General features: G+C 31.4%; 3 protein-coding genes across 7 annotated transcripts; 2 read left to right on the forward strand and 1 right to left on the reverse strand.

The window, feature by feature from the left end:
* Window positions 1-15,392: 15,392 nt before the first annotated feature.
* LOC131621901 (serine/threonine-protein phosphatase 7-like) lies at window positions 15,393-21,267 on the forward strand. 5 transcript variants are annotated; one of them, XM_058892962.1, is made up of 12 exons: window positions 15,393-15,539; window positions 15,733-15,896; window positions 15,980-16,030; window positions 16,128-16,292; window positions 16,759-17,328; window positions 17,553-18,026; window positions 18,602-18,742; window positions 19,414-19,518; window positions 20,163-20,228; window positions 20,523-20,717; window positions 20,790-20,861; window positions 21,066-21,267. In XM_058892962.1, exons 2-12 carry the CDS (start codon window positions 15,741-15,743, stop codon window positions 21,138-21,140), a joined length of 2,070 nt encoding a protein of 689 aa, XP_058748945.1. In that variant the 5' UTR covers window positions 15,393-15,539; window positions 15,733-15,740; the 3' UTR covers window positions 21,141-21,267. The 5 variants fall into 5 exon arrangements, with proteins under 5 accessions (XP_058748945.1, XP_058748947.1, XP_058748948.1 ...); XM_058892964.1 differs by having other exon boundaries at window positions 15,393-15,535; XM_058892965.1 differs by having other exon boundaries at window positions 15,393-15,531.
* A 4,572-nt stretch (window positions 21,268-25,839) lies between these two features.
* Window positions 25,840-29,009, forward strand: LOC131621768 (uncharacterized). The gene is made up of 10 exons (XM_058892812.1): window positions 25,840-26,383; window positions 26,503-26,597; window positions 26,758-26,825; window positions 26,955-26,998; window positions 27,119-27,196; window positions 27,288-27,441; window positions 27,664-27,816; window positions 27,937-28,047; window positions 28,323-28,391; window positions 28,543-29,009. The coding sequence occupies exons 1-10, from the start codon at window positions 26,127-26,129 to the stop codon at window positions 28,639-28,641; spliced, it is 1,128 nt and encodes a 375-aa protein (XP_058748795.1). The 5' UTR covers window positions 25,840-26,126; the 3' UTR covers window positions 28,642-29,009.
* A 24,105-nt stretch (window positions 29,010-53,114) lies between these two features.
* LOC131621769 (transcription factor MYB26-like) lies at window positions 53,115-55,037 on the reverse strand. The gene is made up of 2 exons (XM_058892813.1): window positions 54,585-55,037; window positions 53,115-54,469 (listed from the first exon to the last, which is right to left on the reverse strand). The coding sequence occupies exons 1-2, from the start codon at window positions 54,845-54,847 to the stop codon at window positions 53,560-53,562; spliced, it is 1,173 nt and encodes a 390-aa protein (XP_058748796.1). The 5' UTR covers window positions 54,848-55,037; the 3' UTR covers window positions 53,115-53,559.
* Window positions 55,038-72,089: the final 17,052 nt, after the last annotated feature.

Consider the following 72,089-nt stretch of genomic DNA (forward strand, 5'->3'; position numbering starts at 1 on the left):
TAAGAGAGCAGGAAGTCTTTCAATTGGATTTTGAAGGGTCATCGAAGTTATCGTTCGCCATAAGACTGTCTCATACCATAAAGAGGGCAAGTAGTCTAAGGGAAGAATATAATAGTCATTAATCTTTTTAGGCATCATGCGAGGATACCTTAGCAATTGGGACAATTATAGTATTTTTATAAGGCAATCTCGAGGGAGTTTCAATAACTTTAAAGGCAACATTGCTTTAGGTATCCTCGGAATCGAGGGACTTTGACTATTTAGTATACTTAGAGGCAACAAAATTATAAGGCAACAGGCAACGTAACAAAGGCAACAAGAGGGATTACCCTAAAGGTGTGTGGGTGCAACAATCACGTGGTTAACTTCGATGATATTTATCTTGTAAGTTAGTGATCTATATTCAGTTAATAGTCTTGCACTCCCTGGGGTTACTAACCACGCAGTTTAAAATTGCAGAAATTAAAGGCAGGAAAATAAAAGTTCCTACGCTATTACAATAAACACCTGCGGGGATGGGGGAATTAAAGCAGAAAATAAGAAATATGAATAATTAATTTAATTATCTTTATCTTGAGCCTTGATCTTCCTCGAACCTTCGATTGACTCTGAACATCTGAGAATTAAACAGAAAATAATAGGGGTGAGTATAAGAGAGATTCATCGACATTTGAAAGTAAACCCTAATTTATATTTTATAAGGCAAAAATAAATAATATTTAAAATAATAATTAAATTAGATTTTGGCCCGCGCGATGCGCGGGATTTTCTTTCAACTTCTAGTAAATAAAATAATTAAAATTTATATGATAAATATATAACTTTATTTGGAATATGTTGATATAAAATAATGTGACATTATATTTTGTAAAATATTACATGCATTTAGTTTTTACGTGCATAATAAGATTATTAAATTTAAAAATATGCTTGAACACTATTATTTCATATTATTTTTAATTTGTCTTAAATTTTATCATTCTTTTTTCTTATGTATATAGTTTATGTATATAGTCAAATTCTTAGATATTTTATGATTCGGCAGAAATTCAATTACGATTTACGACACATAAAATATGAGATGACATCTCTAAGAAATTTGGAGTTGTTTTAATTTTCAGAGTAATGAAAATAATATGTAAAATTAAAAATTAAAAAATACATTAAAATTTGAGTTAACAAAGGAATTAAATAATTTTGAGTGTAGATAAGATTTTACAATAAATGTAAATAGAATTAACAATGGAATGGAATTCTAGACATAGAAGAAGAGAACGGAGAATGTGAAACAATTAATGATGAGTTAGAATATAATTAAAAGAGCCAATTAAATTCACGTTCTCTACAAATTTTAATATCATGCTACAATTAATAATAGGTTTAATTACTAAGTAAATGAATTAGCAATAAAGAAGTTGGTTTGAATGCACATTTAAAAACTTAATGAATTTTCCAACGTAAAAATAGTGTTAAAAGTTTTATTTAAGATATGAGTATAAACTTGTTGACCGGTTATTAAGGGAGTGAAATTTTTGTATATAAGAAATACTTTACTCATTAAATTAATACTTAATGAAATTAATTAATATTTAAAATCTAATAATTATTCTACCTTTATTTGTTTTGGCTCAAGAATATGAAAAGAAAAAGGTTACATTACACGATAAAATAATCATTTAAAAATAGCAAAATAAAAAAATTAATCATACAACATATAAAAATGACTTACAATGTAATTTAACTCATTTATACTTTAAAATATGTCATAACACTATAGGATCACAACTTCATTGATGATCCAGCATATTTATAACAACTTCCGCAACAACATTCCGTCGTGGTTTCAACGTGATCTTCTTCATCCACGTACAAATTATAAAAAGAAAAGAATAACAAACTTGACCTAGAATGTAAAAAAAAAAGTTGGAATAGTAATATTTGTAATTTTGAAGAGCATATTATAGAACAGAAAAATATGTGTGTAGTGGTTGAATAAAAAAGTAAATAGATTTACCTTATACCACATGATTCTAGTGAGTCGTGATGTCTCATCTATCAAAATAAAAATTATTGTAAAAATCGCATGAACAAATCAACCATAGCCTTCAATCTAGCCATTGTAAAAGTTGTATAAATAAACTAATTTATGTCGAGTTTCTTCATTGAATTTACTATGAATATTGGAATTCACCTTATACCTAGTGACATTTCATTTCATATATAACAAATGAGAAGAGAATGGAATGCTTTATATAAAGAAAAAACAGTGAAAGTGGAAACATATAAAATTGCAAATGTAACGCCTGATAAATGTAGAGTAAATAAATATAATATTCAATTAAATATATACGTTATAGTTATAGATATGTAGAGTAAAAAAATTAATATTCAATTAAATAATTACGTTATAGATATCTATAACGTAAAGAAATTGTATATATACTATAAGACTCAGTTAAAATGGCAAAATTAGTGTGATGTTAAAAACTATTTATGACATGATATTAATTTGTTTTGAAGTCTCTCCTAATATATTATAAATAGATTATTTAAATTGATTTCATAGAAGATATGTTGTTGTGTTGAATTGTTTTTTTTCATGAAATAAGATTTTAATATAAATTGCTTTATATTCCTAATAAATTATTAAATTATTTATGACATAATATTAATTTGTTTTTGGAGTCTCTTAATATATTATAAATAGTTTATTTAAATTGATTTCATAGAAGATATGTTGTTGTATTGAATTGTTTCTTCATGAAATAAGATTTTAATATAAATTGTTTTATATTCCTAATAAATTATTATATAAAAAAATTATTTGATCACAATTTTATTAATTCATCTTTAAATATGAATATTTTTTAAAAATTAAAATAGTTTGAATAAATGTATTACTAAAAGATTTTAATATAGTAAATATTACTAAAAAAAGTAAAAAGTAACATTCTATGATAATAGGAGTTATAAAGACATTAAAATGCTTTTATGAATGTTAATTGAGATATAAATAAAAAATTAATAAATAATTTCTTTGACATTTTTTATTAGGAATTGTTTTATTTACATATTGAATTGTATTAAATATTATATTATATAAAATGAAGATATAAAATTATATTATTTTTAGTTTTATTATTATTATTATTGTTGTTGTTGTTATTATTATTATTATTATTATTAATATTATTATTATTATTATTATTGTTATTGTTATTATTATTAATTATTAATATAGTGCCAATTTGATAAATTTGATTATTATATTATATATATATATATATATATATATATATATATATATATATATATATATATATATATAATATTTATATTGTTATTATTAATAGTAGTATTGTCAAAATATTATATTATTATTATTATATATTTATTATTATTTATTTATTATATATATATATTATATTTATTTTTAATAGTGATATCTAAATATTATATTATTACTGTTATTACTAATTTTTAAAATATAAAATAGTAACATTCTATGATAATAGGAGTTATAAAGACAGTAAAATGTTTTTATGAATGTTACTTGAGATATCAATAAAAAATTAATAAATAATTTCTTTGACATTTTTTATTAGGAATTGTTTTATTTACATATTGAATTGTATTAAATATTATATTATATAAAATGAAGATATAAAATTATATTATTTTTAGTTTTAATATTATATTATTGTTGTTGTTATTATTATTAATATTGTTATTCTTATTATTATTATTGCTATTGTTGTTATTATTATTAATTATTAATATAGTGCCAATTTGATAAATTTGATTATATATATATATATATATATATATATATATATATATATATATATATATATATATATATATATATATATATATATATATATATATATATATATATATATATATATATATATATAATATTTATATTATTATTATTAGTAGTAGTATTGTCAAAATATTATATTAATATTATTATATATTTATATATATATATATATATATATATATATATATATATATATATAATATATATATATATATATATATATATATATATATATATATATATATATATATATATATATATATATATATATATATATATATATATATATATATATATATATATATATATATATATATAGGAGCTATAAAGGTACTAAAATATATTATTATTATTATTTATTTTTAATATAAGGTTAATTTAGTAAATAGCAAATTAGGATTTTTGTTTAGAATGATTATTGTAACACCCCATTTTACCCCAAAAATATTGAGCATATAATCAGAGAATAAGCATGCATATAACTCAAAAGGGCGTCACATCGACGTTTTCAAAAACTAAAAAAAAAGCTTTTAAAACCGACAGCATTTATCCATAAAATACAATACACCTGGTCATTTCAAGTAACACCTGACATATAATCATAATTCATCCAGAATATGCATTAACAGCGGAAAGTAATACTCATGTGTTTCATATAAATGATACATGTCCCATACCATGATCATAATATTTGGCCTAAAGCCTCTCAACAACAAGTAACCAATTAAACAGGTTCGCAAGTTATAACAAAATACATAAGTAAGTAGAACATGAGTTCAACATCTAAGCTACCCAGTGTTACATGACTAGAGCATTGACTCACTACTTAATTACCAAGCAACTCAGACGAAACTCCGACTAGATCACACACCAGCTACTAATCGTCAAACCTGCATGTCGCCAAACGAGGGCAACATTAAAACAGAAGGGTGAGAATACAAACCATTATAAAGAAAGTATAATGAGGTACAATGGTTAAATCAACAATTATAGGAATACATTACACTTGCCTAATCATGTAAATTAATACTAATCAATATAATCACATACATTAAACGTACAACAAGTATAAGAGTATAATATCCCAATACTATATTCTCAATTATACACATAGTCATTAATTATCACATATTCCCGCATTTAACCAATTACGTATTCAAACATCACCCATTCTCAATTATCAACTAATACAAATATCACCACAACACCAAGTGTACATAATCAATTTCCAAACTCATACACATAGCATTATGACATCAATGCACATAATCAATTGTTCACTCGTACACTTATCACAACAACATAATGCACATAATCAATTATCACAATCATGCACATATCATGACAACATAATGCACATAATTAACTATTACATAACTCTAATGTGACTCAATGAAACATGTGACACTATGCATGTGGTACCAATGTGAAATTCTAAGTTTCACCGGCCTCCGATTCATATCTCTAGAATCTAAGCCACACTTCCGATCCGGACAAGACCAAAGTCCACCAAGTGTAAACATATAGTTTACGGCTTCCGATTCACTCTAGAATCCAAGCCCGCTTGTGTTTCAAAGCAAATCCACCTGTGTTTCAAGGCACACTATGATATGAATGTATGTACAATATCACAAATATATACAATTAAGATCATCTCTACCATCTTAACTTTCCACATATCACAATAATTCAACTCTATGAGTTATCCACCAATTGTACACCACATTCACAGCACACACACATCATTCACATGCAAGAGGCCAATTAATCAATTACGATTCACACAATCCAATTAACACTAGTAACCACACTATCTCATTTTAATTCTCATTTTGCCCATTATACATGAACACACACTTTCAACATCAAGCAATTAATCATTAGAATTAATATTAACCAACTACTCACAGAGAATCAATATTAGCACAACATCATTGACATGTAAGTATATATTTCTCAACATACATATTCAAGACAAAACACAATTACGGACAAATCCTCAAAATACCGTAATTTACCGACAAATCGAATAATTGATCTAATTCCAAATTTATTCCAATTAATTGAACTCATTGAAATTAATTCAACTATTAATTAAATCAACTAATTAATAATTATATTACATTAGTTCAAAATTACTAATTCATTTTCCATTCCAAAATCAATATTTAATATAAAAGATATTTAAATCCACACTATTTCGGTCGGTTCGTAAATATCACATTTTCAACGAAATAACACTACCATGTTAATCTACTAATTAAACTTAGCTACCACGTAAATTTTCATTAAATTCCCGATAACTAATTATACCACTTAATTCGGCTATTCGGTCAAACGAGACTGTTTTGAATTTTTCAGCAACTTGCTAGCATCCTACTGTTTCTATTATTGTATATGATATCAAGACTTATCCAACACATGCTATCAATGTAACAATCATATTTAGTCATATTTAATTTCATTTCTATGATAACATACCCATGTAAATATCATATAAAATTAAGTAACAGGATTGAACGAAACAGGACAAGCATCGAGAATATCATACACAGTGGAGTCACATAAATTGAAATTAGTAAGTGGCATTAGATGGGCTACTCCATTTTCATCTTCATATTTCATTATATATATTTAAGGAACAGTATGCAAAACAAATGAATTAGAACAATTCACACATATGAAACAGCAAGGCATACACAAGAAATAGATTACATTTGTGATAGCATAAAACACAAATAACATAATATGGCCTATGACACACTGTCGGTCGTCAAGACTGTCGAGCAGCATGATTACTAGCTGCCGGCAAGCATCCACCACTTCCTTGTTTCCAATACGCACAAGATTTTCTTTTTTTTTCATTATTATACTTCATTCCATTTTCTAAACAGTAACTAGCTCCTATTACTAAATCAAATTCTAATTTCCATTAATAATGAAACAATTCAAATAAGATTTCATGAATTTCAACCAACGATAAACCTAATCATGTTAATCTACCCATTGACCCAATCATACTAACCCATAATAATAAGGATTCTCCCCCTTACCTTGAATCAATCTCCTTCAATCTTCTAGTTTCTCCCCAAATCCTCTTCTCTTCTCCTCTTTCTCCTCTAGCCTCTTTTTTCTTCTTTTTCCCCAAATGAGTTATAACCTCTAAAACCCTATTTTCCTTACTATATTCATTTTTAATGGGCTTAACCCACAAATCAATTTCATATTTTATTTCTACTACTTAGGCCCAATTAATTATATCTCTCTAATAACTTAATTAACTCATTAAACTCAATAAACACAATTATACACAAAATTAATTAATTCAATTAATTATTATATCTCATAACAATTAAATAATTATTTAACACACCAAGTAAAATAAACTAATATAATAAAATAAATACGGATAAAATCCTCTAATAACTCAATGTCTCATATTTTCGGTCTAATCTTAATTACTTGGAAAATTCCCAAAACGCTAAATATCAACTCATTGATATTTTTAATACTAAAAATATTAAAATTTTCGATTAAATATCGACCCGCTATCCCGAACCGATACCGACTAAAATCGTCCCAAAACGCGAAAATTTCAATAAACATCAGAAATGACTAAATTAAGCAAATAATTATTAAAACACCAAATAATATAATTAATAAAAATATTAATAAAAATCGGGATGTTACAATTATCATGATGACACGTGGCTAGGGTTGCCATCATGACAACCTTCCATTTATATATGTTAAGATTAAGATAGGGACTTAGCTTTCTGATTGGCATGACGCGTGGTCGGAGAATTTTTGATTAACCCTGAAAAGTCGAACACAAAGAAGAGAAGTGTTAGTGCATTAACTGATTTAAACCCTAATTGATTACAAACCCTAAAAAGTTTATAAACCCTAAAGGGTTATTTAAGAAAACTTATTGTGACCCAAAAGGTTTATAAGGCTTAAAAATGCGTTAGGGGATAACACCTACCTGAGGATTCTAGGGTTTATAAATGAATCAAGGTTAACAAAAAATTAATTATTAATTTTCAATTAAAAGTATATTCAAAACTACAATTTTTATTGTTTAAAGAAAAATAATTATTGATAAAATTAAAAACGAGTTTTCGATTAAAATAAATAATTATATGAAAATTATTATGATAAATAAAAAAAATGTTTAAGTGAAATAAATAAAAAAACTAAGAAAAAAAAGAAATACCTAAAAAGGTGTATAAAAATAATAAAATAAAAATAAAAAAATAAAAAATAAAAAAAAGAATAAGAAAACTTAGCTGGTGGGATCTAGTGTGGTTGTCCATTGAAGGTCCACCATGGGGATGCGCTTCTTGGTCCCTGAGTTGATGGAGATCTTATGGTGGCTGGAAGTGGACGCGCAGCAGTCTTGCGTGGGTGTATAGCACTGAATCAGCAAACCTGGAAATTCAATAAAAATATGAAAGAGGTGGGGATCGAACCGACCCCCTTATGTTACTAGCCTACGCTTCTTTGCCAACTGGGCTATATGGTTAAGCTGAAAGTGAGTCACGCAATAAGTAATTAATAGGAAGACAATTAGTTGGTGGTTAATTCAAAAAAGAGTCAAAGTGGGCCCCACATCTCCAGAGCGGACCAACCACAACGAGAGAGAGAAGCTGAACTTTTTGACCAGCGAATCAGGCTTGGAGAGAGAGACAGAATATTTGACTGGCCAACGAGAAAAAACCACTTGTGCGTGGCTACTGTTCATCGTCTTCTTTGAATCTCTCACGCGTTTGCTGCGGATTTTCTTGCGCATTCTTCTTCGACTTTACCTGCGGAATGTCCTTCGATTCCCTGCTAACATCAAAACTCACCAAAACGACACATGAATATTCATAAAAAGCCATAGTTCGATTGTAAGTGACGTTCTGAACGCGATAGCAGCCTTCGTTTGGCCTAAAAACACCAGGGAACACGCATTCGAAACGACACAACTTAGAACACCAACAATGGTGTCTCTTCCTCCCTGCGTCAAAACTCCATGCTAATCGCCCAGATCCCTTCCATACGCCATTAGAAACTCAAACAAATTGATAGAAATCGTTTAAAAGCGATGATGTATGAAACATGGAGAATAAAAATATGTACGAATGTGTGAGTTATGGAGCACGAGTTCTATGCACATTTACTTATTTAAATTCATTGGTACCTACACTTTAGCACCTTGGGAGAAGATTGAGATGATTGTTTGGCTTTGAATCTTGTTGAAACTCACTTTTCACCCTTGCCCTAATTTTTGAAATATTTTGAAGCTTTTCACTCTTCTCTCTTCCCCTATTTTCGTTCTCCCCTACTTGCAGAATGTTTGTGGATTTTATAAGGGAACAATTAGGTTAGAAACATGGGCTTGGACTCTTGAGTTATTGGAGAAAGAAATCTTTGAAGAAAATTGTAATTTCTTTCTAATTTAGGTTCCATATTGTTTCCAATCCCTTTTTCCACGAATTTTCATCAATATAATGATATTTAGATGATTGGGTTTGATGGGAAATCAAATCTTTTGATAAAAATTAATTTTCCATATTTTATAATGATTTATTATCATTTAAATGAATTAAAATCCACATAAATAAAATAAATATTATAAAAATAAGATAATTAATTAAAAGGTATTTTCCAAGCCCATGGTTATGTTTAGAATCCAAAAATTAGGCCCAAAGGTTCAAAATATCAAAATCCAACACTTTCCCTTTTGTGTATCTTCTCAAAATCGTCCAACATGCGTAAGCCATAACTCACTCAATATTGATCATATGGTAATAATATAGGACTTTTTGGAAAGCCCAAGATGTCCTCTACAAGCCACTTTGGAAGCTTTTTTGCATTTGAAGTTTTTATCTTGATGATATGGCTTCTGAGAAAAACTGCCTTTTGCAAGCTTATAGAAGGACATGTAGTGTTTTGGCTTATATCTCTTATGCGGAAGCATTTCTTGACCTTGGGCCCAACATCAAAGTTGTAGAGAATCAAATTTACTTGAGAATGAGATTTGGTTGAGGAATTTCTGATAAAGTATGAGAGAGATATGATCGGTCAAAGTTGAGTTGACTTTTAGTTCAAAACCCTAATTTAGAAACTATGAACTTTGTTGTTTTCTGAGCTTTTCTAGATGAATGATGATCAATCCTTGATCAGATGATGAATGATACTTCAAAATAAGGAGGTTGACCAAAAATCAGGAATTTTGACTGTTCTTTGACCACAGTTGACTTTTAGGCCAAACTAGTCGACTATTGACTATCTGAGCTTTTAGCTGAGCACCCTTGTGAATCAGGGCTTGAAACTTGGCCTGAGGGTACTATGAGGCATATGAGAGGCCAAGAAGTCTACTTGAAGTATCAGAAGTTGATTTCTCTTGGAGAGAAGCAAAACCCTAGTTGTGGGTTGTTGTTAGGAGAGAGACTGCATGCTTCCTTTGAAAGTCAGATGGACTGAAACATGAGTAAATATGATGGGCAAATTTTGGGGTATGACAATGAGCAACAGATTAGAAGTATAAAGTTATGATACAACACAACAATGTGATTTATTGTCTCCTATCGTTATACTAGGCACATAGGATAATGTTGTTGATTATTTTTCAAATAGCTCAAGGAAAGACAAATTCAAGGGTAAGATGACTTAAGTGGCTTGAGGATGTTTTAGTGGCAGGCAGACCTTTCCACTGTGTTTTTGGCTTTTAGCTTTGCTCCCTTGGGATTATGTATTAGTACTATAAGTTGTTGTATATTTTGGCCATGATGTATTCGGCCTTTGTATCCTGTACTAATACTTGTCATGCTTATAATACTTATGTATGATTTTCATGTACCATATATGACACCACTGCGTACTATTTTAGACATATATGTATGGGGTGTTACAGACCACCTAAAACAAAAATTAAAAAATATTATTAGGTGGGAGTAAATAGTATAAATTCAATAAATGTATATATTTACCAAGTTAGAAACTTACTTTTTGTGCGTGTGAAGGTGAAAGTGTGATGATTTATTGGCGCTAGGGAAGGAATTCTTGACCATTTCCATGCTCGGATCAAGACCACGTATCTAAGGAAGGCATGCACCTCTATCTTTGCATTTTTACACAAAGATCTATAAAGTTGTGTCAAACAAGTGAAGCCCCAAACTATAAGATCCTGAAATTTTGATATATCAGACTTCAGATGTCATATGACATGTCGAGACATATGATATGAAAAAAACACATACGCAAGGTATAAACATACATAAACAATACTGAAAAGTAAACAACACACAAAATTGTTAACCCAGTTCGGTGACATCAACACCTACTCTAGGGGCTAACAAGCCAGTAATATAGTCCATTATGATAGTATCAGTTTGAAGCAGTGTTTTAAAAACTGGACCGAACATTAAACTAGTGAGGGTACTGGGTCACTGGTTTATTGGTCGAACCGCATGACTAAATCGGGTTAAACCGGATAACTCGGTTGAATAGACCGGTCGTCATAATAAAATTATATAGGTATAAAATCTGTCGAACCGGATGATTCGATCTCTACAAAATATAACTAACACTTAAATTTTTTGAAAACATCATACTATAAAAAAATTTAAATTTTATACATAAATATCACACACAATAAAATAGTACATAATTATAAATATAATTGCAAACAAAAGTTTAATCTCAACATAATCTAATCGAATAATTTATAACAAAAAATAATTTCATTGTCTACTAAATTTAATTTCAATAAAAGAAAAATTGTTTCAATGTTGGAATCTACTTCTTCAATATCAAAATAATCGGTAACAAAATCAACCGCATCTGCAACAATTTTTTTATTTTTTATATTTTATTTTTTATATTTTATTTTTTATATTTTTTTTATTTTATTTTTTATTTTAATTTTTAATTAAAATGGTCAAAACGACGTTGTTTTAATTTTTTAAAATAAAAAAATTTAAAAAATACATTTAAACCGCTGGTTCACAAAAACCTTCGGTTTTCCCAGTTTTAACGGTTTACACCGGTTTTGACCGGTTCACATCGGTTCAATGACATTCCCGATCCAGCTATTGAACCAGACCGGTTACCTGGCCGATTCCCAGTCCGGTCCAGTTTTTAAAACACTAGTTTGAAGTACTATGCAAACAACCTCCGATTCACACGTAAATAACCTCCAATTTACTGCCTTCTCACTTAATCACTACTCTAATAGTATCAATTCATAGACCCTTAGCAAACAAGTCGTTTACAATCTAATCACTTGATCACTACCCGTGTTAATTTTCTATAAGACTCACCTTGGTATGAGGCCTTCCTCAAATCCCCTTCAATCACAAACAGTGATTGGATACTTCAAAACACTTAGAATAAAACAGGAAGACACACTTCCATGACAATACCTAGCCAAAACTATTGACTAAAAACAATACTTAGAGTTGCTTAAAAGCTTCTTCCGAGAACAATAAACATTATATGCTTAAAAGCTTAAGAATAAAGAATAGAGAATTACAACTCTAAACACCAGTCCTAATCTCACATCAACATGATATTCGAGAGACTCACACATACCAACTCTCCTAGAGATTAGCTTACAAACTCAGCCCTATTAATATAAACTTTTACATCTTGGGATGGTACCTTTCCCAGGTTAAAATGATTTTATTTATAACCTTTTTCCCAACTGGATTTGGGCTTCAAATCACAACATATTAGCTGCTATAAATCAACATAAACTTCTGCAACATAATAGGTCTTCATTCACAACCTTCCAAATTTATCTCCATAATTAAAAAGTGAATATTCTTCTTGATTCCAACTTGAATCCTCCATAATTTTAAAACAGTGCCACATAGGAGTGCATAATATTCCTAAAATATTATGCATTTGTTGAATCTTAAACTGATCCAATTGTCCAGGCCAAATAGTCACAACGTCGAGTGGCTCTGCATTGGACATCTTGTCCAAAATGTTGCTTCATTTGATAGAACATATCAACTCAACATGTTTCTTCATAAAATAAGACTTTTTGCTCACCTTGTTCTTCTCAGCAAATTAACACATCCTATTTAACATATTGCTGCTAATTTTTTTTTTTACTAAAATTAATGTCAACCCTAAAAATAGAGAGCTAACAATCTCCCCCTTTGGAATATTTTGGCAAAAACAAATAAACAAAATACAACCCAGACTTACAGCAATAAAAAATTACAAACATCAATATTCTTTAGAAGCTATTGAACGCAACAACAACAACATGCCTTAAGTCTGATATTGTCATAACATCTTGTTTGACATCTTCTTTACATCCTTCTAAATGAGCTCCATTGCAACACCAAAGAACTGCATATGGTGCACATGAAGAAAACAATCAAAAGTCCAAACATTTCTTCTTTATAACAAAACAACTCCTCTTCATATTCACCCGAACCAATCCATTACAGCCAACTCAGGACGATATTAGAACATCAATTCCAGAAACATTCCTTCCAGGATGAAAAAACTCCCCCTTAATCTATAAACCTTCCTCACATGGGGCATAAGAGAACCCTTAAAAAGTGACCACCCAGTATCCCAGGTAACTCAGAACACATGTCCCAACTGTATTCATAACTCAGATCACAAGTCACAAATATCAAAACCTTAGGACAAAACAAAACATTCTATTCGACATCCTTGTGAAACTGGTACAAAAACAAAATTTAGACTCAATAACTAAAAAAAACTTCTCTCCCCCTTTTTGGCCAAAAATTGACAAACAAAACCCTCACATGACCAGACCCAAAATGTACTCACCCACACCCGGACAAAGGCCTTAAGGATAAAGAAAAAGTAACCACCACAAGATAAAAAAGGTGAAGGAATGAACTTTTTAAATAGCCAATAGTTCTCTTAGGAAATAACGGTCTTGGTCAATGAGAATGTTATTTGAGGGAGATAACCGAAAAAAAATGCACCATCCAATACAAATTCTGACTGTCTTAATAATTCCAATAACTTTTCATGTAGAGACAAAAAACATGTTTTACACTCCTTTCTAACATGTTCTTGAACCCACCATCCATAATACTCCCTTGATAGTTACAAAGGAAACACGTCCTGCATGATGTCCTGACATCTGGTCAAACATTGTTCGCATTCTCCATTACTTCTTCAGCCAAAAAAATAAAAATGCTTTTACAGAAATATCCATATGTTCTGAAGTATAAGCACATAGTCTTCCATTGGATTATAGGTATACTCCTTTTGCTTAGAATAAGAAACACACACCAAGACATCAAAGCTTCACAAGTGTGACATCCCTTAACTACATATTTCCATGTCCTGCCGTCCATGGATTTAATAAAAGCCACTATACGAGCTTTCCAATAGTGATAGTTAGTTCCATAAAAATGGATGGTCTTTTCACAAATCCTACTTCCCTGTCCATTACCAGAAAGTATCTTCCCTCAATCTCACCCAGATACAGAGCAAGATGCTTACTCTGATACCAATTGAAATCCTGGTATGCAGATATTAGATGTCCTAAGAGATGTCGAGACACTGATATCTGACCAAATAACAATGAACAATATAAACATAGATAAGAATACTGAAAGTAAAAGAACACACAAAGTTGTTAACCCAGTTCGGTGTACAACAACACCTACTTTGGAGGCTACCAAGCCAGGGAGAAAATCCACTAAATAGTATCAGTTGGTAGATATTCAACAAATTATCTTCAGCTTACAATCTAATCACTAGTCGTGCTTAGCTTTTACCTAAGACTCACCTAGGTATGAGACCCCTCTCACTTCTGTTTCAATCTCATCAGTGATAAAACAATAATAACATTGAAATAGAATCCATTCTTCAAAGACACACAATCACTCAATGCTTAAAAGATTAAGAGTAAAGAAAATCTTTCTCTTACACCAAGATGATATTAGAGAGGCTCACAATTACCATGAACACACAAACCCTAAAAGATCACTTAAATATAACACATGTTCCACACATAAATTAGGTTTGTGGCCTTTTATTTATAAACATAGTTTGGACTGAATTTGGACTTCCAAAGCGCAACAAGGCAACTCCTAAAAAGTATGCAAAATCTTTTGCATAGAAGTAGGTATTCAATCAAGGATTTTCTAAAATGTCTCAACATTTAAAAAAACCTACATAGCTTTAAACTCAAACATAATCTCTGTTTTCTCAATTTTGAACTCCAGATAGGATTACTTAATATTCACAGAATATTCAGTAATCTATAATTAAATTAAATATATCCAATCTGCAGAAATGTAGTAGACAGGGTGTCGAATCTTTGTGTCAGGACATCTTGTTCAACATATTACTGCTAAATTAGTTTTACCAAAATTATTATCAAATTGCCTGTCATAATTAGAAAGAATTAACAATAAAAATACTACAAACGAATGTTTAAAAACTTCTATTAAGAATTAGAAATTAATATTTTTTTCCTAACCTACTTTAAAGCTCTTCTTAAAAGGTTTCACTTAGGCAAGAAAAAATAATTAAAAAACATATAAAAGTTAATTTATTTTGTAAAATTTTAAAGATCAATTTCAATCATCTTTTTTTAATCCAATTTGAATATCTAGCAAATAAACCCTAATTTTCATTTCACTCTTGAACTGCAAAGTAGAATCTTGAAGCTTCGATTGAACTCATCGACACATGCATAGTTTCCACCAGTGAGTGAGTGAGTTCCCTTTTTCATTCCCCTAATTTGAGTTTTCATTATCACCATGCGGCACTCTTCAAAGTTCTTGCATTTCCTTTCTCATATGACTTGAATCATTGTGCAAAGCTTTAAATGTATACTCTGAACTATATCCATGATGAGTTGAGTGTAAATTTTCATATGGGTTACTCTGGTTTGTTACATTTGGCAGTTTTAGTCATGGAGCATCACAAAGAGGTAATCAAGAATGGGTGCCATAAGATTCTTGAAGGAATCAATTCAATGTCTTGGGAGAATTTAGACGACCAGCAAGTTCATTCCTTAGTGATGATGAGAGAAATTGCGCGCGGGGTTGTTGATGAACGAGATAGAAAGGTTAGATTATAAAAATATATAAAAAGATGATGATGTTTTTGTGAACAATTTTCCTTCCTCACCAAATTGAGTGGTATTTACAGGTGACTAAGAATGATGTGATTACTGCATTGCGCTACAGCATTGAGAAAATGGTTCACTTTGCTTCTTTCGTGTATTTATTCGTGATTGATTTTGTTAGTCTGGATGTTTTGTTGCTCTCTCTTTGAGCTGACTTGATGCAGTTTGCAGGTGTGTGCATCTAGAGATATCATTCATATGTTAAGTAGGATGTCCTATGAAGGCTTGGATGACCAGAGGATGCATTTAGTTTTGAGGATGAAAGAACTTGCACATGGGATTGTTGATAAGCAACCTAGAGTTGCAATAACTAGGTCTGAGATACTTGAGGACCAAGTAAGGGGTTAATACTATGTAAAGTGTTTTGAGTAAAAAGCTTAATTAAGCGTTCATTCAACGCGGTCTTATCATGTTACTTAATCGCGGTTTTATCATGTTACTTAATCAAGCATTCATTTAACAAGGTCTTATCATGTAACCTAATTAAGTGTTTATTCATTAACGTCTTATCGTCTAAGAGCTTATATAAGTTGTTTCTGCAATCCAAGAGGAAACAAGCTTAAACTTTGAAACGACGCTGTATGTATAAGCCGTCTTGAGGAACTTATGAAAATAAGCTAAAACAAAGGTTTTGGACTTATAATAACCTTTTTTTATAAGCTCTTCCAGACACTTACACAAGTGCTTGTGTTGCAAGATAAGTGCGAATAAGTTCTTCCTTCCAGTTGCCTCAGTAATTTTGGACTTTTCTCCCCTTGTCTACATTTAAGATTTCTCTTAAGGTACATTAATAAGTTTACAGGTTTGCTTTGTGGATGAAGGGGCAAGAGACAGTCCTGTGGTTGATTCGATCAAGATCAGCAACGGGGATATTCTAATTGATGAGGCACAAAGCATGATGCATGAGGATGAGATGTTAGACGTGGACCAGGTTTTAGGATTTGAAAATGGGATAGATGAAGTAGAAGAGTCTCTGCTGTCATCGTGCTTTCAGCAATTTCTTCTGTGGCCTTCCGATGATTGTGTCACCTTTGAGTGGGTTCAGGACATGATGTTCATCCTTGAGAAGGCTTCACAGAAGACATTGCCAACTGAATTCTGTCATGTTGTGCAGACCTTTGTGGTGTTCAAATTGATAGATGCTGCTTGTAATGTTTTACGTAAAGAACCAAACTGTGTGGAGATTAATTGCCTCGGAGAAGATTCTAGAGTCATCGTTGTAGGTGATATACATGGGCAGTTTCACGATTTATTGTTTCTTTTGAAGCATGCGGGAATGCCTTCTGAGAACCAGTTTTATGTTTTCAATGGTAATTATGTTGATGAAGGAGCTTGGGGCATTGAGGTGTTCTTGGTCTTGCTAGCATGGAAGGTAAGATGACGGGACTTAAAAAATTTATAGATATTTCATGAATTTGCCGGGGGTTGTTGCCTCGTTGGTGCATTTTCTCCAGGAGGAGAAAGAAATAACACATAAGAGTACTATATAGAAATAATTATATGACCTAGCAACTTTTACTGTGACCAAATACAAAACTGATACATATTTCTCTTCGATTTTTTATCAGTATGTAAACTCTGTCGTTGTATATTCAGGTCTTGATGCCTCACAGAGTATATCTACTCCGTGGAAATCATGAATCAAGATATTGCACTGAACAATATGGTTTTAAGATAGAGGTACAGACCAAATATGGCAATCAAAGTGAAGACGTGTACAATAAATTCCTAGAGTGTTTCAAGGAACTTCCATTAGCGTCAGTTATTGCCAACCGTGTTTATACTACTCATGGGGGGCTTTTCCGCAGCATTCATGCTGCTACTTCCCCTTCAGAAAAGCCAAAACGGAAAATGACACAAAGGATGGACCTTGGTTCTTTAGCTGATTTATCTCAAGTTAAAAGAAGTTGCATAGATGCTCCACATGAGGGTCCTAACATACTATTGAGTGACATTCTCTGGTCAAAACCATCAAATAGCGATGGTCTGAGGGTTAATGCAGGTCAAAAATTAGGTTTATGGTACGGTCCTGATTGCACTGAGGCTTTCTTAAAGCAGCACAATTTGAAGGTAATATTCCAAATAATAATGACATAACTAAGACAGAATAATAAAGTGCTTATTTATTTTACTGCAATAAGTAGTTTGATTAAGATTTCTTGATCTTCCAATTATTAAACTTGTATTTGATGTCATTTATGTCTATCCTACCAAATTATTATTTTTCTGTCAGCAAGCTATAATCATAGCGTTTTTCTAGTTTTTTATTTTTAATTTTTTTTTTAATATTCCTAGGATCAGGAAGTTCAATGCTAAATGAAAGTAAAAACGTTAGTTCCCCATTCCTCTTTTCATGAATTACCCTTAAACCAGGGAATTTTATCTAGCAGTAATGCTCCCATTTATGTTCATGATTTACATCTCTCTACTTGCCAAGAATGCAAACACTAAAATTCCACATTTAAGTAGCTTATTATCAGGTGTTTGGAAATTTTTTTAAAAAATTGTTATCAGTGACACTTGTCATTGTTCAAGATGAATTGCGTGTTTAGATGTGAACAAAAGAAGCAGTGCAAGTTATAAATATTATTTGATGGCTCAATAGATATTCTTTAAGCTTAGTGAATATTATTCTTCCTGCATAGCTGATCATCAGATCACATGAAGGACCAGATGCAAGGGCTGGTAGGGATGATTTTGGGGATATGTTGAACGGATACAGCATAGATCATGATGGCGAGTCAGGAAAGCTATATACACTTTTTAGTGCTCCAGATTACCCGCAGGTTCAATTTTTCATATAACACTAGCACTTTGTTATTCGTTAATTAAAAAATTGCATTTGTTGCACCTCCAACTTTTTCCATAGCAATATCATAATTCATAATGGTTCACTGATTGATTTTTGGGAACACCGAAGACCACAAGCTTAGTCATAGCTATAAATGCTAGCATGTACTATTGGCCATTGGCTTCCAATTTATGCCATTGTCTATTAAGATTGTCATAATTTTTTTATAAGTAGAATCTGATGTTTGTTTAAAAAGCGTGGTACTCACTCATTCTTATATTAGGTGAAATTTACACGGGTCCATTTCCAAAATGATAGGACTCGCATGAATTTTTCCCAATAAGAGAGCGAGTGTTTTAAAGAGTGTTTTGGAGTGAGTGTTGCTGGCACTACCCGTTTAGGAATCTAGTATGTAGGAATGCATATTTTCAAATAACTTATCTTTGAAATGGCTGAACATTTTATACATAATAAACAAAACAAGTGGTGTAAGATTTGCAACTCTACATATGGGGATTGTTACAGACAGATTGGTTTGAAGAAAACATATATTTTGTACTTTTAGTGTTTGAGTAATTAAATGTAGCTTAATGCAAGGACGTGTTACATTGAGATCTGCAGCATCTGAAGTATCGTATATATCTTTAAAGGTCTCATGTATTGCAGTTTGGGGGGACGAGGTATAACAATGAAGGAGCATATGCAATATTGAAGTCGCCAGATTTTGCAACTCCTTCCTTTCAGTCATTCAAATCAGCAGAAAGACCAATGGTAACAAGTCTTTATCTAGTTATCTTACAAAGATTGAATGGCATACTTCTGTTGGAATCCTACATTGACCCAAGATATAGCCGAAGTTGTTCTCAGAAAACCTAGACAATCCCTACTCATTGAGCTAGCTTTTGGATTGCGGCCAAAATTTAAGATAAAAACATTGAATTTTACAAAATTTCATGTTCCAAATGTCCATCTTGAGTCATGTATTGCCTAAACTCCAACGGTTTCCTTTCAATCATAGGTGATCAGATCAGATGAAAGCCGGCAGTCTCTTAGAGTGGGCAGAAAACTAAGATTTGTATTGAATCTGGAACAGATTTTGAAAAATAATTTAAATAATAAATTAGGAAAATTGTGGCTATCTAGATGATATGTGTAAAACATTTTAAGATATGTGAGAATTGTCCTGTGAAAAATATCTTTTCTTAGAAAATATGTATTTTAATATATTGAAATGTTTGGAGATATAAGGCTGGCTAGGTGGGGGAGTTAACAAGTGGATTGATAAGAGGAAAAATTTGATCCTCACCCTAAACATAACTATACTAGTCATCAGTCATTAAAAAAGTTGAAATGTTTTTTCTATTATCTTCTGTTAATGTTAATTGTTACTGACATCTGTTATACTTGCTTCCCAGGTGTATCCTTGTGTCGATTTTGATGCTGATGATATGGACTTGAGTCAACTTGACTCTTCTCAAATCGTATGTTAGCAAATAGCTTTTCCCATAAGTGTTCCTCTGCTAATGTGTTTTAACTATAGTCTATAAGTTGAATGAAAATGTGTTAAGCTGAATATGAAACATAGTAAGGTTCAGAAGCCCTTGATCATACTATTCAACCGACCAATCATCCTTATATTTTATCATTTTGAATTGTAATTATACTTTCTCTTTTGCTATATGCCCATAAATGAATATAATTTTTTTCATCGTCATCATCATGTTGTATTGCCTGCCAGAGACGGATAATTGAACAAACTTAATTTTGTTGATAAGGACATAGAGGCCTCGACCTCCACCTTTTCGGGTCCTCAAGATGCGCCGAGACCCGAATTCGACTTCGAGTCATTAGGCATATATAATGCCCCAAGTTGGAGTGTTCAGCTTCCGGATGGTTCAGGCGGTTCTCAAGTTGTGCAGGTTCCAAGAGCTCCATTGGTGGAAGGGTTGCCCCTGCCTCCTAACATAGAGGTAGCATCATTTACAATTTACCAACATTTTGTAAATATGGCTAATCCTGAACCAAAATTCTCGATTTTGCAGGAGCCACACGCGGGTGCTTATAATTATTTGTTCGAGCTCGTTGCTGGCCTTAAACACATGATTGCAACAAGGGTGAGTTCATGACATTATATATTTACTATAATGGTCTAAGTTGGATATATGTCAAACTACTGTTAATTTTTTCCTACTCAAATGCTTTTCCATTTCTTCCATGGATTTCGGTACTGCCTTTCTGCATGGTTAAACACATCTAGTTTTTTCACATATATATCTTTTTGGAGGGTAAGTAAGCTAAATCTAATATTTTCAACTCAGGAGACCGAGAACAGTGCTCGTGTATCGGCTTTGCGAAGTAAAGCTAGTAAACGAAAGGAAAGAGGTCACAATTGATGTACACAAATGCCTTGTTATCCTTTGATTACATTACTCAGCTAACATGTATGTCATTCATGTGTAAGTATTAATTTGACCAAGTGATTTTTGCTTCAGAATAAAGAATTCTTAGCATTACTTTCAAGAGCATGGAATAGTTTCTTTTGCAACTTATAAGTTGTTTTGATCATTTCAATCAAATTAAGAAGCAGAAAATTAATAGAGACCAACCAGAGACAACGTGCACCAACCAGACATGATGTGCACGTTCAAAATTAAAAAGGAAACCCTGCTTCTATGAAGAATATTTATTATTCTTCAAAACATTGGACATTGTTATTTAATTAGAAAACAAAGTCTTAAAACTATAATAAAAGAATGGTGTTGCAACTATATTCATTTAGGACAAAGTCTAATTAATATTATTTAATAATGTTGGTTGTAATTAGTACTATATCATATTGAAGTTGTGGATTAATACGTGAGCCATCCACCTCTTGGGAAAATGTCTTCTTGGTTGGTTGTATTTAACCTTGTTGACTTGATCCTTCATTACGCCATTATTATACCACTTGTTTCTTCATGAATAGGACATTACATCTTCATTTACAAAATATCTTTGCCCATACATAAACGACGACTGTATCACAAATTCAATTAGTTTGTTAAGGATTTAAGATTTTAAAAGTTTTTTACAATTAAAATTTTTATATGAAAAATATTGAAAATAAAACTGTTGCTGAACATGGATTTTAATCGATATATCGAGTAATAGCTCTCAACTACCTGCCTTACCATGCAGAGAAACGCATGTTTTCTCCAACACTCCAATTTTCAGCTTCACAATTATCACGTTAAAATGACACTAGGATTTGATATTTAGAATGCAAACATGTTTCTAAACAAACATTATGTGATTGTTTGGATAGTGGTGAAGATTTGGGTCCAATGACTAGCAAACAGTGAGATTGTTCCTCTTAAATTAATCAATTGTAAAGTCGGATATTAAGATTTAAAAAACAAAAGTGATTGTTTGGATAAGAAAATTTTGCACCAGTCAGACGTGGATCTAGTAGAAGCTGGGGAATTGGAAGGTGGTTTTAGACTCTGTGTTATTTTCTAAGTGGTATCCAAACCCAAACTAAGTAACGTGTAAATCAAAGTCAAAGTGAGTGAGGGATGAATATGCATAAAAAAAAAAGTTTGTTTGATTGATTATGTTTTGAAAAAAAATATTACTAGTACAATATTTGTAAACATTTAGGTAAACATTAAGGTGTGTTTGTTTCAAGAATTAAAATTATAATTCAGGAAATTTTATTTTAAGGAACATTATTATCTGGAATTTTATTCCTACCTTTGTGTTTGATAAATTGGTAAATAATTTAAGTTCCCAGAAATATTTATAAAATATATTTTATTTAAAAATTTAAAATAAAAGAGTTTTTTTAATAGGCAATTCCATTAAAAGAGAGCATAAGAGATACTCCATCCATAAAACAACAAATCACCCTCTAAAGCAAAGGAGATGATTAGTGTTCCAATAATAAAAATTACAAGCAACCGAAATATTACAATAGGCAGACATTCAATACCAAGACTTCGATACAATAGTTGTCTTGCAATCAAGGAAACTGAAATCAGAATTATTAAAAAAGATATCGTCCCGATTCAGTCACAAGCACCACACTGTTACGAGCCACACCACCGTCACGATTATTCTGATAAACATGTTGCCAACTTTGGAACAGTTGTGAAAGAAGTTTTTCAACTCAACCAGAGATAGTGGCATCTCATTTCCCAGCCAAGAAATAATACTCTTCCAAACTCCACCCGTAATAGCGCAATTGTCAAACAAATGCGTTAAAGATTCGTATTCCATCCTACACAGCACACACGTCCTGTCCAGATTAATCCCTCTCATGAATAGTAGATCCTTTGTTGGCAATCTGTTCATGATAAATCTCCACCCAAACAGAAGGACATTCGATGGAACTTTAAGGTCGCATAAATATTTTACCGCTTTCATAAGATCTCTATTCAGGAGAGTTAGATGAATAGATGTGAGAAGTTATTAGTGATTACTTTCTTATTTCCATGGGAATAAAAGATTCCCTTCCTATTACATGGGAATAAAAAATAAAAAAACCATGAATAAATGAAACTCCCAAGAATAAAAAGTTCCAAGGCATAATTTATAAATCCTTAAAATAAACATGAAAATCCAAAAAAATTCAAATCTTATTCCTTGGAATAAATTTGGAATCCATGAAAGAAACACCCCTTAGTTTTACTGGACAAAACGACTGTGTGCTACATCTTTAGTCTTGTTTAACTAGTTACACGGGGTACATGATGACCTATGTTTAACTCTCTCTACTCTCCTTTGTAACATTGTTCATTTCTTTGATCCATATTTACACAATCTCTTCAAAACATTACTCCATTTCAATAACTACTTAGTTTGTGACACTACGAACAAGGAACATAAATTTTAATAGAATCTAACACCCCCACTATCTTTGTGGTAAATTAAAAAATATTTGATTAATTTGTATTCATTTTCTTTGTATTTGTCTAACCTTCATTCAACTGAGAGAAAGTTAACCAATCTTAAATTTGACATCTTACCAATTTCGACGAATGAACTATTTATTTTTAGGTTTAAACAAATTCTTGCCTATTGATTGACCTTGAGCTTTAAGATTATGTGTTATAAAGTATAACGATAACTATTGCATGTAAATATTGGGAAATAGATTCTCTTACTTCGAAGTCTCTAACTTTACCTTACTTTAGGCAATTTTGATAGAGAGAAGTGAGAAAGAGAAGAAAAAGAGAAGGAAACATGATGTTAGAGAGAGAGTGACAAAGTTAGAGGGCAGTTCCCTCTAAAAAGTCAGAGGATATCCGTAAATAATGCTATCATTGCACCATAAAAGAGAAAAGTGGTCATGTTAAATCTTATCCCGACTTACGAATATCAAAGCTCATTTTTTTAGATTTGACGATAATCTTGATCTTCTCGATGAATTAAGTGATACCCCTATCAAATAATTAGATTCCTTTTTATAAATAAATAGTTTTAACCGAATCTTACGCTCTTCACCCTTCCTTTTTTTATTTTTCTTTAATTTTTTTCTCTTTTCCTTTTTAAGCACTTTTTTATTATCTTTTTTACTAGGTCTTTGAATACTTCTACATATTTCCTTAGAAAACCTAATATTTTAAATTGGTCACCTATGATTCTCAAATCCAAAATCAAATAAGAGAAATGTTAGAAGTAAACTATCTTGAAATTCTATATGATATTTAAAATCACATTTTGCTTCTTCCTTGTACAACTTATGTGACTTATAAACCATTCTTTACCGATTTATACAACCATAAGCTACAAATTATTTGTGATTAATTTGTTGCTAAAAAGAAATCATGTAGTTTAGAACACATCATCGCTTAACTCTTAACTACTTAACTTGGCTTTGTGATCCATTAACATGTATTAATTGTTTTTTTTGGTTGCATGTCATGTTAGGTCAACAAATCTCCATTACCCTATGTATCTTAATCACTTGCATTTCAATGATCCTCCTCTCCACCAAGTTCTCTACCAAAGATTTCTTAAGGTTTTGTTTGCAAGTTTGGAGGGGAAGAGAGGGGAGAGCTTTGAAAAATAGGAAAAATTGAGTGAAAAGAATAAAAAGATTTTGGGAAGGAGGGTTTTGAATGATTTAATTTTATTCATAACACCAAGAACCCCATAAAATGGGGGAACTCAAAAATTGTATTGTAGGAGGGTTTTGGAGGACTTACATAAATTTTCCAAATATCTTTTAGGTTATTATAGTATTCTGAAAATTAAAAATTTAGTAATGATAATGGTTCTTACATCATTCTAAACAAAATTATTTTTTCGAAAAATGTTAAATATTTTTTTATATTTTTTTTAAAATTTTGATTTCGGAAGCCTTTCTCTCCCTTTCCGAACTCGCAAACAAAACCTAAGAAACTCAATCAAATATTTATCAAAACCTGATTTCTCTTCCACAATTTTTTTATATACTAAAGAAGATATCGATAAGATAGATGCAACATTTAAAACAAAAATTCATATCAAAACAGATGAAATAACATTTATTATTACACTTGCTTTAACTAATTAGTGTCATTCTACATGCCTAACATTTATTTGTTGAGTGAAACTTGACTAATTTTAAATTCAACTATCAAAATTCTTACTGAGTAGATAAAAATAAATTTTAAGTACTAAATGTAAAATTTAACCATGGTAGATTTTTAATGTTGGTTTTTTTTTTAAAATCCACATGTGAAAACTTTCCTTAAAGCTTAAATTGACATTATTTACTAGCACATGGGTCCTTTCAAAGATAAAGTGGGACGCATTGAAACCTTCTAAAGGCTAATTACCTTGACTTGTTAAATTAATTTGACCATAGCTCAGCTCTAGTACAATCTAAATTTTTAAAAACTTTTTATTTTATAAAACTAAAGCAAATAATCGTTCCGGAATCAAAGGAAGTAAAATTGTTTAACTTTTATTAGCACTAAACATTTCATTTCAGAAAACATTGGTATATAAATACTACATTATTAATTACATTATTAATTATTAATTATTCTTAATAAAAGCTCAACATAACATATTAATTATTAACAACATTATTCCACATCCTAAACCTGTAATTTGATTACCGTTCCTTCTTCATTTCCTACTTTGTCTCTTTGATCAATCAATCAATCCTTTCATTTTCACTCTAATTAACCAGTTAATTAATAGTTTAATCATAATAACAGTAACACTAATCAACTTGTGTTTCGTTTTCGTACGGTAAACGCCGTTAGAACCGCTCTATCATCATCTCACACCATCTCAATTATCCAATTCAATTTTTTCCCCTTTCTCTTTCTCTAGGGTTTTTCTTCCACCAATTTCCCAATTCAATTTCACTATCTCTTTTCATTCCACTACGACGTCGTTTCACCATGATGCCCCCGGGCCTCGTTTCCAATCTCCAAGAAGCACTTCTCAACAGAAAATCAACCACCAATCCTCAACCACAAGATGATGAACCTAACGACGCCGTTTCGTCTTCCGCCGACGAACCCGTCGAGTTCGATGAATCTAAACCTATTGTGTTGCTCACGAATAGCGAGGGAGTTGAATCGCCGGGTCTTACGAACCTAGTTGAAGCTCTCGTTCTTCAGGGACTTTACAATGTTCATATTTGCGTTCCTCAATCGTGCGTTCTGTTTAAGAAATCGATTTTTGATTTTTGATTTTTGATTTTTTTTGTTATAGAATTTGAATAATGTGGAATGTGTTTGTAATTTTTGTTAGTTGCTGAAATGGTTGCTTTAGGGATAAATCTGTTTCGGGGCATTCTGTTACGCTTCGAGAAACTGTGGAAGCTTGTTCGGTTAAAGTTAATGGTGCTTTTGCTTTTGAGATTTCGGGTATAATCTTCATTCATTCAAATCTGTTTCTAAATCTGCTTCATTCAAATTGAAAAGCTAAATTTTTTTATCAAAAAAAAAAAGTTTTTATTTATTTATGATACTACTAATAGAAATGAATTTGTTATTGTTTTCTGATTTGTAATTTATGATGATTCAGGAACTCCGGTGGATTGTGTTTCGTTGGCTTTATCTGGGGCATTGTTTTCGTGGTCAAAGCCTGTGTTGGTTAGCATTTATTGTTGTTTTCTTTCTTACAAATGTAAATTGAATCATGTCTGTGTTTGTTGTCATGATGAAATGCTGTGATATATATGCATCGTGATTTGATGTGATTTGAATTGAATTGAATTTCAGGTTATTAGTGGGATTAACCGGGGATCAAGTTGCGGTCATCACACGTAAGTTAGGGATAAATTATGTAAATCTGACTTTCCCACTTTTCATGTTGTAATCTTATGCATGTATTGATTTCGTTTTGAGATGTGTATCTTTGTATCCCATGCTTTGAAATACTCTAGGTTTTACTCGGGGGTTGTTGCTGGAGCTAGGGAAGCATTGTTATGTGGTGTACCATCATTATCAATATCATTAAACTGGTTAGTTGATGATTCTGGACATTTGGTTTTTGGTTTCGACCAGGGTTTCATGCTAATGATTGTGAATTGGTGGTATCTTATCCTGTTATAGGAAGAAGGATGAAAGCCAAGAAACTGATTTCAAGGATGCAGTAGAAGTCTGTTTACCGTTGATAAATGCAGCTATTAGGGATATTGAAAAGGGAACTTTTCCCAAAGAGTGCTTTCTAAATATAGAAATTCCGAGGTCACCTTTGAGCAACAAGGTGTGTAAGTTTTATTATAAATCGGATGATTTTGTTTTTATATGTTTCACTGCGTTGTGCAAATACTCTAGCCCTCTAGGTTTTTTGTTATATATTGTACAAAATCAAGTGTGCATGAAAGTATTCTAGTTGGCCATTGGAATTGGATGAACAAATGATTTCTTTGTTGTTCCTTTCTTGCATATTGTTAACACTGATGCAGTGGTATCCTTTTATTGACAGGGTTTCAAATTGACCAAGCAAAGTATGTGGAGATCCACTCCAAACTGGCTAGCTGTTTCAAATAGCCGCTATCCAACTGGTCATTTCTTGGCCAACCCACAAGGTGGCCTAGGTCTTCAGTTTGCACAGCTTGGCCGAGATGCATCTGCAGCTGTAAGTATTCCACACTATATACAAAGCATGTGCTATGTTGATATTTTCTGTCTAGTCTTAGGAGGGATTTTAGTGCATCTACACTGTCGATGCTGATATTAAAATTCGTATCTTGTTCAGGGTGCAGCTCGTCGGTTAGCTACACAGAAAAAGAATTTGGAGATTATAGAATCAACTGGAGCTGCAGGAAAACCTGATACCAACAGAGTGAAAAAATACTTCAGACTAGAGGTAAATGGGAGGATGAGGGGGATCTTGATTAGAGTTTGTTATCATCTTGTACAACTCCTATTAATATCGAAGTTAATCTATTTCCAACACTAACTAAGTTTAGATGATACCAGTTTGTGGAGAATAGATTATCAGAGAGGTTACCTTCATCCTTGAGAAGATTTATTAAGTTTTTAACCATGAGTTTTATCGTTCTTTGTATTTTAGATTTTTAATTTGTTCCCTTCATACATTATGTGTAAGTGAACTTAGCTACATTCTACTTGTACCTTCAGTTTTTGGAGAAGCAGCAGGAAGAAATAGAAGATGAAGATCTGGATTACAGAGCACTTGAAAGTGGATATGTAAGTTGGAACATTAAATTATTTTCTCAATTGATATACGTTCTTGGCAGTTGCACGCAACTATACAAGTATCTTCATGTGCTGTCATACATGTACCAATTTTGTCCCCTTCTCATTCTGATGGATTCTTGTATATGATTTGGAGAAACAGGTTGCAGTGACTCCGGTATCTGTTTCTCCTCATATTGAAACCGATATTCAAACGACAACTTCAGATTGGATTTCTGCTGTGATTCCCGGTGGAGACTAAATTAAAAATTCAGTGTGTTTGTGTTATGTGTACATCAGAGATTTGAGAATTCTTTTTCCTTTTTCTTCTTTAAAGCAAAGATGGAGCAGAAGTGGTAGAGTCATCACACCAATTCAATAGTTGATTTGAATTTGTACTCTTTATTTTTACACTTTTTTTTGGGTTTCCTTCTTCATTGTTTCATTTCCCTTGGCCACTTAGTTATTTTATTTCTGATTTGAAGCAAAAGCTTCTTGTAATTTGTTGGGCATGTTTTAGAAAAATGCCATTTGGTCTGTTTGTAATATCTATTGCTAGCAAAACACTGCAACACAGCTTGTAACATTTGTTTCAGATAGTTAAACTTTGGATTGATTATTTATTAGAAATGTGATCTAATGGATACAGTTTTTGTTGAAAGAATTAAATTTTCAAATTGAATGCAATTAGATTTTGTAAGTTAAGTTTGTTTATGAATTTTGAAACAAAATTAATGACCGACAAGTAATAATAGAAGTAACTACTGTGTTTAATGCCAAAACTGGTCTACCACAGAAGATCTAGTGTAGAGCAGACATTGATGAGATGGAATTTAATCATTGTCGGCTTCATGAATGAAAGCATTGAAGGTTCTTTTACCACAATGTTTGGCTTCTATTAGTACGGCTACTAAAACACTTCATTCAAACCAAACAAGCTAGCTACTAGTATCTACTAATCCTGATACATACCAAAATTGTATGAATGAGTCATAAATTTATTTAGTTTTATTTTGATATCCTAATTTACAAATGTTAAGTACTTTGGTTTTTATAGTTCTTTTCCTTTCTATTATATTCTTACACTTTGATCCTTTATATAGTAAATATTTTAAAATTTAAGAGTAATGTTTGTAAAGAATAATTTGTCAGTTTTATAGTTTTACAAGTATAAGTTACTTCAACTGCTAAGCTTATTAAACATTATAAATTCAATCAAATATTTTAATAGTCATTAGCTAATTTAAAAGCTATATCAAATATTTTATTAGTCATTAGCTAATTTAAAAGCTATGAAATTATCTTATCAACCATTTTCAACTATCAAGGCCCCGGACTTGGATCCTCTCCTTTCAATTTTTCTTTCCACTTCTCTCCTTCACTAATTTCTCTCTATCTCTCTCTTATATTTCATCTCTCTTATTTAATTTATAATTTTTTATTAATCATCTATTTTAATTTACACTTACTTGAGTGAAAGAGAAGGAAGGAGGGAAGGAGAGGATCCAAATTAATCAAGCCCCATAGTTTATGGGAAAAGACTTAAGTGACTTTGAAGCGCCAAAGTCATAGTCACTATGACTGTGCCTTTTTCTCTCATTTGCACTTCAATCTCTCTCCTCTCATTTTCCTTTTTTTTTTTCCTCACTTTTTCTATCACGAAAACGAACTAAAGTCACTAAAATTATGTCATTTCAAAGTCATTGAAGCCTCATCCTAGTTTATGAGAGCACATAACATACGGGCAAATGAATATGTATAGAAAGTGAACCACTAAAATTTTAAGACTCATGTTTTAAAATTTCAAAAGTAAACTTATATTTGATTAAATATATAACATTAGTTAGATTGAGTTATATTTAATCTACATAATTACCAATATTCATTTATTTAATTAAATAAATCATATATTAACATACTAATATTTAGGGTTGGAAATGAGTCGATTCGAGTTGAACTCGCCTCAACTCAGTTCGACTCGTTAAGAATTGGTCGTGGTCGAGTTCGAGTTCATCTCAATTTTTTTCTAGCTCAAACTCGACTCGTTAAGAATTGGTCAAGTTTGAGTTCATCACAAACTTTTTTCAGCTCAAACTCGATTAGTTAGAAGTTCACGAGCAACTCAGTTCAACTTGTTAGGTTTATCTCATTAGGTTCAACTCGCTTGTTTCACGGACTTAAAAGTAATTTTTAAAGTATATATATATATATATATATATATATATATTTGACATTTTAAATTAATATATTTTTAAATAAAAATAAAATCTGTCGAAAAATAAAATAAAAGTCATTAAATTGAAATTTATACGAGTTGATTTTATTTGTATAATTATTTTTAAAAATATTTTGCTCACTTAAGAATATAAATTATCAATTAAAACTATTAGACTAAAAGGAAAATGAGGCATGCTATGTTTACACTCAATTTTCCTACAATCTATCTACATAGCTTTTTTCAAAGCATGGTAAGCATTAGCACAAAACACAAGGCAAAAAAAAAAAAATTTAAAAACAAATGTACATGAAAGAGTATATAAATACGGTGTTGATATCATTTTTGGTGTAATTTTAGCATTTGTGAAAAAAATATGGGACTAAGATTTGAAGCAAATACTTAAACCTACTCTTAAAGACAATATGATCTATCTCATATATAATCGAGTTGACTCATGAACCTAACGAGTCGAACTATGTATAGTTCAAGTTCAGCTCATTTAGTTAATGAACTTAGTTTTTACCTCATATTCAACTCATTTGATTCATGAACCTAGTTCAACAATTTAATTTTCGGATCGAATTTCGAACTATTTTTGAGTTGGTTCGGTTCATTGTTAGTTCTACTAATACTAATGTGAGAGAGATGATTATAATGTGAGACAATATCACGCAAAAAAAATCATTAAAAAATCATCTCTTTAAAATGGAATTAATGATAGATTTAGAGTTTGAATTAATGACAGATTAAGGAATATTTTTGAATTTAAGCATGATGTTCATCTTAGCGACAAATTTATCATAATATATATTATTAAAGATTCTTGCTTCACTCACCGTTTTCTTGGTCTCATTCTTAGTTTTCTTATACTTTTTTAAGTTTATGAATTTTACATATAGATCACTCTTTAAAAGAATCCTTTTTCTAAGTTTCGGAATTACAACTAGACCACTTTTTAAAACAATCATTTTTTACCTTAACTTTACCCATGACACTTTTCCACCACCGTGATTCTTTACCTCTAGGTCCAAAACCTCTTGATTTATCCAACATCTCCTTAGCCACTTTTATAATCTCTTGAGCCATCTTATTCTACATATCATTTGCACCTCATTATGCTTGTCCAAACCCTCCCTCCAAAATCTTGTCTTGAAAAATTCCTTGTGTTTTACTCTGCAAACGCCACTATTTATCCGTGGCTCTACCATATGACTGCTTCTCTTTGTTCTCTCTTTAATTCTTACATGTATAATAAATAAATAAATAATTGAAGAGAGATAATGTTAAAATTTGAAATAAATGAAAATTTAAATTATAAAAGTGACAAGTATAAAAATAAAAATAAAATGGTGGTGGAGTATATATAACAAAGGTTTTATGGTTTAAGGTGCTAGTTGCAAAATATGAGATGAGGAAAGGTGATAGAATTTTGGGAGGAGATAGTAAGACATCTAAATGATGAAGGGATTTGATCGGTGTTAGAATGAGGTTGGTGTGAGTGATTAGGGATGTACAAAATATTCGGTTGTGATGCTCAAGTCTATAACCAACTCCAAATCACTTTTAAATATTCAAATATAATTGAATAATTATTAACTAGTTTAGTTATTAATGGCTTGATTATCCATTCATATAATCTGGATATAATTAAATGGTTATTAACCGGTTAAATTATTTTGGATTCAATTATAATCTGGTTATTATCCAAATCCAAATATTTTAATTCTCAAAATAAATTATTATTTTTGAAAGAAAAAAAATTCGGAAAAAATAATTTTCAAAACTGGATTTTTTTTAAAAACCGGTTATATAATCATAACCAAATTTATGACCGATTTTATAATCATTTTTGATTAAAATATGGTTATGATTATAATTCCAAACCATTTAAATAATTTAAAAATGATTATGGTTTGGTTTTTGAAAATAACTAACCATACACACCCTTATGAGTGATGATGGGTGGTTTGATGCCAATAGTAAGAGAATTGTAAGCAACGGGGAGAACAACCTGTTTTGAAAAAATAGATGAATTTTTGGGTGCTAGGTTTACAAGACTTTATGACCATATTTAGATAGGAATATATTAGTAGTGAAGATGTACTGGGTTGGGGTGAGGGATCATTTGAGATAATTGGAAAGGGAGAAGGCATTTATTTGTCTGGGAGAAGGAAATATTGGAGGAGTGTTTTTTGGCGTTGATTAATTTTAGTTTGCAAATGCATGTTCATGATAAATGAGAATGCTGGCTTGATTCTGAAGAAGGATACTCCATCAATGGAGGTTATTATTTATTAATTAGGTGACTTAGCCATACTATTCGATAGTAAAGACAATCATTTGTAACAAGTTAGGTCTCTCTCAAAGTTTATCTATTTGCTTGACTTCTTTTCTTTAACTGGCTCATATTTGTTTGTTTGGTGGAAGAATCCTAACGGTTTTTTGGTTAAGGCAATTTATGAGATGATTATAGAAGGTGACTCTAGGAGTCAAGGCTTGGATGAAAACGTTCTAAGGAGTTATCTTCTTTATGTAAAACTAAGATTCCGAATAAGATGTCTATTTTCGGATGGAGGTTACTTTTGAATAAGATTCCCAATTGGAAGAATTTGGCTTCTCGGGGTATTTTATTCGGCTAGGATAATTTGGTTCGTCCTTTGTGTTTGTTGGCGGAGGAGGATACAAATTATCTTTTTGGGAATTGTTCGGTCACTTTAGGATGGTGGAGTAGTTTCTTGGATTGACTTCATATTGATGTATTCGCTATTTCAAATAATTTATTTGACCGTCTTATTGCTCTTAAGATTTTTTGTAAGTCTCTTTTTGCTGTGAATACTAGATGGCTTTTCAGTTTGACTTTTTGTTGGAGTATTTGGTGTTGTAGGAATGAAATCCTCTTTAATTGGGGGGGGGGGGGGGAGGGATGTTGGTCAATATAAATACTTTGGAGATGATTAAATTTTTAATTTGGGAATGAATTATCACTTTCTTTAAGTTGAGTGACAACCTTGTTTGGTCTATTGGTGTGTTAATCCCGCCTCTAGTATTGGGCTTGTCTAGTTTTTGTTGGTTAGTGGGGATGGTAGTTGTTTACTTCCATATCATTTTTCTTTATATGCTTTTGGGTTAGCACCCCTTATGCTATTTTAATATAAGTCCATTTGCTTATAAAAAAATAAATAAATTTTGCGGATCGCATTTGATTGAAAAAGATGTTAGGATCGGTTTTTAGATGATTTGGGTAGCGTGTAGCCAATGTAAAGAAAATATTTTTTAAAACTGTTTTTTTTTTATTTTAAAAATCGATTATATAATCATAATCAAATTTATAACCGATTTTATAATCAGTTTTGATTAAAATATGGTTATGGTTATAATTCCAAACTATTTAAATGAAGGATAGAAAAACACTTAGAAATGGGGGGTTTGAATAAGTGTGACTTCAAAAACTTGTAAATAAAAACAATTAACACAATTATTTTTATCATGGTTCATTGTTAACGAAACTACTCCAGTCCACCCCCTTAGAGTGATTTACCTCAACTGAGGATTTAATCCACTAATCCAACTGATTACAATGGTTATCCACTTAGAGACCTTCTAAGTCTTCTAGAGTCTGCAAATCACAACTTGATCACTCTAGGAACCTTTTAAAAACAATGTAAAATAATGTTTACAAGAGTAAAATTGCTTCTAATAAAGCTGTAATCACAACAGTGATATTTCTCTTAAGTTCTAAGCTTAACACTCACTAAATATTACAAAAGTTTGTGAGGTTGAAGATGAAGTTCGTGAGATTTGAATTTGACAGCGTTTCAGTATTATGCACAAGTGTTCTACTTTGCTTCTGATCAGAACTTCTATTTATAGGCGCTGAGAGGAAATGACCGTTGGGAGCATTTAATGCTTTGCGTGAATAGTACAACTCTGCATTTAATGTTTCACACTTTTGTCAACTACCTCGAGCCTTGCTTTTCCTGCTTTTACTGACTTTGCCTTTTGTAGCTTCTAACGTTCCTTTTGTTAGTCAGAGATTAGACGTTTCAGTCTTTCATCTTGTACTTTCTTCTGGACTCAAATTTTGTGAGTAAAAATGTTTGAATATCAGAGTCAACAGCTTGGTGCAGAGCATCTTCTTGTCTTCTGACTTTGAAGAGCTTGAGCGTGATACCATCAGAACTTCAGAGCTTGTTCTTCAGACTTTCATTCTTCTGATGCTTTCAGTTCATGTTCTGATTCTGCTTGATCATCTTCTGATGTCTTGCCAGAGCATGTTCTGATGTAGCCATCCAGAACCTTCGGAGTGAGTTGCTTCTGAGAGCTGATTTGTGCACACTCTTTATATATTTCCTGAAATTGAAAATGCAAAGGATTAGAGTACCACATTATCTTATACAAAATTCATATATAATGTTATCATCAAAACATAGAATATTGATCAGAACAAATCTTGTTCTAACATTAAATAATTTTAAAATGGTTATGTTTTAGTTTTTGAAAATAACCAACTATGCACACCCCTGTGAGTGATGATGGGTGGTTTGATGCCAATAGTAAGAGGATTCTAAGCAACGAGGAGAACAACATGTTTTAAAAAAATAGATGAATTTTTTGGTGCTAGGTTTACAAGGCTTTATGACCATATTTAGATAGGAATAGGTGAGGGAACATTTGAGATAATTGGAAAGGGAGAAGGCATTTATTTGTCTGGGAGAAGGAAATATTGGAGGAGTGTTTTTTGGCGTTGGTTAATTTTAGTTTGCAAATACATGTTCATGATAAATGAGAATGCTGGCTTGATTCCGAAGAAGGGTACTCCATCAATGGAGGTTATCATTTATTAATTAGGCGACTTAACCATACTCTTCGACAATAAAGTCAATCATTTGTAACAAGTTAGGTCTCTCTCAAAGTTTTTCTATTTACTTGACTTCTTTTTCTTAACTGGCTCCCTACTAAGAACATTCTTGTCCACTATAGTGTTTCGAATCCTAACTTTTAGTCCATACTATGGTGGAGGTGAAAATGATGAAAATTATAATTTGTTTGGTGATTCATTGCGAACCATAGCAAATTGGCTAGATATTTAGTGACAAAGACTTTTGGAACACTGGTTCTTGGATTTGGTTAATTAAATTTCGTGAAGGCTTTTCTTATGAGGATGATGGGGAGTCCCTTGTGGATCTGTTGAGACTTATCAATTCGGTGCAGCCCGTGATTGGAGTTTCAGATTTGTTTTTTTGGTGGAAGAATCCTAACAGTTTTTCGGTTAGGGCAATTTATGAGATGATTATAGAAGGTGACTCTCGGAGTCAAGGCTTGAATGAAAACGTTTCTAAGGAGTTATCTTCTTTATGTAAAACTAAGATTCCGAGTAAGGTGTCTATTTTCGGATGGAGGTTACTTTTGAATAAGATTCCCAATATCGATACTTTGGGGATGATTAAATTGTTAACTTGGGAATGAATTATCACTTTCTTTAAGTTGAGTGACAACCTTGTTTGGTCTGATTGGTGTGTTAATCCTGCCTCTTGTATTGAGCTTGTCTAGTTTTTGTTGGTTGGTGGGGATGGTAGTTGTTTACTTCCATCTCCTTTTTCTTTGTATGCTTTTGGATTAGCACCTCTTATGCTCTTTTAATATAAATCCCTTTGGTTATAAATTTTTTTTTTGCGGGTCGCATTTGATTAAAAAAGATGTTAGGATCGGTTTTTAGATGATTTGGGTAGCGTGTAGCCAATGTAAAGGAAATATTTTTAGGCGGTGGTGACTTAAGCCTAAGAAAAAAATCCCTGATTTTAATTTTTGGTGGTTATTCTAATAGTTTGCATCAATTATAATTTATAATTGTGGCCGATGTCTTTTTGTTATGTTAGTCTTTATTAATATTATTGATAGAATCCATAAAAACTATAGAAAAGGGAAAATATAAAAGAATGTTATAAACTTTTTATTGATCAAAATGAGAATTTAATTCATAAAATGATACAATCATACTTATACAAACTAAGAGTATTATTAACCCCATATTTTGTAACTAACTTACAACTAATAACTAACTCTCATCTAATATAATCAATTTGTAATTAACTTGAACTAAAACTAATATCTCTAACACCCGCCTCAAATTGGAAGGCATTTACAACACTTCTAATTAGGAAATAACAACACAAATGTAATCAACAAAAATACAATTATAGTGTGTTTGGATGAAACATTTTAATGAGGAAAAATAATTTTTTAAGAGAATTTAAAACGACTCGACCAAAATTTATTGTTTAGATGAAAAATATGGAGAATCGTTAAAATAATATAAATTTTTGAAATATTTTATTCAAGTTAAATTTAAGGAATTTCAAATGACACTAAAAAAATAAAAAATTTGAAATTGTTCATTCACTCAATATAACGTGAATGTTAAATCGTTTATTGTTATTTTTTCAAATTTCGCAAGATGATCCTCATATTTTAAGAAAATTTTAAATTCACCCCAAATTTTTCTAGAAAATTGTAAATAAATCCCTAATAATTTTCAAAATTTTAAATCAATCCCTTCAAATTTTCAAAAATTACAAGTTGATCCCTATTTTTCATGTTTTAAATTCGGCCATAAAATTTTAAAATTTATGAAATGATTCCAAAAATTTATCAATGAATCGTTTTAATGCTCCATCCAAACAATTTTTTTAAAAATAAATAGATTTTAATTAAATCATTTAAATTGCTTAGAATTTTGAATTGCTTAAAAATTCTCAATCATCTCATTCAAAACACACTCTTAATGTAAAAAAAAAATAGTAAACTTCAAATTGATTGCAATTGAAGTGCATAGCTTTTAGAAGTTTTAGACCAATTCTTGGATCTTATCAATCTTCTTTTGGTGTCTCTACAATATTTTCTCTAAAACAAGAAGAAACTCCTCTCTTGGGGAGCAACCTTCTAAAATTTCAAATAAGTCAACAAAAGTTTTGCCATCAAATAAAAATCAAAACTCAAAATTTTAACCACTCGAAGAAAACAAAGGTCAAACACTTAACCATCAATAATGTTTAATAGACTAAGATAATTAACTGTGAGACTAATTTTATAAAAATTTAGTTTTATCTTTCTCTTCTTCAATCTCCAATAAGAAGTTTAGTAACCTTTAAACACCCATTCTAGATGCTTTAAAAAGGAAGATAAGAATCCAATTTTAAATTGTCTTACATTTTCTTATAGATCAAGTGTTTTAATGAAAAAGGAATAGAGTGGAATTATTTGAATCATGAATGAATAATTTTGGGCCTACACAAAGGTCAACAAGTTGGGCTTTGATCTACTTTATGTCCAAATGACATGAAATGAGAGGCTTGTGGGCCTGTTTTTGTTGATCTTTACTGCAACCTTTTTTGTCCAAAATTGTCACTTCACATGTCAATTTCAAAGACTTGCATGTTATTATGAATGAAATGCAAGAACCTCTTAGCCTAGATTCTTCTCACCTTTGGGACACAAATGTTGCTTACTTTATGTGCATGTTTGATTAAGATGCAAATTGATGTCAACAATACATGATAATGTCTCTTTCTTTCTTTCACAGAGCAACAATGATAAAAGAGTTTGGAGGTGAAAATTACTTCAATCTAAGCGGATTTCACGCCAAGAAAAATCCAAATAGGTTGAACTACACTTTTCACTTGTTGCAATACTAACTATATATATATTGTGTGTTTCTTTATTCTATAAAATTAAGTTAACTAAAATAGGAGAGTGAGGCAAACCTTGATTTGGGTGTAGCAAGATAGGAGAGAAAATAATATTCTTATAGTTGAAAAAATTATAACTTATTTTTGTTTTATATTAACTATCGCATTTAATTATTTTATACAAATTAAAAAATTTATTGTTTTTTTTTGTCAAATTCAATAAAAGACTTTGGGTAATGAAATGGAAAAGATTTAAAGAGATTTATTGTAAAGATATTGATCAAACATGCAATCCTCATTTGAATTATGGTATCATGTTGGCACTTGTGGACATGGAGGAACAAAAATATTTTTGATGAGAATTTTAATCACCTAAATAATACTACTACTTAGGTGATTCTCATACAGATTGACATTTAGGTGATTCTCGTGCTGATTGACATAAAGGACGAAATTCACTTGAAAAAGCTAATATTAATCTTTTAGGTGACAACCTCCTTTGAAATGGTGTTATTTTAACGGATACTTTTTGCCGGTAACGGCTAGCGTGCTCCGCCTCTCTGCTCCTTCATGTCGCCTTCTTCCTGCCTTTCATGGTTGTCTCGCTATTATTTTTGGAAACATACTTACAATCTTCAGGCGCTCAGGTTCTGATTGGGAAATCCACTCCTCAAAATGTCAAAACATTTGCCTCAGTTTTTTCGATAATGTTAACATCCCATTAAGCCAACGGCTTATCCCTTGCTTGAAAGGGGACATATTAGTCATCTCTATTTATGAAGAAGAATACAACCTTGGGGTGGAAGCTTGTAAACATCATCTTCATGGTCGTGTTTGCTCTATGAATTAGTTTTTAAAACTTGCTCATTCGCGGTGGTGTGAGACATGTATGTCTGAAAGGATATAACTTGTAGACATGGAGTTATTCACCTTCTTCAAATCGAGAGTGTTCGAAGGCTTTAATTGACCCAGTAACCTAAAGCAAAAAATATTAATATTAATAATTTGGAAGAAATGTGCTTAATACTAATTAAGTGATATAATTAAAATAGAATTATATCTAATATTTAAAATGATATTTTTTAAAAACTGTTTTCTTTTACAAATGCGACAATTATTATGTTGTGATGTCTCAATGTGAGAGTAAGAAAAATCCTGAACTGAATGATTTTAATTTCTCTTCTCTAAAGAGGTTATGGAGTTTAATTAGGGATGATCAGGGATTATGTTTGATCAATTTCATTATTTTTCATTTCTACCTTGTAGTTTTGTCTCTTATTTTATGAATTTGATCCCTAAATCTAAGTCTCTTACTCTGTTGGAAGATTTCTGGCCGATATCTCCGATGAGATCTTTGTATAATTTGGTGTCTAAAGTGTTGACTACTAGACTTGGAATGACAATAGATAAGCTTATTTCCACTAATCAATTGACATTTATTAGAGAAATATTGTTGGTTGATGAAGTTGTAGCTATGAATGAGTCATTGACTTGGCAAAAAGAACACAGAAAGCTTGTCTTATTTTTAAGGTGAATTTTGAGAATATGTATGATTTAATGAGTTGGAGTTTTATGAATTATATGTTTATCAGGTTTCAGTTTAATGATAAGTGGAAGTCTTGGATGAGAGCTTATATTTTTCTGGAAATCTTGTGGTGCTCATTAATGGGTGTCCAACTAAAGAGATTACCATCAAAAAGAGTATGAAGCAAGGGGATCCTCTATTCTATTTTCTTTTTCTGCTTGTTGTTGAGGGGCCTAATGGCTTAGTTTCTTGGGTTATGGATCTCGTGCTTTACTCCGGGTAGAGAGTGAGATCCTCTAATTTGGTGGTTTATAATCTTTAGTATGCAAATGATATTTTCTTTTTGGCGGTCCATACAGTTGAGAACTTGTGGAGTATTAAGGGATCCTTAGAGGTTTTGAGATGACTTCATGTCTTTAGGTTAATTTCTTTAAGAGTAGATTTATATGAGTTAATGTGGACTCTATCTTTTTGGACTCTACTAGTGATTTTCCCCACTATAAGATTAAAACCATATCCTTTAAGTATCTAGGTTTTCCCGTGGGGAAAATCCTCGGTTTGAAACTACTTGGGACCCAGTAGTTAATTTTCTAACCAAGACACCTCACTCTTGAAAGCACAAATATGTCAGTTTTGGTGGTCGAGTGGTTTTACTTAATTCAGTGCTTAATGGCATCCCTATTTTCTATTTTCTTTTTTTAAGATGAATGTGAAGGTTTAGAAAAAGATGGTAAAAAATCAAAGAAGGTTTCGAGGTGCTAAGATCTCTAGGGTCAAATGAGAGACAATGTGTAAATCTAAGAGTAAATAGGGGGGGGTAGAGGTTTGAGATCTCTGACTGATTAACTTAACCCCCACCATATAAATGGAGATGGATATTAATTACAGGTGCTTTTGGTATTTGGTTTGATATTTTAGTTGCTATATATTTTTCTTCAGTTATTTCTTCTCTTCAGGTGGAGGGCCATGGGCTTCTAACCAAGTTCTAACTAGTGAAAAAGTGTGTCTCATATTGGGTCCAAAGAGGATGATCTTACTTATTAATTTGTTGATGGTATCTTAAATAAAAATGAAACCAGGCCTCTAGACTTATTTCTAGAAAGATCCATAGGTTGGATCCATTCCTCTTAAGAATAAGTTCCATTGGATGTTTACCATCTTTAATCAACCTGATGAGTTAGTGGGAGAAACCAACTTGTGGGAAAATAGGAATCTAACATGGGATTTAAGGTGGTGGAAACCTTTTTTTATTCGTGAATTACCAATTGTTGATAATCTTCATTCTATTCTTAAAGGCTTTACTCTCTTTGAATATAGTTACATGTAATTAGATTCATTGAAGATATGTTATATTCTTTGTTGTTTTTTCTTATCATACTCAGTTAAACCTTAATAACTCTTATTTTCCTCTTACCTTGTTGAGGATCCGACCCTTTCTCTCATCTAGATTAACTGGATTCCTTCTAAGGTTGAAGTCTTTTCTTGGTCGCTTTTGCAAGATACATTTTTATCTAGAGAAAACCCGTTTAAATAGGGGGTGATTGTTGATCTAGATGAGATCCCCCGTTCCTTTGTGGGGGTTAGGTTGAGTCGGAGTCTCATCTTTTTGTCACTTGTGAGTTAACTTTGTTAGTATGATATAAGTTCTTTTCATGTTTGAGTTGGTATGTCATTTTATCTGGTGATCATATATTTATGTTTGAGTTTTTCCTCTCTTTTGGTGGTAGGGCTAAGTCTAGCATGGTTTTTCTAGAACTTGCCATTTTGTTGGCTGGTCTATTTAGATGATGCGTAGCGATGATATTTTTACTGGTGTGTCAACAATTATGAAAGAAGTGGAGGAGAAAAGTCTTTGTTATGACTTGGAAATGGTTTTTAGGTAGATCAAAGGTGACCTCATGCACTTTCTCTGGTTGATATTAGAACCCTATCCTCTACCTTGAATCTCTTGTGAATCAAGTTTTTTTGTCTTGATTTTGGGTTTAATTTTGAAATGTGGTTTTTAGTGTTTCTCTGTGTGGGTTCTAATCTGTTTCTCTGTAGGGATAACTTTTTAAGTTAATTGGGATTTTTTTCTATTGGTGTTCTTCTAGGCGCTCTTGTTGTTATTGTTTTGGTTTTCGTTTTTGTATTTCTGTTTTTTTTTGGTGATCAGTTTGACACATCTTGTGTGATCTGAAAATAAACCTATCTTATCTACTCCGGTGATTTACCATATTTTTACATTATACATTAGTTTTCCATTATTGAAAATCAAATTGAGATTTGATGAAGTGAATCTCTGATTCATCTTTATTGACATTGTATTCATTTAATGATCAAGTGTTTACACACAAGAAAGAGAAGCTATATATAGACTTATAAAAAATATTGGTTAGGAGTTTAACAATCTTTATTCTTCATAACCATTTTTCTAACAATTTTTTAATCACCATACTAACTATAGTAACTAACTCAACTAATTCATTTTACTACACTCATAATACCCTCGTAACAGATTTGGGGATGAGGCATACCACAATTTTATTTGGATATTTTTTTTATCATTATATGATTTTTCATTCCATTTTATTTCAAATAATTGAAATAGTCTATTTGGTAAAGTCTTGAGAATAAGAAGGTACAAGAGCGAGAGATCCTGACTTTGAATCCCACATTTTTTTTTATTTTTTTCCTATTTTATTTTGTTTCTAATTTTTTTATTTATTTGCAAAAATCTCAAAATCACAAAAAAAGGTATTTTTAATCCTTTTATATTTAATTTTTTGTATTTTTAAATTATACATTTTTAAAATATTGTATTTTTCACGTTTTCCATTTTAATTAAACAAATAAAAATAAAAATGGTAGTTGTTTTATTCAAACTTTTGATCCAAGTCAATTAATATTGAAAATTTGATTTGATTATCTTTATTTTTGAAAAAAAATGAAAACCAAATATTTTAATTGTTAATTTTTATTTTGGTCTTAATTATTTTCCATTTCAAGTTAACTAACTTTCTATTATAAAAAGCAATAATTTCTAATCATTTTGGGGACACTAACAATTAGACCACAAAAGGACAAAAACAAAACTCCCTTCTACTCTCACGTTTTTCAAACTTTTTTAATTTTTTAGATTTCTTAGTTTAATTTAATTTAATTTGTTTTGTTTTTGTTTTTTTTAAGCCATATGATCGTACATGATGGCTCTTTTCTTCATTTTTTCTTCTTGTTAAATACAGTTTTGACAATTGGTCCCCATTTTTTTAGTTGTTTGATTTTGCTCTCCTAAATTTTAACTGTATGATTTTATTTTTATGGGTTTGTCTATTTTTGTATTTGATAGTTCTCTAATTATATGTAGACTAAAGTTTTTTTATTGTTGCTTTTTCTCTTTTATTTTTATTTTCTCCTCTATAATTCTATTTTTCTTTTCTTTTTAATAGTTAAACTTTGAATGTGATATTTTAATATTTCATTCAACTTAAAATATACGGATAATGTGAGATATTGGATCGAACTCTAGTATGGCCGAAGGGTAGCTTCTTGGTTCGACAGGGTTAAGCATGATGTCGAAGGTTGTTCACATGCTTGTGTCGAAGATGCTAGGGTTGTTAGCATGTTAAATTAGGTTTTAGTGTTTAAACCCTAATTTGTTAAGTTAGCTTGTTTATTAAGTTGGCTTGTGTAATGGGCATTGTGGAAAAAGCCCATTAGTTAGTATGTTAGGTTTTATTATAAATAGCATACTAGTCTCTCATCATTGCTAAGCTGCAAAACCTAATATAGGGTGAGAGAGGTTATTCGTTATTCTTGTAAACTTGTAATCTTGTTTTAAGAGAAAGTGAAAGAATAACAGTTATAACCAATTCTTGTGTTCTTCTTATTCTCTTTCCTCTTCTTCCTTGTTTTATACTTTGTTCTTGGCATTGAATTCACAACAGATAAGCATACAATATCCCTTATAAAAAATTGAAATTCTATATGACTAATAGAATTGTTTGATTTTGGGACTTTATATTTAAATATGAGGGAGTTATTACCTAAAGAATTTGTTATTTTAATTGGATACTGATATATGTATTTTTTAAAATAATTTGTCATTATACATAAGTTAAATAAAATATTTAAGTTTTTCTAAATATTATATTCAAAGTTTAAATAATAAAAAGAGAAGAAAAATAAAATTACAGAGAATAAAATTAAAAAAAGAAAGAGAAAATGAAAAAATAGAAGAGGAATTTAGTTCACATGTTATTAGGGAACTATCAAATGTAAAAGGGGATAAACTTAAAGTGATAAAATAAAACAATTGAATTTTTGAGGGCCAAAATCAAATAATTAAAAATTTAAGATCAAAATCAAACAATTAAAATATGGAGGATCAAAATCACACAATTAAAAATTTAAAAAATTAAAATTAAACAACTAAAAAATTTGAAAGGTGAAAACTGCAGTGAATTTTTGTTTGTTTGTTTTGTTTTGTTTTGTTTTGTTATTATCATATTTTGTTCTAACGGTTAATATTTCTAACACGTTTGTCCTAATTCACAATGTACCTAATCCACACTAGATTTTTTTTTTCATTTTTTATCCATCATTTAAAGCAATGTTGAAAGATCTATGATCCATCTCAGCCTAAATGACTGTACTGTGTTTAGCTTTAACCTATATGTTTTAAAGAGTTTTTTTATTTATTTATTTTGGTATGTATTCATTGTTATTCTAATCTATGTTTATACTAAGATTAGCCAAAAAACTGTGAATCCTACGTATCTAATATTTTCCAGTTAAGAACCAAATGTTCTAACATCAACATATTGTTTGTATTAGTAATTGTATTCATGTTATTTTTCCTTCTATTTCTTACTTTTATTTTGTTATTTTTCACTTTTACTTTATTATATATATATATATATATATATATATATATATATATATATATATATATATATATATATATATATATATATATATATATATATATATATATATATATATATATATATATATATATATATATATATCATGTCGAGATTTCTGTGTAAAGCTCTAACCCGAGATTGAAAAAAAACATAGGCTTAAGATGATAGTCCTATCTTATCAATTCAGGGGATATCCATCTCATGGATTGGTATGCAGACTCCACTCAGAATAGGCCTGTTCAAACTCGTCTTCAAGGTGGGGGCCTGCCCCTCGTTGTGTTAATAATTTGGATATGGTCCATGACTCTGGGAACCTTTACCTAAAACTCTTTTGATCATTGGTTAGTATCGACCTACGGGGAGTTTTCCTCGTTGGGTTGGTGTAAGAACCTCACCTAGACGAGGTCCTTTTGCGGGTTGTGGTGTAATGAATTTTCATTATAGCGACAATACTATCATTTGGGATCTGTGATTCTAGGAATCTTTATCCCAAAACCTTAAGGTCGTTGGTTTGTATTTACATGTGAGACATTTACCTCGTCAGGTTGATACAAGAAACCTCTTCTAGAGGAGATCCTTGTTAGGGTATTATCGTGTCACGAGTTTCTTTTCAATATTTAAACACTTTTTGGACGTGGCCGTCAATTATCTTCTATCATAATACAATTTAAGAGTTTTCTCTTTTTGGTCGATTCCTTAGTAAGCTAGTGGGATAAGCCTGCTATTTTGAGGTAGAGGCAAAAGAAGGGTTTTAGGTGTGAATATGGCAATAGAAAATAGTCTAGGGGATGAATAGGCTTAAAGACAAAAATTCAACCAATTATTCAATTAAGAATTTATGTGAGGTTTTTCAGAATTTGCGTGCGGAAGATTGTAGAGCAAAAATGTAAAATTACACTCAATAGACAATTTTTTTTGAAATCTAGGTATTCGGTCTTGTGACCGACTAATCCAGGGGGACCAATCCTACCATCCACTTGCGAGGGCCCCGTTTAAAGTTAGAGCAAAGCTCAATATGGTTTGTCCTAACTCCTGAATTATTTGCACCCAACGAGATTCAAACCTAAGACCTTGAGAGGAGCACACTCTCGATAGACTATTATTAGGTAGCAAACCAAATCACTTTACAAATATCGTAATGATTAGATGAGGAAACATGATATATGCAATTTATTCAATTGAATTAATTACAAGATGTGGTTACGCAATTTATAATAAGTCAAATTTTAAAAGCACGATGTTTCGCATCTTTTAATCACCACTAATGCTCTTAATGGCTTTCCAATTTAAACAAAACCTAAGCTTGTCAAATTAATTAGATATTACCAAAATGTAAACCTAAGCACATATGTACTATGAAATGCAAATAAAAGAGTGAGTGAGTGAGTGAGTGTGTGTGTGTGTGTGTGAGAGAGAGAGAGAGAAAGAGATGATACAGTGACTTAAAGTGCTTCGACTCTTTCATCCTTGCGTGAGTCTACGTGCACTATTAAAAGTAACTGCATAATTCCATTAGATTTTGACAAATATACAAAGAGTTCATACAACCACTTATCCGTAATAATACTGAAGACAATAAAACTTTGATTTTGGATTTGACTTGTATATACGACCACTTGCCAAACCCTTATGCGTAATCTTTACTCGATTAACGCTTCCAATCTTCCAATATATAACACCAATGCTGCTCCAAGCCTTCGTATGTAGCAATAAACCCCTTGATCGTACCGATTCCTTAAGAGGTGAAATTGACTAAAGATGTAAAAAGAACTCTGCCTTATCCGTAACCTTCCAAACAATTCACTACTAAGGCAATTATGAAGAGAATATCTTTTTCTTTTCAATTGAATTTATCAGCACCAGTGACAACAATCCCAAACTTGCAAGAACCTGAAAATATTTGAACAAATCTCAAAGAACTATTAGTTTTAAGACAACGTCTCTGCTGGTCAATTAACATCCACTCATAATTAAGATGTGAAAAGGAAATGACGTTGATGATGAAAGATTTCTGATTGCAAGAGTTTCCAAGATTTTCACGAAAAATTCACAAAGCAGTTATGAAAAATTTCACAAAGCAGTTATGAAAATTTTCAAAAATGATTATGAATTCTTGCTTGAAAAAGTTTACTAAATGCTTATATATGTGCTTGAGATGAAGCACACAAAAGTTTGAAAAAAGTTGGTTAGGTTCGAATCAAGGTCAAAACATGTAATGTGTCAAATGAGCAAGTGAGTGGAATAAAAGAAAATCTAAATTTTTGACCCATTTGTAGTTGATTCGAATCAAGTACAATGTCTGATTCGAATCATAGGCCATGTGATTCGAATCATGTGTAATATGTGATTCAAATCAATTTCTCCAGGGATCAAATGAAAAACCACAAAAGTTTCATGATTGGAATCATGTGTAAGGAATGATTCGAATCAATTTGGACAGAGGTGACATAAAAAGGTTTGATCGAATCATGTGAAGAACCTGATTCGAATCAAATGGTTTTGGAAATATTTTGGAAATTCTGTTTGATTTGATTCAAATCAAATTATACGTGTAAATGATTGATTCAAATCAAATACCTCAAAAACTTATTTTTCATGATTTTAACACTTTTTGCACGTGATTTGAAAAAAACGCGCAAAGCTTTTCTTCCACAAAGTTATAGACTTGACTTATAACATTTTGATCAAGTTATAACATAACCAAAATGTTTATGTATGCTAAAATATATGAATCATGCGTGGACAATCTATGAGGGAGACTGAACAACGATAAAATACGAAAGTAAACAGACAAGCAATCAAAACACAACCGTATCAATATTTCTCCCACTCCATAAGATGAGGATGTGCAACAATAATTTACCATAGGGATATGCAGCTACAAAAGGGTGAGTCAAAATTGGCGAAGAATGAAGCAATTGATGCTGGAGCAGTTTTACTGGAGGGTTATGAGCAAATTATTTATAAGATGTAGAATGTGTTTAGGGAAAGAGAAATGTGATACAATGCACAACTGATTTCCTCAGTTTATCTTAGTGTAATGAATTGAGGGAATCAGAGAGCTAGAAGGTGGCCCGATACATCAGTGACTTAAAGAGATATTTGTAGGAAAAGACGGGTTTAGAGAGTGAATGAACCGTGGTTGAGGCATCCAGTCTAACTTGGAAGGCAAAATTGATGGAGAAATATCCTTAAAATTTCTCATCTTTTAGGCATTCTTCCTAGAGGAACATTGAATCAGCAGACGATAAGGAAAAGAGTGCAAAAACCAGGGATTCCAACCATAGGAATAAGTGAACTAACAACCCTAGCAGCGGATTATTGAGGGATGGATAGATGAATACAATTGGATTGTTGAGGCTACTAAGAAGAAGGACTGGAAAGCAACTCTTCTGAAAATAGCTTGTGCTGAAGCTGTTTATGGCATATGGAGTTACAGAAATGCAATAGTTTTTTTGACAAACACATCCAGTATAGTGTTATAGATAGCATACTAGACAACATAGTGTATAGGAGTTGAATGTCTCACAAGATTAGAAAGGACATAGAACACTTGTTGATATAGATAGTGTTGGATAGTTTTGTAAAAAAAAAACCTAGCAGCGTGCATAAGGGTAAAACACTAGTCCAAAGGCAGATTGATTTTGCAAAGGAAGAATCTGACGAGATGGTAAATTTTGTGTTGCAGAGAATTTTATTAGCATCCAAAGATGAAAGGCCTTATAAGAGTTTGTTTAAAACCCATTATTCTATCAAGAACAATGTGTGTAATCTGATCATGATAATGGCAACACGGAGAATATAGTCTCGTAGAAATTTGTAGTTTTATGAAGTTGTCCACGGAATCCCATGAGAAGACATACACCCTCGGTTGGGTAATTAAGGACTCCCAAGTTCGAGTTGCACTAGCCTGCATAGTTCCTATCTGAAGGTGATAAAAATACACAAAAAAGGGGGTTGAATTGTGTATTTGATAACTTTTGCTTTTCTAGAATCAGTAGCTTTTGAATCTGACCAAGTTCATATTCTAAGCTAGAGTAAGCAGCAATAGAATTATTTAAAGTGCAAAAGTAATAAGTAAATCACATACATAAATTATCCTGGTTCCTCTATAACGAGAGTAGTATAGTTTCCTTGTCACACAAGAACTTTTCACTATAATCAAAACCTAATTACAACTTGTTTAGACACAATAGTCCCAAATTTCCTGCTCAATCACACTTGAAAAGTACTTTCTTGCCTAAACTCACAACTCAAGACTTCCTTGCTCAATCAAACTGAAAGAGACTTCCTTGCCTAAGCTCACAGCTCATGACTTCCTTGCTCAATCTAACTAGAAAGATACTTCTTTGCCTAAACACACAACTCAAGACTTCCTTGCTCTATCTATCCAGAAAGAGACTTCCTTGCTCAAAGACTCAATTCCGAGATAAACGTAGAAAAGTTAAAGTTTTCAATATGAGAGACGATGCGATGGTGTTTTTGCGTAAGGAAAGGTTTCTAGTTGGTATTTATAGCAAGCTGCAGCCACACAAGTATGACCCGTTTAAAGTGACCCGGAAGATCAGTGATAATGCTTATGTGGTAGCTCTCTCGGATTCTATGAATATATTCAATACTTTCAATGTTGTTGACATTCATGCGTATCAAATAGATGAAACTCTTTATCAAGAAGAGAACTTGGAGTCGAGTTCTTCAGAGGTGAAGGAGACCAATGTAGGAAGATTGGCTGTGTGTATTGAAAAAGAAGTCGCGCGTCGAAAGGATTCGACATGATTTGCACAAGTTTGACGTTCGATGTCGGAATGATTCTAATTATACCTTTCTGCATAAGGAATAAACTCTTATTAAGTCATATGAGTTCGTTTCAGGTCCGAAAACAATATTTTAATATTTTCCACAATTTTAGCAACTTCTTTTTTTATTTATGTTTTTGAATATTTTTGACATTAAGATTTCTTTTCACTATTTAAACACTTTTGAGACATGGTCGCTAGTTATCCTTTATCATAATAAAATTTAAGAGTTTTCTTTACCATAATTTTATCTAAGAGGTTGATTGCTTGTAAATTTGTATTTTCGTTCTAGGTATAGCGCTTATTTATTCTTCGTGATTCCGACTGCATCAACGGTGGATGATAGACGGTTAAGTTATAGTAATTTTATTTTGTTTGAAGTTCATTGCGGATTTATATAGATTTAAATTATATTTAGAGTTGCATGCTTTCTTTAAATTTTTATATTTCCACAAAATATTGTAAATCCGATTTAAATTATTGTGATACAATTTCAAGGTAGAAATCTCACATCTATCTCACTTGTGTAGTTCCTCTCCATGTAATCTGTTATGACCCATCACAAACAACAATTGTGATTCCGAGGTAGAGATTTCAGTTTTTTTTAATTGCGACTACAATTGAAAACCATAGCTGACCTTGATTCAATCTTGCTCCTTTAATTATCACCCTTTGGTCTGTACTGTAAAGGAAGAGTAATGAAAATGAAACATGATAACATATTCACATCAAAGAAAAGAAGATGGGGCATCAAGAGAAAAAAGAAAATAAACAATCACCCTGTCATGTTGATGTATCAAAAGAGGTCAGAGTGAATAGAAATGAACTTTTACTTATTTTATTTCATTTTCCTTTCTAACTTTGTTGCTAAATTAATTCATGTGATTATAAAAGCATCTAAGTAACTGGCCCATTAGAAAGAAAACTTTCTAAGATTCTGAGCCATGCATGAAGAATTAGAAATTCAATTGTAGAATAGAGTGCACAAATAATTCACAACCCTTCTACCATAATAGACCAAAGAATCCATTTTCAATAGTTATGGGCCCTTCAAATTATTGTAGTAACGGCTGTACCCAAAGAGATAGATACATGATACATTTTTAACTTTGTGATCTTTAACTTTTTATTTATTTAAAATAATGGTAGAGATAATCCTATATCAAAGACGTGTCTATATCTAAACATGATAACTCTATATGGAAGACGAATCTCAGGTCCAGCCCTGTGCAGGCGCAAGAGATTCTACAGTCCAGAGTCCCAAATTTTAGAGGACCCTCAATTTTGAAAAGTCTAATTTTTGTTGCATTAATATTAATAAATATATAAATTGATATAAAAAAATTGAATTAATAAAAAAATATTATAATAAAAATTCAATACATTCAAAAAATAAAATTGATTAAAGTTTAAATAATTATAATTAAATTTATTTTATTAATACATAATTATATTTTATACGTGCCATTTTTATTTATTATAATTGTATTTTTTTTTTTTTAAATTTGGGCCCAATTTTTAAATTAGAACGAAACCTTCTGTCTGATTGGGTCGGCCCTGACGAATCTGTGTCTAACACTATATATGATAATTCTATATTTAAGACGGGTCTGCGTTTAACACATGCGAATCCTATATTAAGACGAGTTTGTATTTGACACAAAACATAATAAAGTTGTATTCAAGACGTGTCTATGTCTAAACATGATAACCTTTTACTGAAGACGAGTCCGGTGTCTAACACTAAATATGATAACCCTATATTTAAGACAGATCTTTGTCTAACACATGATAACCCTATATGTCTCACGCTAAATATGATAAACTTGTATTGTCTAAACATGATAGTCCTATATTAAAGACGAGTCTGTGTCTAACACTAAATACGATAACTTTATATTAAGACGAGTCTGTATCCAGCACATAATACCCTATATTAAGACGAGTCTGCGTCCAACACTAAATATGATGAACTTGTATTCAAGATGTGTCTGTGTGTGACACTAAACATAATAACCTATTTAAGACGAGTCTTGTGTTGGAACTTTGGTTTGGTTTAACTTAATTATTTTAATTGCAAATTCTCACTGATTCAAAGATAATCATCAACATAAGGATTGAGTGGGTGGTGGGAATATATATATATATATGCATGAAATCAGCTTATGATTGAGGGAAGTTATGTTTCCCTAACTACTGCAGAAGATTCCATATGTTATCAAATTACAATCATAGTTCTGTTGAATGCTCTTTCTCTGTCATTATTTATAATAATGTTCTAGAGTAATGTTTTCTTACTCTCCTTTTTGGTTAATAATAACACATAATGAATTCTTTTAGTCATTTTCTGCTTTATAATGACAGCAATTAAGGGAATTTTAATCAGAATCTTTGCTTTGGAGTTTGAACTAATGAATATAATATTTACCATTAGATTTTGTTGTTTTTTTTTATGAGATCACATGAATACCGTGCTCTTAGTTAATTATCTGCATGTGCTTAATTAATTAGACAAAACTTAAATCATAAATAAATTATAAATAAATTTTTAAAAATTTATTTTATTTAAAATATTTAAAAAATATTTTGGAACACTGGTTAGCATGATTTTTTAAATTTTAATTTTTAAAATAAAATGAATTGATAGTCGGTGTTAACTTGCTTTATATATTCCTTCACTGTAACTTTGAATTAATTAATCTGATATTTTTCTTGTCTCCCTTTTCTTCCCCTTTTTCCTTCAAAAGATGAATGATGTTTTTCTATAACTTTAACCAATTTATAAGCAAAAGCAAAGAGCAAGTTTTCCCCGGGTAAAGCAAATGTCAAGATTTGACAGATGGACCCTTCTAAAGTTTGGTACAATGCAAAAGTAATTATTTAACATTATGATACATCTTGGAACAAATTTTTTTTGTTCCTTAGATGAATGATAAATTTCGCCATAAATTCACAAAGATAAAGTAAAAGATTTTAGATTTTAGTTTAAATTTTTTTTAAAAAATATTCAATTTACCAATATTCACATTTTCAATTGAAACGAATCTTTTGATTTATGAAGCACAGACAAAGACACAAACACCAGACACGACAGTGACACAACGACACCAATAAATAAATTGAACATAATAAAAAAAATATTAGTGTCAGATACAGACATTAGTGCGCTTTATTTCAAGATGTCGGTATTATAGAGAGAAAAGAGTTTGTAATTAGGTTTTATAAGAAAACAAAATTTCTTCGAGATGAAACATGCCAAAAGAAATATTTCTATACCGATCTGATCGGAGGTATGTATGCATTCATAACTATGTGACTATATCTCACTCAACCACATATAAATTTTCGATTAAGATAAGATAATTCAAATTTCATATTTAAAATCTAGACATAGTTCGACCTAAATATACCGTGAAACTGCACTCAATTCAAATTCAAATTCAAATCCAAACCTATACATATATTACAAAATTTAAATCAATCAGTCCAATCTGAACAAGTGCATTATCAATTAATTAATGAAAAAAAAAAGTACTCCATGAATGACAAAATAGTTCATACTTCATATAAACTAGCAAACATGTTGTTGTTAATTTGATTCTTTGTGAATCACATCAGAATATGCTATAAGTACCTGCAGAGCATTGATCCCTAGCTAGCTATAGTCTATAAGATCAGAATTTGGCGTGAAGTGAGAACAAGTTGACCATGGAGTGTGTACATATTTTGACATCATCATCCATAAATGTCAAACAGACAATGTGTCAACGTAAAGGACTGCACAACTAAGCATATATGATTATTTCTCATACAATAAATGACAAAACAAATACTACTAAATTTATAGTAAATGATTCAGAAAAATACATAGTTTTTAGTTTACAAACATGTGAAACAAACTAGACATATTCATGGAAAAGCCTCAACTAGCAAATCTCATGTTTGCAAATATACCCCTCTTAATATTCCAAACTTCTAGAGATCATGAAGGTAATCAAATGCATATAATATACACATGCTGATGATGATCATGATTCATGATTCATGATTCATGATGATGATGACTCCCAAGTTGAAGGAAGGATAGGTTTTGCGAGAATTTTTTCTGGTGCTTGGTAGAATGATAGTGGTGGTGATGATGAAGATGTTATTGTTGTTGTTGTTGAGGATGGTAATGAGGATGACATGATGAGAGCATCCATGATATTATTATACTCCACAGCTTGAACATCATTGTTATTAACTTCTGCAGCCACAATTTGATGGATAAGATCATGATGATGATGATGTTGTGAATCAGAAGAAGAAAATGGGATGCTAGAAACAAAATTATCCTTGATGGTTTCAATTTCACAAACTTTTGGGACAATAGAATTATCAAGTTCCACCAAATGATGACTACTACTCTCATAGTGTTGTTGCTGTTGCTGCGGTTGCGGTTGCTGTTGCTGCTGATGTTGATGTTGCCATATTGTGTTTGGATTATTATTGTTGATGAAATTCTCAACAATATTATAGTTTTGGTGAAGATTTGGATTGAGATGATGAATGAATGACCAAGTATCAAATTGGTCATAAGAAGATGAAACAAGATTATTGGAAGAAGGTAGTGTTTCTGGCAAAGATGGATTATGAAAATTGGCATTCAAAATGTTGTTGATATCAATATTCTTGATATGGTCATTTTGATCTTGTAGGATTGGAGATGGAAGATTGATGGGAAAGTAAAGATGATGATCTAAGTGATATTGATGATGATGAGAGTTGTTATTAAGGATAGGATTGTCATTTAACAAAGGGAAGAAAGTTTCATTTCTAGGACAGTGAATATGATCAGAAAATGTGGTTAAAGAAGGAACAAAATCATGTGAAAGCAGTTTCTTCTTTATGCTTGAATTCCAAAAGTTCTTCACTTCATTATCAGTTCTTCCTGGTAAATGTTTTGCTATCTGTGCCCACCTGTCCAAATCCAAACCATATATATAGATACATATATAGATATATAGATATATACTCATGAAGAAAAGAAAAAAAATTGAAAAGAAAAGTGATTATTATTATTATAAGAACAAACCTGTTGCCAAGAATGGTATGAAGTTCAATGATAAGAGCAGCTTCTTGAGGAGAAAAGCTTCCACGTTTCAAATCAGGTCTTAAATAATTAATCCATCTTAATCTGCAGCTTTTTCCACATCTTTGCAAACCAGCAAGCTTAGGCACAGAACTCCAGCAGCCATGTCCATAAGTAGTGATGTAGTTGATGAGTTTTTCATCTTCTTCAGGTGACCATAAACCTCTTTTAACTTTCTGTTTGTTGCAGCAAGAGTGATGTCCCATATTGAAGAAGAAAAGGTTTAGGTTTTGTTTTAGCCCTAGCTAGGTTAATTATATGAATGGTGGTGTGAAGAAGAGAAGAGAGAATGGAGAGAGAAAAAAGGATGGAACTATGGAGAAGTGAGAAGTGGTGAATTTAATGAGGGAGAGAAGGAGCATTGTGGACCAGTTAGGGTTTGTAGCAAAGGGCTAAAAGCTGCAGTGTCACCCTGCAACATTTGTAGGCCCTATAATGGATGTTTTTTTCTTTCTTTTATAATTTCACTCACTCTTAGATCAGATGGGCTAACTTGTACACGTGTCAGCCATGCAGGGTGTGGGACCTGTGTCCTAGCAGATACTAGTTGGACATATACAGCATGATTTATGAAGAAGAAATATACTCTAGTGAGGAAAATTTTGATACTGTATTTTGATACTTATTTATGAAATATGTATGAATAGTATAAGATAAAAATGAGGGTAAAAAACATGTTTGGTTATGATAGTTTAGTTGGTAGTTGTGTAAAAATATCCGACTTCGTATTCATATGTTTGAGTGAGTGATATTTTCATTCACTTTTAAGAGATTAAATTCTTGTTAATAATTGATTAGATCTAAACAGAGAAAGAAGAAAAAAAATGACATATATGTTGTTTGAATTTTTCTTCCGGTTTAATTAGAGTTACTCACTTTGAATTTATCTAAATTTAAAATTTCTAATATATTAGAATAGTTTTTAAAAAATTATTATTTTATAAATATTAACAATTTATTGACATTAATACATAAATAAAAATAAACATTAGTGGATTATTATGATAAGGAAGAAGGGGAAACAAACACATTTGGAGAATTCGGGACAATGGATAGTTATATACTGTGTTCTAGGAGGATGAACTGCTCCCAAAAAAAATCTATTGATTCTCGCCCAATTGGATGGACTGTAGGTGCGATAATTTATTTTACGCGCGAGATCTCTGGTTCAAGTCCAGGATGACTCAGCTACGCTAAGGAAAAATAATAAAAGGCGGATTTGACTCCTTCATGTATGTTCCAACTTGCCTTATACTCCAACTTACCTCGGGATATAACTTAGTTGATAGAGCGAATTTTATTAAAAGATGGGCTGCCAAAAACATAGAGGAGGTAGGCAGAGATTGAATTCTATACTATATGGATAGCTTTAATTTGGTGTACTTGGAACATGAGAAACACAATCATTTTTGATAGCGGTTCTTTTAGTCATGATGAGGTGATATCAAACATTATGTATTTTTCTTGGAGATGGATTAGTAGGAGGGAACCTTCACGTAGGATCGATTTTTATGATTGGTATAAATTACCATTATTTTGTAACATTACTACCTAGTGTGTTCTTGTTGTAAGGGTTGCACCCCTAATGCAATTTCTTATATTCAATTGCTTATTAAAAAAAAACAATTTACACACATTTTATTCAACAAATAAATACCTGTTGAACTATTCCACCCACTTAATATATCATGATCAATTTAATATCATGTTATCCATTTTCAAATTTCTACAAGAATATATAAATATATAAATATATATATATATATATATATATATATATATATATATATATATATATATATATATATATATATTATGATACCTTCAATAATTATTTATTGTATATTTGTATAATAAAATTTATCATTGAATTGAAAGCTATTATCATGTCTATAAAATTTAATATAAAAGAATTGTATATATTGAAGAGATAGATCAAGATTAACCGTTTTGATGAACTTTTGTAAGACAATAGTTTTTATGTATCTCATTAATAAGTTAAATGATTTCTGATTGATCTAATTTTATAGATATAGTTTATATAATAGTAGCCTTCAATCCAACGATTAGTTTTACTATAAAGTCATGCATTAAAAAGTTATCAGATGTGTCATGATTTTAAATTTGACATTTTGATGTTATTTGATACCGTTAATTTTAATCATTCTCTTTAACATATCAAATGATTTTTGATTGATGTTAAATTTTATAGACATAATCTGTATGGTAATAGCTTTCAATCTAACGGTGGGTTTCGTCATAAGAATATGTAGTAAAGAGTTATTGGACGTGTCATGTTACTAAGTTTGACACCTTTATAACATTTGATCTTGGCATATATATAAAACTATTTTACACTGTCATTACATATATCTTTTTTCTAAATCTAAATAATAATTTAGATTTGGAAAAAAGAGATATGCAATGACAGTGTAAAATAGTTTTACACTGTCAACCAATGACGATCAAGAATCAGGACAAGTCAGACTGAAAAAATTTAAAAAACTTGTATGATATGGCAAAATGTTATATTTTAATTGGATAATAGTGTAAAACTTTTTTACACTGTCAATGCATAACCATTAAACTCTTTAGATTTAGATAAAAGGGTTCATAATGTATATTTAATAAATATTATTTTTTCACGTCATTTACCAATTTTAAAAACCTTTACAAAGCGTGAATATGTGACAAAATAACAAATATTTTGTTAGATGTCAATATAATTTTTTTTTTATGCTTTATGCGCTCTTGTTCCTAGGAGAATGACCCCTAGTAATTCAGAGTTTGTGTCCAAACCTTCGTCTTTAGCAGGAACTCGTTTACCACTGAAGCCTAATTGCTTGATTAATATAAAAATATTTTAAATAATATTACATATCTCTTAAATTAATAACTATTCTAAAAAAAAATATCAATAGCTAAAACTAATCTTTTAAAAAAGTTGTAAATGATTGAGGGTAATTTTTTTTCTCTTTAGTTAATATTTTATAAGCTAACTTGAAAATACCTATTTTATTGGACATGTTGCATGCATGTATAAAGCTAAAGATCTTGAATGAAAAGCATCCGATTTAAAGGTAGACATGGAAAGAGAAGGGTGGCCTAGGTCTTGTATAATACATAACCAACTTAGTTTTTTCTCAATACTTTTATTAGTTTTATTTTTTTATCTTTCAATCAAAAGTTGCGCTCCTCCAACATCTTGGGCCTCATCATTATAAATAACATCTTTAAATATTTTACTTTCTTAAACTTTTTTTGATCTGTCTTTATTCTCTTAAACTATATATTATTTAATTTAACAGTAAATGTTAATTAACCAAACGTTTTTAATGCATTGTCACTATTTTGGTTAAATAAGTTAAAATAAAAAAATAGTTTACAAAAATATTTACAAATTATTTATCAAATACATTCTCACTTTGCAACTTGAGCTCACATTCTTGAGGAATATGACTCATTGTACCTTCCTTAATTTTAACATATTATTATTATTATTATTATTATTATTATTATTATTATTATTATTATTATTATTATTATTATTATTATTATTATTATTATTATTATTATTATGTTGTACTCTAATAAAAAATTATTTTATCAATTTTAAATAGATTCCTTAGAATACTAGTTATTGATATATAATTTTTTTAATTTGTAAAAGAAAAACATTTTCTAACATATATTTCAATTTCAACTCCAACTTTCAAATTAATAAAACAAATATAAAGTTCTTAAAAAATAATTATATCCTTGTCTTTTTATACCTCAATTAGTATATAAAAAGTAATTTTACACATATATTCAATAAAATTTTGCAATTTAGATGTGTTAAGAATTTTTTATAAGCAAATAAAATTATCAAATAAATTGTATACGTATTTTAAAAAATGGCATTAATTACATATAAAGTCTTGAAATTTGATTATACATATATATGAGTAGTAAGCATAATACATTTGATAGATTTACACAGGCAGTTAACTGCAACAATTAAATTGCTAGATATATTTGATTTATTAAAATCAACTTTAAAATCATACATATGAATAATTGTGATAATTTGATGGTGTAACTTTTTTTTAATAATGATAATATATATAACAACTGAATTTTTTTATACTGTATTTACAAATTAAACTCTTCATACATCAATTATTTTTGTCACAACCATGTATCCAATTAAAACACAATTTTAATTTAAAAAATCTAATATGACATGGCAAGTGTAAGAATTTTGATTGGTTGTATTTGTAAAGTTAGTTTACACTGTTAGTGCACTACCTTTAAACTCTTTTTGTAAGATAAAAAATCACCTAAGCATGTTCTTTACAAAGATTATAACATATAATCACTTTAGTGCGGAAGTTATAAAATACATATATGAACACGAACATGAATATAGGATCATTTATCATGTTGATCTATTAAAGATTAATGAAGAGTAAGGAATCAAGGAATACCTGGATCCATTGTAGAATTACTCGTAGGCTATAGCTCTTCCTCAACCAGTACTCCTCACGCCTCAGTACTCTTCAGATGGGGAGAAGAGTGAATCTGCTTTTCGTACTGATATATTGGGGACCATAGCCCATTATATAGGTGATGGCCCATTAGAGTTCCCATTATCCCGAAATGGGCCATCTGACATCCACCCAATTTGACCCATATCAATTAATTGATAAATAATTAATTATATAAATAGAAAACTAATTAGCCTTATTACATAATTTGACCACTAAATCAATTAAGGCTTCATATTGATAAATAGCTAATATAATCAATTTAAATATATATGCCCACATAATATTATTTAAATATTTTATTTAATAAAATATTCTAACAATCTCCCACTTGGGCAATATATCTTAATGATTATATCATTATTCTTTAGGCGCGCATCCGAATGCTATTTATCCTTAGATTTCTCCTTTACAATCTAGTTCACCTCACACATCAATAAGGGACCATCGCGGCTATCGTCACTAACTTAAGACGTGAAGGAACCCCGATGACCACCAAATCAATGCATTTGATAAAATAGATCGATATGGATGAGTGGCATGGAAATTTCATGCATTGTGATCTCTTTATCATGTCTATTTCCAACTGGTCCAACTAAAGTCTTTAGTGAGATCAAAACTAAAGTTCCTTAAGTGTAATTTAAAACAAAATATTTACACAACCAAAACATAATGTTATAACAATAAAGATTAATAAACTTTATTTCTGCAGAATTTCAAATATAACATGGATTGTTCCAGAAAAAAAATGAAACCAAAGTATAGAACATATAACAAAAAAGAAGTAAGACTCCCACTAGTCCAAGGCAATATCAAAACCAAGACCCATGTGAGCAACATGCCCATGAAAAGACTTAGGCGTTAAGCCTTTGGTTAGTGGGTCAGCTAGCATTAAGTCTGTCCCTATATGTTCTATCAAAATCTGTTTCTCCTGGACTCTTTCTTTCACAACAAGATACTTGATATCAATAAATTTTGATTTTGTAGCACTCATGTTGTTGTTTGAGTAGAGTACAGCTGCACTATTGTCACAATAAATCTTCAAAGGCCTCTGGATGCTCCCAATGACGCGTAGGCTCGTGACAAGGTTTCGCAACCAAGTTGCATGATTTGATGCCTCAAAGCAAGCCACAAACTCCGCTGCCATGGTGGAAGGAGCCACTAAAGTCTGTTTTGCAGACTTCCAGGAGACGGCTCCTCCAGCCAAGAGGAAGATATAACCAGATGTGGACCGTTTGCTGTCCGGGCATCCTGCAAAATCAGAGTCAGAATATCCAATGATCTCCAAGTTATCTGACTTTTGATAAGTGAGCACAAAATCTCTAGTTCTCTTCAAGTAGCGCAAAACACGCTTTACTGCCGTCCAGTGCTGCATACCAGGGTTGCTCAAATATCTTCCAAGAACTCCTACAATGAAAGCTAAGTCGGGACGAGTGCAAACTTGAGCATACATGAGACTCCCTACAGCTGAAGCGTAAGGAATCTTATCCATCTCTTTCTTTTCAAGATCCGTAATGGGGCACTGTTTGAGACTAAATTTATCTCCTCTAGCAACAGGTGTGTCTCCTGGTTTACTATCTTTCATGGAGAATCTATCCAAAACTGTATCAATATAGCTCCTTTGCGATAATCCTAAGATACCTCGAGAGCGGTCTCTAATTATTTGGATTCCTAAGACAAAGGAGGCGTCCCCAAGATCTTTCATCTCAAAATTTTTTGTGAGAAATATCTTGGTTTCGTGCAATAAGCCTATATTGTTGCTTGCCAAAAGGATATCATCTACATATAACACCAAGAAAATAAATTTACTCCCATTGAACTTGTGGTATACATAATCATCAACTGGATTAGCCTCAAAACCACAAGAGGATATTACTTGATGAAATTTGAAATACCATTGACGAGAAGTCTGTTTAAGGCCATAGATGGATTTCTTAAGTTTGCAAACCATAGACTTTGGATCTCCCGATACAAAATTTTCTGGTTGTACCATATATATCGTTTCTTCAATGTTTCCATTTAGAAACGCAGTTTTAACATCCATCTGATGCAGCTCCAAATCAAAATGAGCCACTAAAGCCATTATGATTCTAAAAGAGTCTTTCGATGAAACTGGAGAGAAAGTCTCTTTGTAATCAATGCCTTCCTTTTGAGTAAAACCTTTAGCGACAAGACGAGCTTTATATCTCTCAACATTACCCTTTGAATCCCTTTTGGTTTTAAATATCCATTTACAACCAATGGGTTTCTTTCCTTCAGGTAATTCAACAAGATCCCAAACATCATTGTCACCCATCGATTTCATCTCATCCTTCATGGCATCAATCCACTTGAGAGAATTAGGACACTGCATAGCTTGACGAAAGTTGATAGGATCTTTTTCAGTCAAGCCAATGCCATCCCCATGTTCCTGAAGAAATACAACATAATCATCTGGAATTGCACTTCTCCTCTCTCTAATGGATCTTCTTAATAATGGCTGCTCTTGAGGTTGTTGAGTTTGAACTGTAGGTGGTGCTTGAGGAAGAAACTCAGTGTTGTCTTCTTCTTGAGGGATGTTAGGAATAACATCTTGATTTGTTTCTGGATCCATTACTGGTAGAATGACAGGTATAAAGACTTGTTCACTCCCAGTAATAGTTTCTTCATCAAAAACAACACTCCTTATGCTTCCTTCCCCTCCAAACTCTACATCCTCAAGGAATCTTGCATTTCCCGTCTCAAAAATTGTTCTAGTGATGGGATTGTAAAATTTGTACCCGCGAGAGTATTCGGCGTACCCAACAAAGTAGCAACTAACAGTCTTTGCATCCAACTTACCTTCATGAGGCCTATAAGGTCTCGCTTCAGCTGGACATCCCCAAATGTGTAAGTGCCTAATGCTGGGCTTTTTCCCAGTCCATAACTCATAAGGGGTTTTAGCTACTACTTTACTAGGTACTCTATTAAGAATATAAACTGCAGTTTTTAATGCCTCTCCCCAAAGTGACTCTGGTAGGGAAGAATGACTAATCATACTTCTCACCATATCCTTAAGAGTCCGATTTCGTCGTTCTGCAACTCCATTCATGTTGGGTTTCCCCGGCATTGTATATTGCGGAACAATTCCACACTCCTTGAGGAAAAGCGCGAAGGGCCCAGGACGTTGTTCCCCTGATCCATCATATCGACCATAGTATTCACCACCACGATCTGATTTGACAGCCTTGATTTTCTTTCCAAGCTTAAGTTCAACTTCAGCTTTGAAAGACTTGAACATGTCTAGGGACTGAGATTTCTCATGAATTAAGTACAAATAGCCATATCTAGAGTAGTCGTCTATGAACGTAATAAAATACTTTTGTCCATTCCATGAACCCGTAGGGAAAGGACCACATATATCCGTATGAATTAGTTCTAAGACGTCTTTAGCTCTATCAGCATCAAAATTTCTTTTGTTTGTTTGTTTACCCTTAATGCATTGTATGCAAACTTGAAAATTTGTCAAATCTAAGGGTCCAAGAATACCCTCTGACACAAGCCTTTGAATTCTCTGTTTAGAGATATGTCCTAATCGCTTATGCCATAAAGTGGCAGAACTTTCATTTAATTTTCGTTTTGTACCATGTGACTCTATTTGCATTATTTTGTTATAAGGACGTTCAATTTCAAGCATATAAAGATTATCATTTAAAGACCCGCAACCAATAACACTTGAATCAAACGAGAGACTAAATTTATTATTTCTAAATGAACAAGCATAACCAGATTTGTCCAAAACAGAAATAGAAATTAAATTCCGCCTAATAGACGGTGCAACATAAGTCTCAACCAAATCCAAATGAAAACCAGTCTTTAACAATAATCTAAAAGTCCCTATAGCCTCTACTGCAACTTTATTGCCATCGCCCACATAGATGAATCTTTCGGCATCACTTGGCGGACGGCTCCACAGGCAACCCTGCATGGACATACTAATGTGAGTAGTAGCACCAGAATCTACCCACCAAGTATCCTTAGGTACAGAAACTAAATTAATTTCAGAACAAACAAAAGTGAGAAAATTACCCTTCTTTACACGCCATGCGGCGTACTTGGAACAATCCTTCTTCATGTGTCCAGCTTTCTTGCAAAAGAAGCAAGTGGACTCCTTAGGTTGTTCCTTTGCCTTCTTGTTCTGAGAAGGATTCCCTGTAGTTCTTTTCCTTTTGAATTGAGAGCTAGTAGCCAAATGAGCACTTTCAGTCTTATCTTTCTTCAGCCTCTCTTCCTCTTGTACACAATGAGATATCAGCTCATTAAGGGACCATTTGTCCTTCTGAGTGTTGTAGCTCACTTTGAATTGCCCAAAGTGTGCAGGAAGAGATATCAAAACTAAGTGCACAATTAAGTCCTCAGGAAGTTCTAACTTCAATGCCTTAAGTTTTGAAGCAAGATGAGACATTTCCATGATATACTCTCGTATGTTCCCTTTACCTTTGTAACTCATTGAAATCAATTTCGACAAAGTAGTGCTTGTCTCAACCTTATCATTTTTAGCAAAAAATTGTTCAATGGTTTCAAGGAACTTCTTAGCACTCTCACTTTCAGCAATCGAGCCCCTAATAACTTCAGGTATGGATCTTTTGATCATCATGAGGCACATTCGGTTGGAGCGGTCCCACTTTTCAATTTTTGCTTCATTTGGATTCTCATCAGTGGCGATCGGGCGTTCTTCCCTCAAGGATAAATCCAAGTCCATGCATCCAAGAACAATCTCAACGGATTCTTTCCAAGACTTGAAGTTCATCCCATTCAGCATAGGGATGGAGTTAATTTGAGCAACAAAGTTGGGAGCGGTAGCAGCAACAACTAAATAAGTGAACAATAAACATACAATAACATTAGTAGGCATGTCAGAATAACCGTAGAGACATGCACAATAATCTTTATATGAAAATTAAACAAGACCTTAACAAGATACCAAACGCACCATTAATTTTCAATCTTCGGATTGTAAAAAATTAATTGCAAACGGTACTCTCGACGTAACGATCAAATATTGACAATAAGTCCGGTCAAATAATGGTCACCTTAGGGCAGCCCGTTATCCACATGGAAAATAACTTTATAATTATCACATATTTACCATCACAAGTATAAAATTACACGGCCAAGTTGTGCCATGCTTCGGGCCGACTACAACTCGCATGAGTAATTACATACTACATCTTTTGTAAACTCAATTGAATTAATATTATGCAATAGAGGTTACTTCGGCAACATATTTTTTTAAACTAATTCAATAAAATTTACTAGATAAATTAATAAATTAAATGGGAAGGTCTTAAAATTCACATGAGCATCACCAGCAAAATGCAATGCCAATTGTATGTTTATATTATATTATTACCTAACGATTGTGTTTATGTCATGTACATACCGATATAACAAACCGATATTATTAAATAAAATAAACACTTTTATTGTGTTTAAGAATACACAATTATTATATATAAAGAAATTCATATAATAAAATATATATATATATCAATTGAATGGATACTTAAAAAAAAAATGATAATAATTCTGAATTAATATAATGAATCCAATTTAAAATATAATAACAATATAATTAAATTAGTGAGAAATCCTTCTAAAGTCATGATTTGAATAATAATGGATCAATACGTTAATTTAAATATATTAAATCCATTCATATTATTAAAAAACAGAATCCATATTCTTATTGTATATATTAATAAGAATGAGTACAACCATTAATCCTGGTTGATGAGAATAACGAAAAAAAAAAAAAAGGAGTTTCATTCCAAGCTAAATAAGGTATGAATTAATACTGGTTGATGAGAATAACGGAAAAATAAAGTTTCATTCCAATCTTATTCCAATCTTAATAAGTTAGGAATAATGCACGGAGACAATATATTAAATTAAAAACAAAACTTTATATTTCTTAATTTAATAGGTCCAATTAGTAATAACAGCATACAAATAATTAATAAGGAATTAATATCACAATCAATTTACCCAAAAAATATTCCTAATTACATAAGGATGGAAAACTCATGCTGCACCGATTATAGTTTCATTAAAAAATTAAATAAAAACTAACTAATAGGACAGTAAAAAAACATAAACAATTCACACATATTATCAAATTTCTTTCGTTTTGTATCAAACGTAGATACTCATACATTATTAGAAATTTGATACAAACAGAATTAATTCAATCTTCATAATATAATTAATCCCAATAAATCAATCATGAAAACCAGGCTCTGATACCAATTGTAAGATAAAAAATCACCTAAGCATGTTCTTTACAAAGATTATAACATATAATCACTTTAGTGCGGAAGTTATAAAATACATATATGAACACGAACATGAATATAGGATCATTTATCATGTTGATCTATTAAAGATTAATGAAGAGTAAGGAATCAAGGAATACCTGAATCCATTGTAGAATTACTCGTAGGCTATAGCTCTTCCTCAACCAGTACTCCTCACGCCTCAGTACTCTTCAGATGGGGAGAAGAGTGAATCTGCTTTTCGTACTGATATATTGGGGACCATAACCCATTATATAGGTGATGGCCCATTAGAGTTCCCATTATCCCGAAATGGGCCATCTGACATCCACCCAATTTGACCCATATCAATTAATTGATAAATAATTAATTATATAAATAGAAAACTAATTAGCCTTATTACATAATTTGACCACTAAATCAATTAAGGCTTCATATTGATAAATAGCTAATATAATCAATTTAAATATATATGCCCACATAATATTATTTAAATATTTTATTTAATAAAATATTCTAACACTTTTAACTATTAAACTCTTAATTTATATAGAACTTTTGCAATTGATTAAGGTTTAATAGATATGTACAGATAGAGTAAAATAGTTTTACACGGTCATCCAAGAAGAAATTATCAAACTGTCATGTCATTAATTTTTAAAAAAATATATGAGTGATTTAATTAAATACATAATTTTGATTGATTAACATTGTAAAATCATTTTATACCTATTTTTTCTACTTTAAAATAAATCCGTTTCAAAATGGATATCAAAAGTAAAAGAAAAAATAAGAAACTGCGTCAGAAGGTTTTGGGATAAGAAATTTTCTTTCATTTTTGTGTGTGTAAAATTTGTCAAAAAAAAATTAAAGCATATACTTTTGGTGAGAATCAATCTATTAATTAAAAATTGCTACTATGCTGCAACATAAATTTCTGTAGAAGAACAAGATAGCACTAATTTAAAAGCAGAATTATTTATCTTTTTGGGTTTAAAAGACATATTTGGGATGCGAAGAACTTTAGAAAATTGCCACCAAACACGGTCAAAGGTAGTGATTATATACTGGATTGCTTAATTATCACATGTTCCCTTTTAAGGGAAACATCACCTTCTACATAGCAGAATATTCTTTACAATAGACAAAAGGTTTTTCAATTTTATGTTGATGTGTGAAGTAGAAAATAAAGAAAAGTATAGTAATTAATAGGATTTAATTCTTATCATATATATATATAAAACTTTTTAATAGTATTTCGAACATTTTAAAAATATTTTAGAGTCAATCGCGTAGAATACCTAAGATAATTAACATATATTCAAGTTTACATGAGACAATTGAGAATTCAAAAGTAGCGAAGTGTTGCAACTTTTCACCTTTTATCAACTATTGCTAATTATAGCCTAAGTGCTCAAATGCCACTTATAAATTGTCACTAACACCTCTATCCCCACGCCCCCTGTCCTGGAGTGGGTGTCGTCGGTGGCGACACGGGTGAGAGAGTGTGGAGGTGACAAGTGGCATAAGACTTGTGACCACCAAACTTGTCCATGTGGCACTTAATCTCATATAGTTCATTTGTTGTGTTAACGAACACAATTCTTTATAAGGACTATTTAAGTGAGTTGAACTTTCTACGTGAGACTATTTCTCATGAATTGAATGTTCGTTTACTCACTTGCAATTTTCTTGTTATTATTGGAACACCAATGATTATAGATTAATTATTTCATTAATCACAACAATCTCCCACTTGTTCTAATAATGACAAGACCAATTTCAAAAAGAAAACAAAGAACGCCAACATAATAGTATCTTTCGATTTGAACTTAAACTTAGTAAAGACAACACAAGGTCTAGTCGAAAGCAAGGCTTTGAACCTGTTATTCCTTGTGATTAGACAAACGTTACCTTACACACACTCTTTAATGATTTTTCGCCTACATCTCTCGCCTAACACTATTTATGGGCATGTGCTTTTCCTATTCCGTGAATTTATCATATAAGAAACTTCAATTTTCACTTTGAAACGAAACCATCTTGGAATTCACATAGGTGAAGTTCATATTATATATACTTTACTTGAGGTACATATTCTCAACATTGAACTTCATTAAGAGTTTGAAAAAACTCAACCCTCTGAATGCAATAGTTAACATTATTACATAATGTTGAGGTACATATCCAAATCAATGAATTGTTGTTACCCATTGAATCTTGAGGTTAATATTTTTTTAACTTTAGATCTGTTGTTGGAATTCTTACTCAAGGAGTTTCAATCCCATACCTTTCGAGGTAGTCTTTACTAAATCTCTGTCTAGTGGTTTAGTAAATGGACTGGCTAAATTATAGCTCAAACATATATATGTGAGTGAAATGATTCTAACCTTAATCAATTTTCTCACAAAATAATTTCTAGGACCTATGTGCCTAAACTTTCCATATTACACTTTATTGTATGCTCTAGCTAAAGTGGATTGACTATCTGATGTATGAGGGCTGCCTGCGCGTATGGAAAGAGAAATCCCGCGTCGGAAATCATTTTAATATTTAAGCAATTTTGTTTTAATATTTAAGCAATTTCTATTTTTTTGTTTCATTTTTTTGTTTTGGATTAAAGGCCCACAAGGTCCAATAGGATTTCTTTGTTTTCTGTATTTAAAGACCTTTGGCTTGGCCGTAAGGATTATATTTCATTATAATAGAATCCAAATTTTTCTTTATTCCTCGAAGACTCCAGAGCTTATCTGACAGGTTTTGCGCTTGCAACCCTGTGTTTTATTCTAGGTTTGCGCTTGCAACTCTATTCTTTATTTTAGGTTTAGCGTTTGTTATTCCCTAGGGCTTTCGACCATGTCACTATCACAATGTATCAATACCTTTGAAACATTGTCTTTAACCAATGGAACTTCCAATAGAAGGTACCTTAATCATTCAACTTCTTAACCACCGGAAGCAATATCCATAAACTAGGATTTCATGGTTGAAAGAGTGATACTGTTTTTTTCCTGCTCTTCCAAGAAATTACACCTCCAGTTAGTATAAATACCCATCCAATTGTAGATTTATGATCTCCAACACTCGATATCCAACTTGCATCATTATATCCCTCTAGCATGTCAAGGAACCTATCATAATGAAGGATAATACTTTTGGTTTTCAATAGATAACCAATAATCCTTGTAATGGCATTCCTATGCTCACCATTTAGATTTCTAGTAAATCTACTCATTTTACCAACTGTAAATATTATGGTAGGTCTAGTACATTGCATTGAATATATTAGACAACCAATTGCCCTTGTATATTCGAATTGAGCGACAACTCTTCCATGTTTCTTTTGAAGCTTGAAACAAGGATCAAATGGAATATTCACTTCATTGAAACGTAAGTGTTTTGAACTTATCAAGCCTTTTCCTAACATAGCATGTTTGACAAAGTTCATAATCCCCATTGTTTCTTTTTACCTTAATCCCCAAAAGAGTGTCAACTATTCCAAGATATTTCATCTTGAATCTGGAATTTATAAACCTCTTTGTTTCTAAAATTCCATTTATCTCGTTACTAATTATCAACATGTCATTAACATAGAGGCAAAGGAATATCACAATGTTCTCTCTCACTTTTGTATTCAAACATTTATCACAAGAATTAGAGACAATTTCATTTGAAAGTATGACAAAGTAAAAATTTTGATGTCATTTTTTTAGTGCTTGTTTTAATCCATACAAGCATTTGACAAGCTTGCACACCTTTTGTTCATTTCCAGGAAGCTCATAATCTTCTGGTTTCTCCATGTAGATTTTCTAGTCGAGATATCCATTCAAGAATGCTGTTTTAACATCCATTTTATGAACTATAAGGTCATGCAAAGAAGCTAATGCACATAATACTCTAATTTTCATCCTTGCTATTGGTGCAAATGTGTCGAAATAATCAACACATTCCATTTGTCTAAAACCCTTTGCTACTAATCTAGCCTTGTAGGTGTTTGTTGTACCTCCACTATGATACTTCTTTCTAAACACCCACTTGCATCCAATGGGTCTTGATCTATTAGATAGATCGACAAGCTCCCAAGTGTGATTTGACATTATTGAATCCATTTTGTCTTGGATAATGTAACGCCCCAATTTTCGATATTTATTTATTACATAATTGTTGGGTGTATTTGGTGTCTTAAACTGATATTTGATTTTTATTATATTAGTTTAATAATTATTTAGTAAGTAGTAAAATGATTAATTAGTTATTTGGGCCAAGTAGTGATTAGTAATTGGGAGGGTGTGTAGTAAGCCCATTAGCAAATTAAGGATTAAGGAGAGATTAATAAAAATAAAGGAAAATTAGAAGGAATAGTTTCTTTTGGCAAAAATTTGGAGGAACGTGAAAACAGAGAAAAAAGGCTAGGGCAAGAGGTAGAAGAACTCCACCATTGTTGAAGGATCAAAGCTCAATTCTAAGGTAAGGGGGGAGAATGGGTTCTCTAAATGGTGATTACAACATGAGAGGGTAGTGAGGGTTCCTTTCCCTCTTTAGGTTTCATAATTGACATGTTGATTTCTTCTTTGATGTGTGAATTGATTTGAATTGTATGTTGTTCTTCATGATTAATGAGTATTGTATGATTGTGGACGAAATTCTGTTTTGGATTGATGAATTTTGGTGTAGTTTTGGATGATTGGTTGAGTTGTTGCTGTGTTCATAAAAGAACTGAATCTGAGTGTAAAACTGTCCAATTTGATGAGTAGGAATTGGGTTGTTATCAGGTTAAAATTGATATAGCATAATAGGTTAATGAATCTAGATGAAAGGTGTGAGTTAATAGGTGAAATTATGATGTTTTAGACCTGAAATCGCAGACGGGAAGTGATGAAAACGAGTGAGAACGGACTGGTGCGAATGCAGACTTGGAAAGGCAATTTTCCTGTCAGTTTGCGTATGATACGCGTATGGGTTGAGGCCATACGCGTATGAGGGACACACCCAGGGGGCTATACGCGTATGATACGCAGCCCTGTCCCAACATAGTACAACCTACTGGTGGAATACGTATGGTACGCGTATGAGAGAGAGGTCATACGCGTATGAGAATGTGATACGCGTATGGAGGAGTTTTTAGTGCAAATCTGATTCTGGCAAAACGCGTATGATACGCGTATGGGCAAGGGGGTATACGCGTATGGCTTAGCTGTACGCGTATGGTTACGCTAGTGTGCAGAATTTTCCATTTTTGTGATTTTCTCCTGATCCTTGAGTGAAATAAATACCTTTCTGAGTTACTTAAACTGTAGGACTTAGGCAAACATAGAGAGACTGTAAGAGTTATGCTTTGGACATAAAATATTGTGATAAGTTTGTGTTGACTGTTGTGAATGTAACTACAAAATAATAAGATTATAGTTGCATGTTGTTGAGCTGGTTGATAGCCTAAATGGCGATGAGTTGAAGGCTGAAGCCTTGTGTTGTTGAATTGTGTTGATTGGATGTCCATATTGCATACATATGTCGTTGAGGGCTTATGCTCTGTTGTTGGCCTGTATTGGCATTGTTGAAGGCTTATGCCTTGTTATTGCCTCTAATATAATGGCATCTGTTGAGGGCTTATGCTCTGTTGGTACCACATGCATGTAGAGTCGATAGTTACATTTTCATTCAACTGACTGTTTGTAAATGTCATGTAATGATGTTGTTGTGTGATTGATGGTGTGAGAATCTGTTTATGATTGTGTTTGTGTGTGGTGTAGATACTACTCCTTAACCATGTGATATTTCACCGTATATTTATTGAATGTAATTCTCACCCCTTTTCTGTTGTTGTGTCTGTGCTTCTTCGGGAGTACAGATAACCAGGTACCAGAGTAGTGCTTGGATTTCTCGAGTGTTACTTGATCGAGTCTTAGGAGTCGCTCTGATACGTAACACGGGGATGTTGGGATACACTGTGTTTTGTTTTCCTTTCAGTTAAATTTTAAATTGTTACGTATCTTGATTTTGACATTATTGTTGGACCACCTGTTTAGTGGATATGATTTATTTGTTGGGGCCGTGGTGCCATGAGAATTAATAAGCTGTTTTTGAATTCCGCTGCAGTATAAGATATTCTATTTTAATGAATATTAAATAAAGTGATGTTATTGTGAATTGTTTAGAAGATGTGACATCCTACTCGTATTACTCTGATTATTTATGTATTTATAATTCGTTTATTTTCGATATGGGAAAGTGGGGTGTTACAGATAACATTCTTCCAAAAGGAAGAGTTCATTGAAGCTACTTCTTCCTTATAATTCTTAGGATCATCTTCCCTTTCCTTCCATAGGATAAGATTAAATAAGTTGAGAATTGATTTCGTTCAGTCCTAGATCCTTAACTTTTTGGAATCTCTTACTTATCCTAGGTTCGGGTTGTGTTTCAACAATCCGCAAAGAGATTTCAGAATGTGTTTCATCAATATGTGGTGAGCCTTCCTCATCGGGTTCTTCATTTGTTGAAAACCCCGATTGCTTATCCTTTGTAATAAATAAGGTTATAAAAGAGTTTTACATCTCGGGATTCAATAATTACATTAGAATTTATATTCAAAAGTCTATATGATTTACTGTAGGATACATAACTTACAA

This window comes from Vicia villosa, unplaced genomic scaffold (genome assembly GCF_029867415.1).
Source record: "Vicia villosa cultivar HV-30 ecotype Madison, WI unplaced genomic scaffold, Vvil1.0 ctg.000011F_1_1, whole genome shotgun sequence".
NCBI lineage: Eukaryota > Viridiplantae > Streptophyta > Magnoliopsida > Fabales > Fabaceae > Vicia > Vicia villosa.

Coding starts and splice junctions, on each gene's coding strand:
- LOC131621768 (XM_058892812.1), top strand. CDS start 26,127: ATGATGCCCCCGGGCCTCGTTTCCAATCTCCAAGAAGCACTTCTCAAC. Junction 26,826..26,954: donor CGTGGTCAAAGCCTGTGTTG/GTTAGCATTTAT, acceptor ATTGAATTTCAG/GTTATTAGTGGGATTAACCG. Junction 28,392..28,542: donor GAGCACTTGAAAGTGGATAT/GTAAGTTGGAAC, acceptor TTGGAGAAACAG/GTTGCAGTGACTCCGGTATC.
- LOC131621901 (XM_058892962.1), top strand. CDS start 15,741: ATGGAGCATCACAAAGAGGTAATCAAGAATGGGTGCCATAAGATTCTT. Junction 15,897..15,979: donor TTGATGAACGAGATAGAAAG/GTTAGATTATAA, acceptor TGGTATTTACAG/GTGACTAAGAATGATGTGAT. Junction 18,743..19,413: donor GTGCTCCAGATTACCCGCAG/GTTCAATTTTTC, acceptor CATGTATTGCAG/TTTGGGGGGACGAGGTATAA.
- LOC131621769 (XM_058892813.1), bottom strand. CDS start 54,847: ATGGGACATCACTCTTGCTGCAACAAACAGAAAGTTAAAAGAGGTTTA. Junction 54,470..54,584: donor CATACCATTCTTGGCAACAG/GTTTGTTCTTAT, acceptor GGATTTGGACAG/GTGGGCACAGATAGCAAAAC.